The 72,089-nt window shown below is 40.3% G+C and overlaps 1 protein-coding gene across 1 annotated transcript; it reads left to right on the top strand.

The window, feature by feature from the left end:
* Window positions 1–27,592: 27,592 nt before the first annotated feature.
* LOC119730717 (synaptotagmin-15-like) lies at window positions 27,593–45,102 on the top strand. Its single transcript, XM_038203726.1, has 7 exons — window positions 27,593–27,639; window positions 31,886–32,557; window positions 39,602–39,743; window positions 40,463–40,636; window positions 41,078–41,414; window positions 42,803–42,929; window positions 44,330–45,102. Exons 2-7 carry the CDS (start codon window positions 32,326–32,328, stop codon window positions 44,638–44,640), a joined length of 1,323 nt encoding a protein of 440 aa, XP_038059654.1. The 5' UTR covers window positions 27,593–27,639; window positions 31,886–32,325; the 3' UTR covers window positions 44,641–45,102.
* Window positions 45,103–72,089: the final 26,987 nt, after the last annotated feature.

The following is a 72,089-nucleotide window of genomic DNA, read 5'->3' as shown; positions in this document are numbered from 1 at the left end:
GAATTGAAAGTCAGCTTTTCAGCTCCAAGGAAAAAGAAAATCTATATCCGTTCAAGAGTATAGACGAGACAGAGTATAGGGGAAAAGTGCTGGAGGGGACGTGGCATAAACTATGCATACATACAAGAGAATTTTGAAGACTGGACAATTTTGTTTTGGCGTGCGTGACCTTTTCGACGTTATTAGCCAGTCAAAGATGACATTTGACTGGCGTTGCCCTGGGGGAGTTTCTTCTACCCTGTTTGCAAAATGTTTTGACGAGAATGCTAAAGTCAAACCTGCTGGTGTGTTTGTTGAAGAATTCATGCCTGTCACCAAGCAATCCTCTATACTTATTCCCCCTCAGTGTAAAGACAACTAAACGATACCGAAGTGAACGTGTGGTAAGTCAGGCCAGTTCCTGCCCGTAGGGTTAAAAGTAACTGGTATATCGACCTACTTGGAGGACACAGGTTTGACATCATTTTCCCATACGTATTATCCCGAAATACCGTGATTTTCGAAGTGACAGTTGTAATAAAAAGTAATTGCAATCGGCACTTTAGTTAGGATCCCCCCCCCCAAAAAAAAATGCATGTTTAGAGAAACAGATCAGCCGATAACACTTCTCGGAGGTATTTTTGTTTCGTAAATGGATTAAATTTACGGACCATTTTTGTTCCCTGACTATCTTTTCCCTTGAAATGAATTAAAATTTGAGTTGTAAAGCCTCTCCATCTGTAACTGTTTGCATTCATTTCCGCATGACCTGCTCCAGCTAATGAACCAATTTGCCGGCTGTGAAATGTGTGTGTCGATACCTCACGAAATGCCTTTTTTTAATCGTAACTCGATATGCAGTGCGTCTTTTCCCCCTTGTGTAAAATGTCAGAGCTTTCCTTTGCTGAAATTAGTTTTGTAATTAAGATGGTGTTTCATTTCCCTACGATTATTGAGTAGGCTGCTGGGAGCTAGGAATCAAATTTATTTAGGCTCGTCGGATGGTATAGGCACCAACTGTGGGTTCCAAGGGCGGATCCAGAACACAATTTTGGGGGGGGCCAAAAAAAAATTTGGTCCCCCCAAAAAAGTGAGTCTCAAAAATTACGGCGTGGGGTTCGGGGCCCGTGAGGGCCCCGAAAATTTTTTGGATTCTAGATGCTCTGTGGTGCGATCTGAGGCAATTTCTGACCACTTTAACCAATTTTTTTTGAGGAAAAGATGGTGGTGTACTCATTGCCTGCCTTTATTGCAATGTCACATTAAAAAAAAAAAAAAATTGGTTTCGTTTTGGGGGGGGGGCCATGGCCCCCTTTGGCCCCCCCCCTGGATCCGCCCTTGGTGGGTTCCAGTGCAGTCAGTGCAGTCACGTTATTATTTCCCTTAGAAATCGTTTGTTACCATTTTCCCCCACAGTGAATGACTGTGCACTGAATTGTGAAGGCAGAAATTGGAATCAGTCGTTTCTTTGTGTCATCAACCTGCATTTTGCACACGGAGATGAGATGGTCTTTGAGAATGCTTCATGTGTTTGAAGAGCTGGGTAATAACGATACGGGGCCATGAACATGCTCTTTTCATGCACCTCGTAGCAGAGCTACGTTGAGGTTTTAGTAAGAAAATGATGCGAAAAGGTTTGATTCGCGAGATTTCAGGTGGAAATAATTACGTGGATTTATTCAACCCACCATGCAATCCTATAGGATCAAACTCCAGCGAGTCTTGTTCTCTAACTTCGACAGCGTGAGATCCCCGAACTAATGGCTTGCTAGCGTGTGTAGATCAGTTAATACCCCCGTGAATATGGCTTTCTCACCCCGAGTGTGTGTCAGGACTAGCAGTATTAGTCTAGATAATTACAGCGGAGATAAACGAAACCCGACTCACATGTTGGTGATGATGTCCGTCTATATTCTTTTTAAATCTGAGGATTGGGTCTGAATTATTAACACATACCGTATAGCGTGATACAGGGAGAGTATTCCACGAGGAGGGTGACCCAGGTCCCTGTTGATTAAAATTGCATGGAGGGAGGCCAGACCGAGTCCGGCAGGTGATTCTGTTCTCATTTATTTCTAAATGTCAGCGAATCCTTCAATCATTGATGGTCGGGGAGATTGCTCTTGGAGGCCGTGTTTGTGAGCTTGAACTTGCTTGGAATACAGGTCATATACAGGTGGCGTATCAGGCGTCCATCGTGGTGGTTAGGGTTCACATTCAAATCATAATGAACTTTGTTGGTGTTGAGTGTAGTTTTGGGCGTCAATCGCGATGTTTGGGGTTCATGTCCAACTCGGCTTGACATTTGATTAAGTTATGGCCAAGAAGTTGTGTTGTATAATGTATATATTGGGCGTCCGAAGCATTGTGTGGTTCGCATCTAGTTCAACTAGTTTGGCGTACAGCGGTACTTTTCTCGCCTTTCACTGCTGTGACCCGGGTTCGAATCCCGCCTGGGCCAATATGTGGATTGTGTTTTCAGTCCCTGCCTGATTCCATGGATTTTCCCCAGAATATTCATCTGGGGGTTTTCCTCCAACGTCTAAAACTGTAATTTCTTTACCTGGCCCAATGGGAAACCGGTGGATTCCACTAAAATGGGCTATACAATTAAATTAAGAAATAAATAAATCAATCAATTAGTGTGGAACTATATGGCATGATTTGTGGCTGGGCTCTCTTAAGGAGCCGCTTGATGCTCATCTCCTGTCTAACACTCCGCAGCCTAAATCTTTCATTGGTAAGCGATCACAGCCCTGGTAGGCATAATTCAGTTCAAGGTTTTTTCTGCAACGTATTTTTTATCATAAAATTAAAGTTAAGGTACATGTTCCACTATCCTTTCATAATAATTCTCTGCTCTAAAAACCCGGCGCCTAAGACACACTTCGTTTGATGAATTATAAATAATTTCCTCTCGAGTGAAATTAATGCGTGTGTCACTATCGCGTAAATATTTGAGCGGAGGTATTTTTACAGCAAGCCGTGTCGGCAGGCTCTAGGCCGCCGTTTCACCTGGTTACACCTAGCGAGGGACAGGACAATAATAGTCGTGGGCATTTAATTGCCGTCGGTTAAAGTAAGAAAGCCCTTGAGAATTTACTCCTTTTAACCCTTTATTAGCATTTTTTAAAATTTGTTTTGAACGTTCAAAGGCAAGTTTAAACCGTGGCACGTTTAATTCGGTAGAAAGTCCATTAGCTTTCTGCTTGGTGATTTTTGAGTCAATTACGATCGCTATGCATGCCTAACTTTTAAAAACCAATTCCATATCGTATTGTCAACTTCGTAGGGGAAACATGTCATTACGAATGCGTAGTAAAAGACACCTCGGAACCTTTCAAATTTGCCGGAAACGTGCCTCCCAATTTAACGAGGAAATCCTTGGGCAAAGTGAAGATGGGACTGGTACCAAATACCGAGTGAACGTGTAATACGAGACCCCACAAATTGTGCTAAATGGTGCTGAAACCTCAACAGGTTAGTTGTTATGCACTTTTCTTATAAGATTTGAGCAATTTTTGTGCTTCAAAAGAAAAATTGCAGAAAAGGCAAATGTTACTATGTACCCCTTTAAGAACTGCCTATCAAATTAGGTTGTTGCCCTTCACCGACGAAAAAAAAATTCCATCTGATGAAAAAAAGAACTGCTTACCTACCCCGCCACACGGAAAGACCATTGCCGAATATTTGACGGGGATGCCTGTATGCTTGCCCCTACTTAATTCTACGCAGAGAGTTCCCCAAATCGCCTCGCAATTACCATAAAGAAGTCGATCGATCGTAAAAAATTAAATGCTACTCTAGAAGGAGTTGTGTTACCCAAGCCCGCCGCCAGCTCGCTACTGCGAAATCGAGTGACGAATCCATGCTGAATGCTAAACATTCTCTGCTTTCCTTTGTCTGATGATGGAACCAACTTGAAAAAAAGGACCCTGCACTTTTACCGGCGGTTTCTACGTGCTACTGGAGTTGCGAGACAGCTTTTTGATCCCTTTTCCCCATAAAAAAGTCCTCCGAACCTCAATTCAGCAAAGGAATTAAGATATTAAAAATTACCTGTTGTAAAAGAACAAAATATATAAAATGCATTATTGGTACCTTGATCACCAGTTTAATAGTCATATGCACGATCCGCTAGAGTACAGAGCCCAATTTCATGACTCCTATTACCGTAAGCCAAAAAAAAAAAAAAAAAAAAAATAGAGCTATATGTCTGTTCAATGAACTGAGCATAGGGATTTTCCGCTTTATGAGATTTTTTATGAACTTAATGTGCACAAACATAGTTCCATGAAATATTAGCGTTTCGGCAAATCTCGTAGTTCTTTAGATATTGGAATGTAACATATATACACCTTTAAGATGACATATTATGACCCATGATGACGTCATCATGACGTCATCCTAATTGCCACCTATAACAAATGCATGTCCATAGCACATAGCTCGTTTCAACCCAATCGCACTTGTGGTTCTCTAGATAAAAGACTTTAAAGTATGCAACTTTAAGATGACGTCATATGACCCATGATGACGTCATCATGATGTCACTTCCATTTCATCTATAACACTTCCTGACTCTGTATGTACACAGTTCTAACCCAAACGGACCTATATTTCTCTTGATATATATATATATATATTAAAATATGCACCTTTAAGATGACGTCACATGACCTGTGATGACGTCATCATTACGTAACTCGTCAGTGCACACATTTACTATGTGTTCTTGGTCTGCGCCAAGATTGAAGTCGATCTGATCACAAATAGTATCAAATTTGGTAATTAGAAATAAACTTTCCGCGGCACGACTTTGCTTTGGGGTGTTTGCCTATGCTAACTTTCATTGATGTATGACAGAGATGAATGCCTGAAAAAAACGTCAGAAAAGATGTGGACAAAGTCTATTCGATTTTGGGCTGGATTTCCCAAGAAAACAAATATCGGAACAGAAGCAAAGGCTTTTCCGCAACTTTACGATTAGCGTATTTCACGGGTTAGCGAGAAATAATGGCTTGTGCGCATTTGTACATCCCGTAACTAAGGATTATGTGCTTAAAGCGTTAGCGCAGAATAATTTTGCTAGCATTGCAAGCACAGAATTATGATCGTAAGCGCGGAATTCTGTGGTTAGCGCCGTCATGAAATTCAATACCGCCCTCTATGGTAAATCCGTATGTAGGCCTTTTCCATATAAAGTTGTTTAAAAATATTGCGCAACCGAAACCTGAGTGAGATTACACAATGTTTTCTGACGTCAACTTCTCCGCTGTAAAACAAAGGGAATCCGAAGAGAATTTGTACAAATCTGTATAAGATCGTAACTTGTAATAAAATTATTTTTTTTAATTGGTATTTTTTGGGGAAAAAGAAAGAAAACACATCAGGAAGACAATATTGCTGTTTCAACCTTTTCTTTGGCAGATAGTGCGCGGATGGGTGCCAAATACTAAAACAGTTCAGGCTGTTTATCGACATGCTATATTGAAACAAAACCAAGCAACATTTGACTAGACCTATTGCAAAAACATTCCATGCATGCGCGGCCGCGCAATGTCTGCAACATGTCTGCAGTTAATATCGGCGATTGCCGGACAGTCACGTCTCAATGCTTCAATCTTCCTCATGTCTTCGGTTTGACGTCACAGTCTGGATACTGTGGATAGCTTGCCGTGCATGGAAGCGTGTAGAGACACTGTAATTTACATCAAATGATGGCCGTCACGATTGAGGGGGTTGATACGCAGAGACGACTCGACGAAAACGGTGTTTGTCCGATAACTGGACTGACTTGTGGTCACTTCAATTCGACACACACGCGATATTGCATGCCAGAGTCAGCCGGTAGCGTTATTCTGTCTTAATTTGGAGGCGCTAAAGTGCATGGCCGTTCATGCTATACAGGGTGACACCCCCCCCCCCCCCCCCCCCCCAACCCTGAAACAGTTGCCTTTTTCAAAAACGTGATCTGTGAAGTTTTATGTCTCAGGTATCAGATTTAAGCTGAGAGTTTTTTCTTTCAAATACTGAACAAAATAATGAAAAGAGCACATTGGGTTGGTGAGAAAATGCCAATTATGTAAAGAAGTGGATTTTCATCTTTTTCAATGGTGCTTCAAACAGTGAAACATGTTACTGTAAGCCCACTGTGCGATTGTCTTTCATTTGTGCAATTTCTTTAATATTTTGACATATTGAGATATTGCGTGATGCTGAAAAGTTTAAAATCGTTCTAAGAAGGATAAGATACATGTTCAGGTGGAAAATAACAGGTATTTCTATTAAAATTCAGTTGAGCTCTTGTCATATTTTGTGCCGTGCTGTTTGTAAAGATTATTTCATCATAGGTACAGTGTAAATCCCTTAACTCGATAATGCCATTGAATTGGACCAAAAAGGAGTTGTGTTACATAACTGACATTTTCTAAGCAACCAAATGTGCCGTTTTCATGACTTGTTTTTCAGTATTTAAAAGGAAAACTCTCAGCTTTAATCTGATGCCCAAAACATAAAATAATAAACAGATCACGTGTTTGAAAAAAAAGGGCAAATGTTTCAGGGTTGCATTTTTGTTTTGGTCACACTGTACATTTATTATCAAATGGTTATCAAGGAACAGGAAAATCACACCTGAAAAGCCGTTTTGAAAACTTTTTTTTTCCATCCAATTCATTATTATGTGTCACATTCCTGACTTGAGTTCTAGTTGTACTTTTACAGATATACACTACTTTTTTTTATTCTGAGGACACACGAGGGCATATATTAATAATTATGTGATAGATCCTCCCGTGGGTATATTTTGACCTATCTACTGATGTGCACGCCCTGGGCGCTATCTATTCTCGATTTTCTAACACGACTCTCAATTCTTAAACATACCCGTAAACTGAAAACCAATCAATATTTTGGGTATTTTGTAAGGGTGTGTTTTTTCGTTGTCGTTCGCTCCATCAACCGGGAGCGTTGCTCGGAGCGCTACAATTATTTCACTGATTGAATTAACCTCCGAAGGTTATATCAATTTGATTATTTTTCCGTTACAATATTGAAGATTGCAATCCGACCAGTTTGTACAGTGGTGCTTGCTGAAAAAGACAGAATAACTGCTGTATATTATAATACATGCATGCTCAAACTGAAAGCCGTCCACGGTTGCCGCGCTAAAACAAAATGGTTTTCAATTAAATCAGTTCGGTATTAAATTGATCTTGAGGTCTTTGCATACATTGTGACTGTCACACATCGCATAAAGGATGCTGTGGATTTTCTTGGAATAACAATTTACTCGCAAAATCACACGATAATGCAATGGAGGATTTGTTTTTTATCAAGGTTTCAATTCTTCGTGCATAAATATGTACGGCAGTTTGCCAATTACACACTGCTGAAATTATGCTTTCCATAAAAGGTCAACTGTTGAGTAAAATGATCGCACAAGTGCCGATATTCGCAGGCAATTTATCCCAAGCGGATTGACAAGGAATGTAATTAATGTTATTGCAAAGTTGAGATTACCTTTTTTTAATGTGCGAAATCTGATATAGCGACTATAATTGAACATGAGCGCACGTAAATCCTTCCCAAAAAGCTAGGAATCACTAGAAATTCCTGAGTTGCGGCGAATGTTAGCGTAGTCTTGTCTAGTGTTTGTGTAATTAGCGAGACTGAATCCTTGACCGTGACAAGCCGGCTGATTGATTCGATCAGCGACAGCTCTATGGTGCGCTATTCGTTGCGCTCTGGCGCGCGCTCGCGATCACAGCGCGGACGGCCTACCGCACATAAGCATATCCAGAGATGTTCTTTTCCCACAGAGGTTGTTTTTGTTGCAAACATGCGAACATTCGCAATGCTATTCACGTTAAAGGTCAATGTCATGCTTGTCTTATGTTATGCAAACATGGTGGTACCTTAGTTTGGTCTGGTTGTTTTGCACATTAGGTGTCACATAATTAGTGATTTCTTCACATTCACTTTTCCAACATCAGCTCATTAAAGTGCCGAATTTACGGAATTTCCCATATGGATAAAGTGTGTATTTTTAAAAAGTTTCTTTTAATGTCATTGCCAATGTCCTTTTTTTATATGTGCAACTTTTATGATGTCTCTATTGTAATTTGACCGCAATTGAGCTTTTGGCTGCTATGGTCGAATGGTTATAAACCATTTCAAATTTAAATTCAAATTAATATGTATTAAAATCCCCTCCCGTGATTTTTGTTTTCTAATTTAAATCGCAAGTTCTTACTCTCTAAAAACGTTTTTTTTTTTTGATATTCATATTCAATATACCCCGTACTGGCGAATTTTTGAATTTAAACTATTATTTATTCCATTTTTAATGTAGTCTCATAAAAGAGAACAAGTCATCCCTGTCAGACATTTTACTAAGCCCTTTGACTCGTAAAAAAAAGAGTAAGGCACGTTTGATTTATTGTGAAAGATATCGGGAGAGCTAATTCAGAGTCAACTCCCAGGAGGCGGTTTATATTGGATCTTCATTTGGCAATAACGGCTTCGCCCTTCGCATGGCCAATATTGATTGGGAGTAATTAGCCCGTTACGCGTCCACTGATGTGTCATTTATTGCTCACCATAATTAAATGTGTCAGTGCAGGCCGTTCCGTAGTGTGATTTTACTCTGCCTGTACAGACTTAACGGTCCCACATTATGTCCTTTCAGTCAAAATTACCTTTTGATTGTTGACACTGTACTTGATTTTTTTCTTCATTTTTATTATTCAGGGATCATATTCATCCACTGATCATTCATGTTATCATTTTATGAAACAACCAAGATAAGAGTGTAGTCCCATACCCACGGTATATTTTTGATAACCTCATTTAAATGTGTCTGCATAATATAAATGGTTTCGTTATAGACCGACGTTTTTCTAGAATGATAAATTTTAACGACAGTATTTAATTTAAAGTTTAAAGAAATTTAGGCTATTCATCATCATCATTGGGCGGCCGCAGCCAAGATGGATGCAACCAAACTCTTCCAGCCTCTCTTGTCTTCCATGGCCGTGGTGATGTCATGGACGTGCTGGCTCACATCATTGCATACAGTGTCGACGTAGTTGAGGGTCTCCTCTCTCTGTTGGGGCAAGGCAGTCTCTAGCAGATGAGGTCAGAGACAACTTGTTCTTTGGCTCTGTAGCAGTGGCCGGCAAGGCGGGCTCTGCGTTGTGCCACTGTAGTTGAGATAGGTTGGATGTTGCCATTTATTGCTTAGGCTATTACTGCTATGTTCTTTTTTAGCTTAAGCGGTGGGGAATGAACGATACGGTGTCTTTTATTACTGTCGATGTTTTTGCTTCTAAACTATGTGTGTAACATCATTTTAATCTATTTTATTCTTGATGCAAAGTCTTGTCTGAAAGTTAGGCAAAATTAGTCTGGCAACTTGGCGCATGTGTAGATGCACTCCGATTGGTGTTCGAATAAGTGGAGTCGGGGAACACGATATAAATTGGCTATCCGTGGAGGAATTTGTTCGGTGGCCGAGATGCACTGCAGAACACACTTGCCGGAGGCACATTTTTATACGCTATCCGTACTCTTTCGGTGTTTGGGGAAAAAACACTCGAGCGGGGCATGGCAGTCGAGGGCCGGAAACTTCGCTTTCACCGCCCGCTGCTCATCTCGCCTGCCGCTCCAGATATTATTGTCCCGGTGTATATCTACTATACATACATCAGAAGTGATCAACCACATTGGTCATAAACTAGAAAAAAGGTCACACTGCGTCTGCATGTATTCATTTCTAAGGAATGGGTGAATTTGGGAAAGTCAACAACGAAACCTTTATAAACTAAATATCCATGCTTTGGAGAATTCTGATCATTAATATTAATAGGATTTTACTACTCCCAGTAAAGAAATTCTGGATCCAAAGTCTTTCTTAAGTTTCATTTCTCAAAATATCACCATGTTACCAAAAGGTTCTCATTGGAGAGCAAAAAGCAATGATGACTTGACTTATTTAAACACAAGCCCCATTTCTACTAAGCTTTGTGTATCTTTTTAAAACCTAGTTGCAACCTCGAATCCAGTAGCCGATCAAACTTGTCTTCTTGTTCTCTACATCTGCCCGTTTAAGATTGCTTCTTCGGTACGTTCTCACAAGCACTGCTATTTTCCATTTGTTTTTTTGTTTGTTGTAATCTTACAAAAGAAGGGAAGTTCGTCTGCTTGATATAACATCACAGAAGTAAGAAACTACAAGTCAGATGTGTGTTGTCGAATACATAGTGGTCGTTATAGCGGTCGTTCGTTGTAGTGATTGTAATAGAATTTGCTATTGCGGGAGCCCAGTGGGATGTTCGTTGTAGCAAAATTTCGTTATAGCCAAATGTTCGTTATAGCGATGTTGGTTATAGCGGCGTTTTACTCTACTACAATTTGGCACCCTTAGATGGCCGCTTTCTGCCACGCCGACTGCAGTTTCACAAACAAGTGCTCTTCAACCCTACACGATTTTTCTATGTTCACGCTGTAGCTAACTGCACTTTCTCCCCTTGTCTTCGAGTGGTCCGTCTAGATATGGCAGGTAGCTGTTGTTGGACTATTGATTTGCCGCGTGGTCACACACCGATATCGAATCTCGCGTCCGCAATTTAACCCAAATTTCCCGCCTATTTGGCGTTAGGGAATTGACCTTTTGTAAGGAAATCGAACGCAAGTCAAAGTTACCAACGCAGATGTAAAGAAATGAAGTGAAAGTGTGGTTAAAAGAGGTACCTGCAGCGATTGTGACATATAAGAAGGCATGTGGGAAAAGTTTAAATATTTGCGTGTTATAAAGCAAAGTACTTTAAAATAGAAAATTCAACAAAGCTTAAGGCGGAATGGCAGACTTTTGAGAGTTTGGGCACAAGATCTTAGGTCTGTAACTTTACACTGTGACTCAAATCGTTGCTTAGGATGACATATATGTATCTGTTTCGTGACATATTTGTAGTCTATAATCACCTTCCTTTATACCCTTTAATCATTCTGTGATTTCACACACCCAGTATAACGCAAAATCTTTTAAACATCATTTGTTGTAAGGAATCAAATAAAGGTTGTTATTTCCCCAGAATGATGCAGATATTTCCAAGACATAGAATCGTTCTTGGCTGGCAAGTATTTACATAATGTTTTATTCAAAGTATGGTTAACGTGGTCGTTATTCCCAGACAGTCAGCAACTTTGACCTTAAGAGCTTGTTACGAAGAACACTCTAAATTGACACCTGTCGCCCGTGATCAGTGTGGTAAACCGCAATGCGTCCCATGGGTATAGGTGCATTTCATTAAACTGCGATTCTGGAAGAAAATAGCAATAAAATGCAGTTATTTGCGGTTCAGAGTCGACTAACCTGTCAGCTGTTCTATAAATCAATTATATAGGTTGCAGTGAAGCAAGACGGTGGTTCGTTATGCTCACTGACTGTGTAGAAGGGTTTTTTATTATCAACTTGGTGCATTTTTGGCTTATCATAGTTCCTGTGCGAACATGCTCTGTGATTAAGCCGAGGCTTCGCTCGTACCACTGCAATATCCAACATCATATCGACACCATTTCGTGAAAGAATGGCGACTTTACCAAGCATTGTGGGTATACTTACCGCCATGATGAATGCACGTCTATTCCGTGCGCACTGGTCATGCGCAGGCGGAAGTGGTGACCCCCAATTAACTGGTTAAACAAACTGAAATCAGGGGTCACACTAGCGCTGTAGATATAAGCGAATGGTTTAATATGCAGCCGCTGCTATATTTTTAGTGACTTTTTCACCGACCTTCCCAAGTAAATCGAAATCGATTGTCAAATAAAGCAATGCATATGCGCGAAGAGGCAGGCGAAAAAAGGGAGGAAAATAACCTCAACGCATCAGGTAAACTGACCTGGACGTTGAGTAAACGATGCAGGTAAATAGGTTGACATTTAGGACGAGCCGCTTGCCAGCTCGGTGCACTCCGCTTCCACTCGAGTCGGCCGCAGACGGAGACGACCAACGCGGAAGAACAATAATACACCCACTTACTGAATCAAGGAAAATGCCAGGTGCGTCCATTACGAAGAAGAGAATGCAGAAAACAAAACCATAGACGGTAAAATATTCGACATTTTGTTATAAATTAAGCGTGTCAGTTTTAATGTCCATCTCAAATTGGATATATGATAAATGTATTTCGTGTATTGAAGAGTACAAACTCAGTTCTCGAGCTAGAAGAAAAAAATAAACGACACATGAATTTGTTTGTCAGAGCTGAAGACTAAGTGTTCTTTTACGCGTAGGTTTCATTTCGAAATATTGTTGTGAGATGTCTTTGGGTTCCATCGTTTTATTGCATTGATACTTACGAGCCAGAAAGATTGTTAGAACCAAAGGAGAAAACTCTTTGGCTTTTATTCAATTATGTAACATGTACATTTATCACAATTTTTATAGGGTCGAAATGTTACCTAACAATGAAGAAGTGCAGTGTTGCAATGTTCATTTATTATTTTTTGAACGCCATGGATTAGCGAATGATGTTGAGCAAGTTTCTAATCCCATTTTTAAATAATGTTATTCCAAACTTGGTTGTGATTCATGTAAGGTGAACATCTGAGTGCTGCAGCCATATAGTGCGATCCACAAAACAGATGATTTTTTAAAACTCTAATCTGCCTTTAAAACCTCTCCCCTCTCCGACCTATCCAGGAACAGATGAATGTCGTGAAGGGAAGGACAAGTGGTCGCCATGACCCCAAAATCAACAAATTTATTTCAGCCGAGCGCGAGCGGCTGCTGGGATCGAGGGGCTATTTCCGCGCCGGCTTTCCGTTCCAAAACCCCAGCCGCGGTTTTTCTTCTACTTGCCCCGGGCAATGAAGGCACTCCAACCGGTCGAGGCGAGGGATGCAGTTGTGAAAATATTTGGGGTAAGCTCCGGACGGGTTTTGAGGGGGAAAAAACATTAAAGCAAAATTAAACTTGGTGATGAAGAAAATATGCCATTGATATCGAAGCACGCGAGGGAATTCATCCTCGGTTGAATTGTCGAGGACATTTCTTTATAATTTGAAAAACTAGTCATAATAAATATATATGATTTCCTTATGTTATTACTTTTAAATATTTACTTAACCAGTCAGGGAAAACTACTGTTATTATCAAAGGAAACAATAAAGGGGAACGCATTATTATTACATTTCAATCCAGTAGCCGTTTCAATAAATCAAACGATTTAATGACTTTGATATTGTATAGTGTCCATTTAAAACTTGAGAATTGCTATATCTAGTTGGACTTGAGTTGTGATGATTTTCAATATTCCCCCCCCCTCCTCCCCCCCCCAAAAAAACAAAAAATCAAAGCAACTCCCCGTTGTCTTTGAGGACCTGGCATTGAATGATTATGTTTCCTCGTCCCGTGGTATAAGATCCGGTCCATACTGATTTACCGTGAAACTTTCAACCGACTTGCAAGTATCATCGTCAAACCCAATATTACAATTTACAGTCACGTGGAACCATCTATATAGGGCTAAGACCTTTGCTCTCCACAGACTCCAACCCGTATCGATTATAAATTGACACATTCGAGATATCACACGACCTCGTTGAAATAGCCTCACAACAACAGCCGTGTGTGTGGTGTGATGACGATGTTGTTGTAGTTATGGCGGCACATCGAGGGTTGACATTTTCGTAACCCTCCAAGCCTTCGCCGATGTTTGCAACCTTCAAGCTGCATATGACGTCATACTGACGTCATTGTTCTTAGCACCTGCCTCTGTGAACAAGTAGGTGTTTCAAAAGAGCAGATGAACGGTTTATGATGATACAAAATTATGTGAGAGTGTAGAAGAAAGTTTTACTGTAAAGGTAGCCGAGAAAAAACCCTTAGGAGTTCAAAAGTACGGTGTCAACAACCACTGTTGTGAAGTTTTTAATGTCAAGGGGTGATCGTTTCTATGTCATCAGATGGTTACAAACATCAGGGCTCCGGTCTTCGGATCTGGAGTAGGCCCACCTGTTGTCAATGTTCATTGCTTGCGAAGCTCGTCAAAGACATTTTTAACACCAATCAAGATTTCGCTGATAAAATATGCAGAATGTCACGAATTTGATTTCCGTCTGTTGACATATACGTGACATCGATGAACTGACATGACAGTTAGCAACAAGAGGGGCGGTGGTGCACGTATTATGCCGTAGATGTCTGCGGGCCTGGTTGGTATCTGGCGTTAACACGAACACTGCCGTGTGTCGTCATCAATGGGCATGCAATTCTACAGGACTTTACTTTTCAATGTTTTGATAAATGAACTAACGAGTCGTGTTTTCTTGCTTGCTGCACCTGCTAATTAAACCTGCTTAGTTGAACTGGTCTGCAACAATTTACAGTCTTGGCAAGCTGTAAGTGATCACAGGTTAATTCTGTAAGTCTACTTCTAATTGCTAGGAACTCGGTTCAACACGCAGCAATCTGTGGCATGTGTTGCCTTTACGTGTTTTTAGTTGTGGTTTGACTATAGGAAGCTGAGGAGTTTAAGGATGTAACACGCATGTAGTCTATAAGTGCAGTGTCTCATCGCCATCCAGCTTCCAATCTCATCTGCCCAACGTGGTGACATTAAGCATGTGACGTAAATCCATACAGCGTGCATGCTCAATGCCGTAGCTGGGTGTACTTGTGAGTTGTGTGCTCCTCTGTCGATCGCTATTTTGCCTGGTTGGCTAGAGTGCTGTTTACTGGGTTGAGCGTTATGTGTGTTTTCCCCGACGAAATTATCATCCAGCAAATGCCACCCGATCAGCTATTTCAGGGGCACTTAGGATTCGCATAATAACGCGTCAGAGACAACCATCGCCAACGATGAATGTCAGTATAGGACGATGTGGGGGTCAGGCTAGGTAACTTGCTTCAGATCAAGTCTATGAGTGTCAAAAACGCTAAGCGTTGCAACGGTACAGCCGTTTCCTCAGTCCAACACAAGGTAAGTATCAATGTGTTGCTTTGGTACTCAGTTCTGAAATGGTTTGAGTTGTGGAAAATGCTTGATTTGGGACGCGCTTTGGTTGGTCAAACTTAGGTGTGAACAAGAGTTGGCTGGGAAAATATCGGTGTCGCTGTGTAGGTAAGTATTTCCGTTTGTAATTATGCAAAGTGCACTTTTAAACGTTTGCATCTGTATTATATTGCCTGACCACTGTATTATTGCACTGTCATTGCGTTATCACGTTTTGGTGTAACGTTAGTAAGCGTACGTAGAAATCATTCGAAATGAACGTGAAAGCTCCATTCGATGTTAACCTATCTGTATACCTCATTCGGGCTGGAGCAAGCTTCATCCTCTAAGATTACATGTTAACAACTTTTTTGGTGACGGGAAGGTTAGGTTACAAGTTAATCACATTTTTAAAAAAAAATACATAAAATTATGCATGTGCCAAGTACAGCCATGTACTTTTTTTTATACTGCATGACGTCTTATAAGCTAATGACATATTCCTTACAAATGGCGGCATGTCTACAGCATGCACACACTGACATGTGAGTCACTGTGCTCAATAGCCCTACAGCCATTATATTCAAAAACACCTGCACAAACTGTCATTTAGGGCTTAACCTCTCGATCAAAACACATAAGCAGTCAAAGCTTCCAGTAAAGGATCCGTGTAATAAATATATTCTACAGCTTGGCTCCTTTTTATTCTTGTATTTCCTGGAGAACAGTTGACCGTATGGAACCGGTACCCAAATGAAATAAGTATGGAGACAACACTTTGGACTTACATAATTATTATGTCTCCCTACGTCCAACTGCGAAGACGCTCCTTAAGGACAGCCTGTCCTAGAATTTGCCTTGTAGTTGAGTAAACCAACAAGGATTTCAGAGTTAGGTTTTTTTTTCCTTGGGGGGGGGGGGGGGGGGGGGGGGGGGGGCGGGGAGGGGCATAAAGCTCACGAGACTCCATTTTGTCGTAGTGTTGGTTGTTGATAGAGGGCGTGCTTCCTTTGCCTCGTTTAAATAGCCCGCTACATTTGCATTTCATTCATTCCACAGGTTTATTAATCAGGAGCGGTCGGCATTACCGTACATTGTGATGCCACATTACAGGCTATTCCGCTGGGCAGGAACTCGTTGAAAAGAGTTTGTTTCACAGCTCGTCTTTACTTTACAATATACAATATTTTACAATATTAGTAATGTACTGAGATTTTCTTTTCTTGGAAGGGAGGTACAATAAATGTATAATTAAGACAATATGCTAGTCTTAAGGCTATCAATACTTTCTTGCAAAAAAGTTTTCGTCTCTCTGACGAATTATAATCATGAGGAAGTTATTCTTTCTCTTTGCTTCTATCTGTACGTTTGGGGTCAACGAACCACCAAAGTGAATGACGGTGGCAAAACACGTTCTCAATGTGCAATCAGCCTCACTACGCATGCGCACTAATCAAACCTTGCTCCACGAACTGAGTTCGGAACGAGGCGCACTTATCCATAGTGTGTATTTAAATTATGTTTCATTAAGCTATAAGGACTTAAAAAAAATACAGCAGAAATTCATATTTAGAATTTAGTTTTGCATAAGGAAGAGAATGGAAAAAGCACTGTTGGTTTTCACTTATTCCTCGACACTCTTTTCCAATATACACACATAGCAGTAGACTCCAAAATAATTTGATGAGGACCGAGCTCTGAAGATACTTGAAGCAAGGTCGGCGGAATCATATTCCATAATGTGACTAGAAGCAGGTGGTTAGGGTAAGCTAGCCTTGCTTGCCGGGGCAATTCTCGGTAGAATGAAGTGAGAGTGACCTCCGTGCAGCTGCGCTTTTGTTTTAGCAAAAAGAAAATGGTCAGTTAACTCACACATTTTGATTGCAGTGGTCAAATCTTCTTTCTCCTTATTAAGCTTAAGGGGACGGGGAAATTAGAGTGACTAAAAGACGAAAGTATTCCAGTTTTCATTGTGTACAAACATCTGAGTGACATAATAGTATTGCAAGTAACAATTCTACGTGGAGTCAAATATTTGTTGCTTGAACTGATCTTTATAAACATGGGTGACGTCTGTCGGTGCATCGTAGAGCGCCCTCTGTTGTTCTTAATTTGAACTCTGATTTGTGTGTGCTATTTTATCGTTGTTAAATGGTCTAGACTATTGTGCCGTAAATGAAAGGCGTTATGTAGCCATTCGAAAATTGGAATTTACTGAGGAAATTTAATGTGTGTTGTCTTGCATCTGTGTGGAAAATTGAACCTCAGGTCACAGAATAGGTTGGTGCAGAACTGTAAAAAAAAAAATAGGCAAAAAAAAGGTTTTAACAAGTCTCTTATCAGTGCGAATTGCAGGTGTCTGGATTTGAAATCGTTGGTTAGTGACACTGTGATTTTTAGATTCATGCATGCATGTTGTGCAGCAGCACAGTAAACTTGCCCTACCAGACACCTAGTGTAGTATTTTGTTTTCTTTGTAAGTGTTTGATTCTGGCGATACAGTAAGATCTAATCTCGGAAGCCTACAGCCAGGACAAATCAGTAAGCCAAATAGTCAAGAATTAATTTGCCTCTGGTATAAACTTGTTTTCCCAAAGGTCGATTGCAAATGTACACCGCTGGATCACCATGATTGCCACATCCACTCAGTGTCCCCAAAAGGGATTTTGCACTGGACAGTAAAGCTTCATTTTTTAATCTTGATCTTTTGGACGAGAGGTTTTTCATTTTCCAGCATTTCGCCCATTGCAATGCTAGAAGGACACTCACCACTAGAAAACAATTCTTGAAAGGAGTTGTGAAAAAAATTGAAATCTATGAGCATTTCTTTCTGGACAGAAAACATGTCTTACAATGCAAACAGAGAGTTCCTTGTAACAGTGACACAATGAATATAAAGGTGGATAAATACTTAAGCATGAGAAAGATGAGATGAGATTAGTAATCCGTCCATTTAATGAATTCTTCCTGCAATGCCACAAAACAAATTATTGAAGAACAAATTTCTTTAAGAAAACAATTACACAATTTCCTCTGCTCTCAATTTGGTAAAAACCTATTTTTGTTGTGCATTTCATGCACTCTACAAAGTCCTGCGTCAGATTTGACCCGGAATCCGTATCCTATATGGAACTTGACACTTTTCCGGGTCAATACGACACTTCTTTGACTCCTTTTTCAGGTCACTTTGAAACAAAAAAATGTCCTATTGACCCGGACAAATGTCATTTTGACCCGGAAAAGTGTCACTTAACCGGAAAATGTCATTTTGATCAGGAAAAGTGTCATTTTACCCGGAAAGTGCCATTTTACACGCAAAAGTGCCAGGCCCCATAGGACCCGGATTCCGGGTCAAATCTGACCGGGGACATTTTGAGTGTACGCATAGTTAATGTTATGCAGAATGAATCGAGGTTAAGCTTTTGACATATGGAGTTTGACTCTTCCGTTCATAATTTAAATTGAAGATAAATATGTTACCGATTTTTGGCAAATATTCTTTGTCCAATGTCTCATTTGAAACTATTTTTAATAAAAAATAAAAGAAATATATGTCCCGGGATGCCACAACCCGAAATCAATGAGAATAGAATCTGTTCGACATTGAATTCGCCAGACCAAAAAATAGCCACAATGCATGGCTTAGCTTTGTGGCGAAATGCCGCGCGTTAAAAATAATGAAAGTTCGAACCTTTTTGATTATAGGAAAGCCTGCGAATCCTGCACTAAATTCGAGAGATTTCTGCTCCCTGCCTTTCCGCATTTAACCTAATAACCTACTTTACCAAACGTTTTCCACTCGCTTGGACGAAGAATATCAATTTCTCTGCCGGCATCACGAGTCTTGTCGGCATTTTGGGCTCGAGAGTTGAGGCAAAAAGCTCCTGCAAAGTGGAGTCAATTGGATATATCGCGAAACTGATATGGAATTGATTGGGCTGTATCGGCCTGAAGGATTTGGCGTTTTTGACCCGCCACTTTCATGTCTCACCACGAATGAGATATCAGATTTGACCGGAATATTCATTTCCCCCATTTTTTTTGCCAGAGTAAAACAAAATGACAAAAAAACTCCTATCAGTGCAGGCGGCAGCTCTGTTGCTCCTCATTTCCATCGGGGTTTTAGAGATGTCGAGCCGGGCTTTCTGCCGAGGGGGATGTGGAGAATACGCGCCTGCTTGCTAATTAGATAGATACATGGTCCCTCGAGTAGACTGGCCTCACGAGTCCTTCGATTAGAATAGAGCCACGTCGAGGTTCGTGATTGACAGCGTTGACACGGGTACAATAGAGACTCAAGACTGTAGGCTGTATGGGCAGTAAGGCTCACCTGAGGAATGTGCAATCGTTCCAGATGTCAGAAAAAAGTTCCTGTATGCAAGATTTTAATTTATTAAAGGGGTACTTCAGCTTGTAAGTACTTCACAACATCATACCTTGGTGCTCCTCCTGACAACGTTCAGACACACATCTTGTCGGACTGTTTAAGACACATTGAAGGATCGAAGAGGCGCATGTTATAATCGACATGCCTCACACTATGTCATCTGTTCCTCTCTGTCATCTACTGACTTGTCACTATCCTCGCTGTTTATAGAAGGAATAGCACAAGCAGAAATGGGCCAAGTCTTAGTGTAGTTGACCAGCACGCTGCGCCCTAGTGCTTATTAGCTTTTGGATGGTTGTATATTACTGCCAAACACACAGTTAGTTTAGTCACAATTATTAAGATGAGGGTGGATATGTACACTTAAACTATACACACTACATACATGGTACTATGGTAGGAATAACAGAGGGAATGGGTGTGGCTGTGTGTTGTGCAAGATGTGTGCATCATTCAGTTTTCTCAACAAAGGTGGGTGAAGAAGGAAAAGCCACTATAGATCGAGGATGGCTATTTCCCTAACAAGAAAACTTAAAAGCGATAAGATTAATCATTTTTAACACTAATGTTCAAGGTTTATGTGAAGATTTCTTTAAATTGAATACAGTCTATGTTATAACTTTTTCGATCTTATGTACATTGGTAGCATTATATCCAATGTTATGGGATCTAAGTAGAGACGCAGCACTGTTTATTCCGTTTGAGTATTACTGAAAATCTACTCCAAAGCATTCGCCTGGTCCAGGAATATCTATGTTTTGTTTGTGTTGAATTCAGTAACAGCAACTGTTGTAGTCGGAGTTCATGTTTCTCTCAATCTCCTTCAATGACGTTGACTATTCCTGATACGTGGATGTGACTACGTGCCGGCGATGCGTTCTGGCAGATCGCATTACTCCCCACGAGAGCAGACGCTTTCTCCTTAATTACATTTGATTAGCCCCACGTCTTTTTCTTGCTCAAAGAAGTACGAGTCGAGGAATGTTATACAGCCAAGATGAAATGCCACGAATCTGAGACGGTCACCGGTGAATTGGAGTAAAACTGAAAACACTGAATGAATTTGATGTGGTTTGTTTCTTAACCCATGAAGAAATCCTGTTGGCATGATCATGCACGGGGTCGGACAAATTCAGTCCCAGACATTGTGTCTCTGCCTGGATTATTTCATATTCGGCATGGATTGACACGACTCACATGACGTCGAGCCATGCCTTTGAGGCCCGGATGCAAGAAGGCCGGGCATCAGTACCATAAACATGTTTGGAAACGTCGGATTAACCTTATCAAGTTCAAGAATAAAAACACAGACATTATAATTTAAATCTCTGCGTGTAGAGCTATTTCTGCTCATCAAGGAGTACCTTTGGAGCCCTGGGTTTTTTTTAAAGACAATTCCTACAGCATTTACTTGTACTTTACTACTTCGTCTTTGGCTTAGATAAAGATCACAACATCAGCTCATACTTCTGGAATGGATTTAGTTATTACATTTCGGGTGTATTTATCCTGAGTGGGCGGTGGCCATTATCGTCCAATCCCCGTGTCAAATCTCTTTTTTTTTCTATAGTACGGCTATCGGAATGAACCCCAGCAGTGGTACAGAGCTGCCTCCAACATCCATGTTGAAAACACCTGTGATTCAATTTCATCAAATTCTACGAATAAGGCGATTTGTTTTGTACCAGGCTTTGCTTGCTAACAAACACATCATTGCTTAACATGATAATGGAATTTTTGAGTTGCCGTTTTAATCAAGAAGATACTAGTAGAACCACAACTTTAATCACCAAACTTTTATACGAACGGTAAAGTTTTTACCTTTACTGATGATAACTAAAATACCTTAAAGGTACATTTGCACCATTTACAAATTATTAGTACAGACGCATTTTTTGATGTGCGACCATCCTTTGAATCACCACTGAATGATATACAAGCGCCATCTGACTTTATGAGTTATATTAAACACAATATGGTAAGGCCCCATCTGCCTTTAGTCTACGCGCAATCGTATACTATAACGTGGTCCGATATTTTGTTCAGCAGTTTACGTGATAACACGTGATGGCAGCTCCCTATTGCTTGTCTCTGGCTTTACGCGCCAAAGCGTGAATGTTCTCAGTTTACACGTTGACCACACTGACACGTAGATTTTGCATCCGTAGACATTTTATCTGCAGCTCACGGACGCTCGGCTCAAATACTTCAGGCAGATACAATTATGAAACGCGAGTTTTTGCCTCTGTGGACAATTCATCTTCAACTCACGGATATGGCCTTCCGTTGAGGCAGCTCAGGTAGGTGTCATTTCGTAACGGGAAATTTGAGATCTGGGATGTGTTATCTGAAGCGCAAGGATCAGGCGTCTTTTTTGAGGTAGGTGAGTTTACCCTGCGGTTCAATGCAGTAACTTTCTAACTTGTGTAACAATTTAGGAGAAGAAAAAAAGAATTCCATTTCCGTTGCCAATAGTAAATTAAGTTTGACAACACCCTCTCTAGAAGTCCTCTAGTGCCTTGAAAATTGGAAGCCTTGCAGGTTATTTCTCCCCTCGTTAATTCACGAAGCGCCTCACTCGGTCCGACATCCGTCGACGTTGCGTTGTCTAGAAAGCTGACTGCAATAACAAAAACCGTCATCTGTAGTGTTTAGTCTACAGCTTTAATCCAGTGATGTTTGCTTTTGTACAAGTTAAAAGTACAAATCTAAACGATTGTCGTATAATATAGTTATGATTGCATGGTATTAGTTATGATTGCATGGTATTAGTGGTTGTATACACACGATGAGAGCAGGCTGTTTTGGGGGATTGTTTTCGTTTTATATCATAAAGATGCAAACACAGAAACTGTTCTCCGCAAGTGCCTCTCCAGTTCGTCAGCTTGCATTTGTGTCTGTCCATTTTGGAGGCTGGTTAAGTGCAGACGACAGCCAGACCTTTTCAAGCTAATCCGTCAGAGATATATATCTGGTTTAATAGCAGCCCAAGGCCATGGCTAATCTTCCTGCGATCTTATTTGACTCGTTCATCCTTCTCGACACACCCCTTTCATTAATATCACTGGCAAAGGCCTTATTTAAATAAGACTGCCCTACAAGTATATTTTTCTGAAGTACGGAATTAAAATCTCGTGATGGTCTTAGGTGCAGTCTGACTGTAATTTGCGTTTACATTTAGGTATAATTTGAGCATAATTGAAGTATAAACAGTACGGTAAATTGTACCTAAGGGAGACATTCCCATGTAATTGTGCACAAAGCTATCCTGACTTTAATGACTCCTAACCCTAGCTTAAACTTTACCTATCCTCACCAAACTTTGTGAATTTGGGTTTTGCTTCACGAGGAAGCGATTTAGGCTATTTGAGACATTAAATTATGCGTAGAAATAGCACTTTAAACATTAGTGAGACATTCAAATGTCTGCCTAGTTTATCTTGTCTCTTGTCTCCTAGTCTATCTTGTCTCCTATAAGGTACAACTTTTTAGGAAAACGTGTCTCCCTAAGGGTCATTTACACCAATACATTTAACTGTTTAAGGTATTCTTTGAGTATAAGAGTCCCAAATTCCATCTTTCTTGTCTGACTGCATTTCTTTCTGAAAGAAATTCTGAAATTGAACAAAAACAGTTGCTACGTAATTTTATCATTTTATGAGTTTGTGAAAAACAAGTGCACTGTCAATTCACTGTAAAGTCAATAGGGAATTCCCCAATAACAGCTACGTTCTTTAATCTTTAATATGTTGAAGCCCCCCCTGTAGAGACAATCTGTTTGATTGATATGATCTATTTTAAAAAGTAACCACTTGCCACCTCCTCATAGCCTTAAAACTTGCTGAAAGTGACGTTTTAAAGACTACAGAATAACGCAAACAGTTGACATTCTGGCGACCCAGCGTGTGATACGTCGACCCATAGCAGGTCAGTACATAGCCGTATGCGCTCATCCACCCATCACCCTTTGATCTTTAAAACAAAATCTTGATCCTCCTGAAAGTGAGAATGCCACTGCGATGCCAACCTGCCCCTCCGCTGTGAAATCTTCGGTCTTTTCTTGAAGGGGGTAAAGTGGCAGGGCCGGAAGTGTCACGTCCGTCAGTCCTGAGAGAGGGTGTCGGAACGAGGTGGAAAGTGTCGGGGCAGAGTGTGTCAGCAACAAAAAAAGTGGGGATGTGAAGCACGCGACATCTGTCCGGAAACTGGGTCATTATTGGCCTGATTGCCCAACGTAGGACGTCTGTAGATAGTTGATTGCATGTTCTTTTAGTTCCTTAACAAAAATGTTGATTATGTTGACGATTATATCAGCGACAAGAGTAACATAGTCGTGTCTGAAGGAAGTGGTAAAATTCAGTGACATTTCACTAAGCGTTAATTATGTCCATCAAAATCCATGTTGTTCACACTCATGCTGCATATTTGAATGTTTTCCCCTAGAAAACTCTGTTGACTTGTGATGTTTAACGAAAATTCTCCCTTTGGTGAATGTGTTCAATCGCATCATGAAACTGTCCGATAATTCTCTGTGGAGCAATATAGTTGCTTTGACGGGTGTTTTGTTTGCCGGGGACATTGATCTGTTTTGATGCCCTAAATGTGATATGGAAAAGCCAATGTTGAATTTGTGGGTCGTTTTTTTCACGTACTGTTTCTACTATTGTACCAATTTGATTGATTTTCAAGACGAACGTCAGATCGACCGTCTGCGTCACTTTTCGGCGAAAAGCATTTGCTCAAATCGTGTTTATATTTAAGGTTGTATTGTTGATCATCATATCAAAATATGAACAGAATATGTAAAGAATTGTCGAACATTGATATTTTTTAAAGATTTGTAGAAAACACATTAATGATACTGGCAGAGAAATATCCTGAGGTGACAACTACGAATGGGTTTGTAAAGTGTTAATGATATATGATGTTCCCAGATGTCTTGAGAAATGAATTGATGATATTTTAAGATCGTATAATGGATTAGTAGTTGTATTGAGAAGCTGTGCACATTATAATGCCAAACACCTCTTGTTTTCTCTCTTAAAAATTTCACAACTTGACACTTCGAACTTTCACAATTCGGTCCTTTGATGTCCTATTAAGGTATAGGTTTGTGAATAATACCTTTAAAATGCAGCCCCAAGCTTAAGCTTAATTTATTAAAGGACGAAACAGTACCCACGCCCCATTTAATTTCTTGTAGAACGAATATCGCTTCAAAGGGCCCATGTATTGCAATTTTTTAATGCAATCCTTGAAAAATACGCCTTTGTGTCCTATTTAACCTAATGCAAATTTACATATTCATGAGCAAAAGTATGATGTCATTTTAGGCAGAAACCTCATTTTTACAGCTATTTCAGCACCGAAAATTGCCAGAATTTGGGATATTTTGCTGTCATAAATTTCCTTTTCTTTGGCGATTCGTTGTTGAGTCAATACATGGCAGTAAGCCAATGAGCAAACTTTTCTCACAAATGTTTTCAATATAAGCAAATTTTTGGATTCACAATTTGAACAGAAAATCCCGAAACTGAACACTGTCTTCCTGAAATGACATCACAGCAACAGCGCCCTCTGTTGTCCGGAAAAGCTTGGGCAATTTTAAACGTTTAAAGAAGTGCACTTTTGAATAAAATTAATCAAAAAGGGATGCTAAATAGTTTTCGTATATTAAAAAGCAGTAGAAAGTTGCACAAAATATGTTCCTCAGAAAAATTCATGTCATGGACCCTTTAATATTATGTCACAAAGAGTGTTACCATCGCGGACACCGCTTCGTACCACAGGATATGGTGTCAGAATCCATCGTCTAGAGGGTGATATGAGAATACCTAATGACTCAGATGATATCTAATACATATCTTCTATAGTTTGGCCCCCCGTGGGGGAAACCTACAAATCATGTGAAATATTCATCGTGGCACACTGGTACCTCGTGCTGTATTCCCCCGGGCCCTTTGCCTATCACAGCGGATATCACGGCCCGGTGTTTTACAAAATTCCCAGCTTATATTACCACACTTGAGATCTTGAATCAACATAATATTTCAGTCGAGTTGTATAAATGTTTTTACGTCACACACACCCCTTATCTTTGAGTCAGGACTGTCGAACATCAGGACTATCGATTACTCAATTCCGATGCATTCGATATAGGATCGGAATTTCCGGTTTGAAATAATTTCACCATTGGAAATTTCTAAATTCTACAAGAGTCATCATGCACAGAAAAGATAAAGTATCAAGTTGTTTTAAATTTCCAGTCCCCGACTTGTGTACACAATTTGATTTCTTTTACTAGTAGCAATGTGATTCAGTGTTTATGTCAAAATTCAAGTACATGGTCACGAATTATTGATATCTTGATCAATTATCACACAAATGATCATAAAAGTACGAAGTATTAAGAAGTTGGTCGAAACTAAACGAAAAGTAAAAACACTCTTTATTTGTTTTCTAACTCGCCTTTGGTTCATTAAACATGGAAGAATCGAGTTAACCTCTGAACTCGGCTGGAATCTAGCTGATCATACCTTGAATCAATCTCGATGCTGATCTTAGTACACACTTCATTAATTAATATGCTAAAATATTTGCACTGTGTGGTGGCGACAGTGAGACTAAACCACCGACTCGACATCCGGTTCGCTATCTGAACACGTTTTTCGCATGAGCGAGGTTTTTGGCGGGCTTTTTCTTCGGTTCTCATTATGTTTTTTTAGCGACCAGCCTTGGCCTGCGTGGCTGATTCAACACCGTCATCACGACTACGGCTTGCATTGGGACATGGTCACCACCGTCACGTAAATAATATGCAGACTTTTGAAGTGAAAATGGAACGAGACAATCATAGTTGGACAAAAAAGTATTGAGGGTCTTAGGCGGGCTATTATCTTGTGGTATATGGTGGTGGTGGTGTCTCATCGAAAAGTTTTCGAAACTTTGGCTTCATGTGCGGTTCGGCTCCAAGCCATTTTAGAGCCCTGACTATAGGGAGTTTGGTTCAATATATAGTCTCTACGTTGATTCAGAAACACCAAATTGTTCACTTGCTGAATTTGTTTTGGATAAATTAAGGATTTTATATGATCATCGAGCGACCCCAGAGACGAAATCTATGGTCCATAAACCATTCCCATTGTACATCGCATATGCAAGCAGCAATTGATTCAACGCCTAGCATTTTAGTGAATAAAATGTTCAGATTGTACATGAGACAGAACAGCAAAAAAACTTAGCACCGAGCAACATATCATAATACTGCATTGCATTTTATTTTAAACAATTCGCATTGAGACTGCGCTGAAGGCCAGTAGTATCCACTGCGGAGGAGGCCAGGGATGAAAGATCACGTGATCTCATTACTTTAAAAAAAAAAAACCAAGATAACACTAATGCCCATCCTCGCATTTCCGCAGCAAAGCGACTGACATGATTTACAAAATGTCATGATGCACGTTTAATGTCATAGGTATGGTTATCATTGAAATATGGTCTGCGCAGGACAGGCGATATTGATATGGGTAGCTTTCTGTCGCATAAGGTCTGGCTGCAGGCTGATCATAAATCTCATCCAGTGTGCACATAATGTAATACACTGGTGTCAATTAAAGGCAAGTTGGTTTGTGGTTAACAGTTCGGATAGATTTCACGTGGGTTATGAGGAATACAAACTCTGTTGAATGTCCAGTTCTTTTTACTTCTTATGGATTTTAGCCCAACAACCTTGCAATCAGGTAGTTAAGCTTAATTGTTTTGCTTGTGTAAAAAGAGAGAAGAAATGAAATACAATAACACAACCAAACAGATTAGAGAAATACGATGGTCGTTATATACTTTGAATAAAACGGTCAGTTTTGTGGCGTCAGAGTCATTTTAAAGCGCTGTGCGTTGAAAGCAGATTTCTCGAAACTGGTTAATACCTACAGGAAGTATGTTTTCACTGACTACAAAGTAAATGTTTTCAAATCAGATTTGAGTGGAGTCTACATCCGCCGGAGACGGTCGAAAGTTCCCACGTGATGACGTTAGGTACTTGACCTAATTGCACTAAAATAGTCTCTGAATGCAGACTGGAGATTAATTTCGAATGATTAATTAGTATATACTGTTCATTATGCGGGCCGGCGGATTACACTTAGTACTTACACCGTATGCTGTTGCTTGCTATTTAAACCGGTTGAATGAGTAGGTTCAGTTTCATTCTGTTACCGAGACTTAATCGAGCGATCAAGCAGCAGTTTCAGCATGCAGTAGCTACTAACACATGTAAGTTCTGTATCGTTTGTAATTGCATGTACATGTATCTCAAAGGTTTTGTACACAATGTTGTTAGATGTTTTTGTAAAACATTTCTCTCTGGGCCCATGTCGCATCTGTATTTGTGTGTGCATGCTTAATGGCTGTACAAGATTATCATTTTGTCAAATGGTTGACATTACATTCGTAGTGTTTCATAGGTTATATTATAAATTCAAATGTATTAAGCGATGTACATGCATATTTTCATGAGACTTCACATTGGGAATCGAAGTCCCAAGCACGGTGCAAGACAGTTTTGGCGTATAAGCACATTGACTGACTAAATTCGAAAACATTGTACATAAACAAATCCACACACTAAGCTTAAGATAAAGTAACCATATACCTTGAAGACATCACAATCTTTTGAGCTCATGTGTGAAGATGAAAATCAATGAAATTTGGAACGACATACAGTTGTGAATTCTCTTAAACCTTCATTTGAAATATCAGTCTCTCAACTTTTATGTCTTATACCTAATATGTACACAATTATGCCATTGTGATGTCATCCTTTATTTTCGGTTGATAACGTAACATCGAAACTGACTTTCCACTTTGACGTACTTTGAAGACAGTTTCGAAGAGTTATCACTCCTATTTCTCTCGAAAAAAACTGTCTTCATCCTCAGGTTATTCAAGAAGCACAAACCATCACACTGCTGTTGTTCGAATGGTTGAAATATAGTCCAGGCAAATGAACGTAATTAGCACCAACTGCATTGTAATTTAAACCCGCTGTCGGGTTCAATGCAGCAAAGAAGGTCATTACTGATGATTCATGACGTGCAGTTAATAATGACATCCATATGGTGATATTTTGCGTGCAATTATACGTACTTTTCCTTCTGGTTATTCAGATGTACGTTACCTTGTGAAAAGAATTTTTGTGAACTACTTTAAATTGTTTGCGTGTTGTATATTGTATAGGGCACTTTGGGCTGGGAAAAACACTGTGAGACAAAGATTGTTTGCACTGTAGACATCTTGGAGGTATGTGCTTCTGTTCATCAGGGAGTAGTCTTGCATTTTATCCTCCGTATAGTACAGCCGGTCCGTGGCAAGCGAGGTCGCTGTCAACAAGATGAATCAAATCCAGTCTGAGCAATATTGGCAGCGCTATCCAGGACATTTCGAGCACACCTCACGCGTGCTGTATTAAAGGTAATGCATGCGCGTGAAGTGTGCACGGAATTTCCTGGGTAGCGCTGCCAATAATTGCTAAGACTGGGTTTGATTCAACTTAACCGCGTTGTCACGGGACCGGCTGCAAAATAGGATCTAAACAAAAACAGATCCAGTCTTGTACCGAGACTTATCAAGGACACGCATGAATAGACCTCTGTGCATTCGTTCTTTATGAATTAACACAAAACATACCCCCAAGATGGCTGCCGAATGCAACCAATCTATTTGGTTTGTCCGCCCGATGGCCATTTAAATCGCATGTTCTGATGGAAATAACTGCTAGATGAAACATCGTCACGCAGGATGCTTCACCCTGGGTAACGGCTCTGCTGTCGTAAAGCCATATTTACTTGCAAATTAGTGTTCTTCAGTGTTTCCCATCAAGTATATATGTGCGTTTACAATCACAATGTCTCGGACGTCATTCTGTGCACCAGGCAATATTCCAATCGAGGATCTGATTAAGCGAGGCAGACGACGACATACACGGGTCTACAAATACAAACTAATTGACAAAGTGCACTTCCCTCTCCCACGTCCAGAATAACAAATACAAACCATTCAGAACGACATCCGCAAACAAGAGAATGTTGGCTTGTCCTTCATTTCCGTTCATGTGTAGACGGAACCGAGCAGAAATAGGACTATTGAGGGTTTTAAAGGTGTAGTGACGACTAGAAATAATTTGCAAATGAAGCAACCTAGAAAATGTCCCTAACAGTCCCGAATCCTCTAATTTTAATATAATATTATTCACACACACCAGGGAATTGGGCTTAAAAATTGATAATGACACATAAATAAAATATAAATAGAATAGAATAAAATGAAATAAAATACAATAAAGACGTCATTGCATGATACGATGGAATTGTTGTAAAACTTAATTGTAATGTAGTTAATGATTTATTGGCTTTATGAAATTTAAGGCGAGTTCGCACCCTGACGGGAAACACAGTGCTTGTATTCTTGGGCAAGACACTTTACTACAATTGCCTCTCTCCACCCAGGAGTATAAATGGGTACCTGTGAAGGTAGAGACCAGAATACGCTGATCTTGAGCTGCTGCAAAGAATGGTCTCATGGCCTGATGAACAGGGGTAATAATTGTGAAGCGCTTTGAGACCTTTGGTATAAGGTACTATACAGTGTATAAGCACCGCATTATTGTAATTTGTGTATTAATTGTATATATTATATATGTCATATTAGCATATATTTCAATTAAGTTTTTGTCTTTTGAGCTTTTTTTTTTAGGTCCAAGTCTATGCAAAGCAAACATAAAATATTGAGTTTAAGTTATATGTTTAACTGTAATGATTTTTGTCATACGATTTTGTCGAAGGTGATATCTCTCCTGTGATATCCGAATCCGTGCTTGACACAAACCATTTGATTTATATAAACTTTTCTGTTTATTTCCAATATTATACAACTGATTTGGAAATGTGTGTCGTCCACATTGGCGTAGCAATTAAGCTAATAACAAAAAGCTGAGTTTCTCTTTGGAGAGAAAAATGGCAAACCCCTTTAGTGGACATTCTTAAATCCAACCGTCTCATGAGTATCTCGCAAAAAGGTGCAAGTACCTTGTGTCAATACTTACCATGTGTTTGCTATTTCCAGTGTACAACTGATTATGAAAATGTGGTCAACAATGCCGTACCAATTAAGTAATAACAAAAAGCTGAGGTTTTCTCGAGAAAGAAAATGGCAAAACCCGTTAATGGACAACCAACCGTGCTAGTTTCTTACAAAAGTGCACACACGCCTTGTGTCAATACTTAACGAGTTGTTTTGGATTCGTCCACGAAGTAATAATAGTGATTGAATGTATGAGGTCCAAGTAATGACATCCAAATGGTTCTCAATAAGACGAAAAAGTACTCGACCGGAAGGTTCTTAAAAAAAAAAAGGACATGGTCGTGCCCCTTCGATTCTCTTCACGGGAGGCTCAGTGGCCTGTACAGTCTTCTTGTTTGTTATCTTTGGTTGGGAGAGTCGTAAGGATCCATGATGAACGGCTATCAATAACAGTGTGTAGTTTGACGGCGCGTGTCCTGAAGCACCAGACTAACTGCTGTTTCAGTGCAAACTGGTTGCTGTAAGTCTGCCTTCGAAAGATTGTCGTGGTTCATAATCGTTGAACTTTTTTCCATAGATGTACTTTCCGTGCACTTAGTGAATTTGATTTGTTCTTCTTCGGAGGAATTTTCATTTCATGTTTTTCGTCTAGTATTTTCTTCAGTATTGTCGGGCCGGAAATAATTCCAAATTTTGAAAGTTATTATTCCATAACTCGACATAAGTGAATTAGGCCCTACTTTTGAATAGTCTTGGGATCAGATATTAACGTGTGCAGAGCCACACGAGCGAACGTCTGATATATCCTAGCATGCAAATTGTATGTGACCCCGCGCCAGCCAATCGGAGCCGACTTTAGAGACTAGTGACGTCATTTCGAATTGCTAGAAAAAAAATGGAAAATGGAACAGACAGAGTTAAAAACATTTCCCTGCTAAACAGCGACCGATACTTCAGTGTCCCCTTGAAAGATGTTCCATATCTTTGGCCAATTCCCTCTTTTGTGTACGTCTTTATTTCGTCGTTAGATTTTGCCAAGATGTCGCAATAAAAGTAGCGTATCATTATGACATCATTTAGCTGCGCTTATATTATCGCAAGAGGGCGCTTTGCAATCGACAAGGGACTACATTTACACGCATCGGTTTACAAAGAAATTGAAGCGAAGGAGCATGTATCGAATCTTCATTATATTTGATGAAAGGATTTCTCGAAATAAAATACTAGACCGGGCAATGTACTTGTTCTCCTGCACACTGATTGTCAAAACATCTATCTCGAAGTCCATTCCGTATCCCATTAATGTACATGATTACTGTTTTCCTGTAATCAACTGCATGTAACATCCTCCTTCAGTGCATCTTAAGACTAGTTCGAACTCAAATGTGATCATGTGTTTACACTAATTCCAAAAACCTCCTGTTTGTTTTTCTCTTCTCAGAACTTGAATCGGATGGACTTCCAATGCATCTAGATGATCTGGCAACAATTCTCACTCCTCGTCTACTGAAGGGACCGCCTTCACATGCACAGCCGACACTGCATGCAGAATCGTCCGGGGAGCAGCTCGCAACACCTACACACTCTCGGTCAGCCAAGCCCTCCCTCATGTAAAGGAGTTGAGTGGCACAAGTCGAGACGCTTGTATGAGGAAGCCAGCCCGTGTTTTCTCGCTTGCCGAAGCCACGCTGGAACCCTAAACTGATTCTGAAGTACAGGATATCTCGCAAGATCTGGCCATAATTTCTGCGATAAAGCGATCGGATCAGTGGCTGCCGACTCTGGAGGAGTTTCTAGAGTGAGTGGCTTGGAGTGCATTATCGTATCTGCATTTTTTGGTTTGACGTATCGAACTTCTTCGACAATTCGAGCGTGGCAGCCATGGGGATTATAGCCATACTGGATATGCTCTGCTGCTGCTGCGAGGGCTGGCGGAGGAAACTGAAAAACTCCGAGTCCACCACGGCTATTATTCAGTCCCCTGTCAAATCCCCTGCCAGATCCCCCGCCAAACACCATCACAAACGGTCAGCCAGTACTCCTTCCGAGCGAGCCTTCCATTTCTTGGTGACGAATCCCGTAGGACGGACGGAGCTGAGACACGTTCAGCCGGGTAAGCTTCATTTTATACTTGGCCGTTCTTGAATTTTGTAAACTGTTTCGTCACATGCGTCTCTTGTCAACATTTTCCGTTGTTTTTACTGTTTGTCAGTATGAGCATTATGTTTCCCGTTTGTTATTTTTGTCTTCCTCATCGACTTTGTACATGGTGTCTGTCTGTCTGTCTAGTAATTTATCACCCTGCCATGTTATTTTGTCTGTAAATTCTCATTTTCGTTGACTTCTTTTATTTTGGTCTCAGTAGATTATCGAACTATTTTTACAATTCCTTGTGATTTTGAATTCAGTTTTTGCTTATCTCTCATTAACCATGGCTGTCTTCGAGGGCCTTGCTTAAATAAAGGAAACCACTCCAGTGATACATTTGATATCTGCTAAAAGAATATAGGTAAAGGAAAAACCAAGACCATTAATTGAAATTAATATTTCAGGCTCTCGGGTAAAGGTCATTTGAACAATGATGACGTAGGTATGAGCGCAACAATACCATCAATACGTTCTTTGTCATCCAACCATGAGCTTACAACATTGCCATCAATGTAAATACGCAGCTAGGTACACACTTTAGGTAAAGGACCACAGCGTGATTTATGAAATTGAATAATGGAGAATAAAAAACATCGGAGATTCTGGGGAAAGAGATTTCTTGTAGGCCGTTTATGAAAACAACAATTATCCGCCACGACTTCATCTAAGCACCCAATCAATACTTTACATCCTGTTCCCATTGCAGTATTATACAAACATATGAGAATATATATTCTTCAAAAAATACTTCCCCTTTTATGGGCGGCTGGAAATCTGGGGCCCTTGACAATAGCTCACGATCAATAGTGCAGTAATATAAACAAAACACAGGGCCCCAGATAATTGTTACAAAATCGATCTGAATGTATGCTGCCTTTAATGCCGGCGCATGCAGTTTCCAGACGAATCCCATGAGAAAATTTCAGGAAAAAATATCTATCTTTAAAGCCACGTTTTTGGAAACGTTGTAGGCATACATAACGAAGAAAGAATTTGCTTTTTACATATTGTTTTGATAGCATTTCGGACCTGTTTGTTTTTCATATTTTTTTGCATATTTCTTCCCTTGTTAATCTGTACATGTTTTCGTCCAAGTTCGCAAGGACGGGTAGCCTCAGATTGGGCCTTCGATTACAACGTGATACCGGGGTGCATGTTCAAATTCGCAATTGGGACACGGGACCTAACTGGGACGTGAATCCTAAAGATATAAGTGTGCGGTTTGTTGCTCTGTCTTCATATACCATGAGTGATTGTTTTCCTTTTTGTGTCCAACAAAAACAGACGCAGTGTTTTCACGAAGTGTTTTGAACCTTTTTTCTTCTTCTACTAAATGTTCTTCGCAGTAATACCATGTACATTTACATTCCATTTAAATCGTGAAAGTCATTTAAAGCTGAAATTATGTCAAATTCGCTCTTCTCCTCTGAAAAGATTTGAGGTCTTTCTCGTCCACAGAATTTATTTGTTCATTCAGCTGTTGCTAATAAATCTTAATTGCATTCCCCCACCTGAATACATGGCCTTGATTAAGACATACACATTATTTAAATTCTATCCACATGTTGAATTTCGATTTCGTTTATTCAATTACTACCAAGTTTGCTTTGTGGGAATATGATGGAGCATCCCAATTCTCTTCGAGACTTCTGCTCGAGTCAAAACAACATTTCACAATATCAAACTAGCCCGTATGGAATACAGATCGTACAAACCTAAACCAAAGAACATTATAAAAAAAAACATGAAAATGTGCGCCAGTTATTTCCACCTGTAAGCCGATGGGCTTTCTTCGTTCTCTCTTTGGGCATTAGAATTACCCTGGAGGATATTGTAGTTTTATCAAAGAATTGTCCTCGCTACGACATCAAGGCAAATGAAATACTCCTGCGGTCATTAAACGCTACAAGCTTGGCAAAAGAGACAAATTAAAATCTACCCACGCGCAGCATACACCATCTTCAGAATGATCTATCGCATTTTTGTCATCATATACCTATCGTCAGCTTTCACTCCGCGCAAGAAACCCTGCACCCCCCCCCCCCGTGGCAACGCCCGTAAACCGTCAGCGCCCATTTCACCGAATGACAAGATAAATTCGTCCCCACTATTTTCCCCCGATATAGATGCGTTGCTCGTCTAGCCTTTAAAATACCGCTGGCGGACAGACGACCGTTGAATACGGTTCACAGGACAGCCTTATTGATTATCGTCATAAAACGACCGCGCTGCTACGCTACTTGATATAAAAACACGCGGGCATTTATCATGCGGATTTCCCTGCGCAAAGAGGCCCTCTTGACTACGGGTAGGACTACATGCCCTACAAGGCAACTTCAGATATGTTTAGTTGAATGATAGGTGGATCGAGTGAGTCTCGACTACACAAAATTCCTGATTCCCTGATTGTGTTTGGGTGTAGAACGTGCCAATAAGTTAAAGGTAATATACAACATTTGCAAACATCAAGAAACAAAACTACCAAATTATTATGAAATACCTTACTTGACTGTAAATGAATAATATTCTCAAGCATCCTGTGAAATTCAAGAACAGTAAAACTTTTGTATCAATTTCCAACGATGGTCTGCTCGTTGGAAAAAAACCTGATTTTTTTAATACTGCCCCCAATTTACCAAATTTAGACCACATTGAAATCAGTGAACGAGAGCAAGTTGGCTATTTGGTTCCCTGACTTGACAATTCCCGACGTCTATAAATTGCTTCGTTTCGTCTGAAGTGGGTCAGGGAACCAGACTACAAGAACAACATTTTTTTCTTTTTTGTCTGTCCAGCATCTACGAAGTGAACACAAAACTTTAAACAGGTCAGTGTAACACTATTTGCTATAAAATACTTACTCCTAATCCGAAAATTACAGCAAAAAGAAATGTTGTATGTTACGTTCATGGTGTTTGATTGAATCTGTGGACACAAAAAATAATAAAGCTGGACCCAATTTCTTGGCTCTTCTTACCGTTTGCGAAAAATCCCTGCTTACTATTGCAGAAAATTCAGTGCTTCGGTAAGCGTATTTCACAGATTAACGAGGAATTTTGTCTTCTGCCCATGCGTGCATCTCGTAAGTACGGATTTTGTACTTTGAGGGTTGACACAGAATTGTTATGCTGGCGCGGTTAGCACAAAATGGTGATCGTAAGCGCGGAATTCTGTGGTAAGCATCAGAGACGTGAAATTGAGCCCTGGTGTTATTTGGTAGATCCAATTTGTAAAATACCCCACGAGAGCTTTTCAAATGGTACAATGATCCTTAAATCCACAGAAAGTATGCACCATTTAGAACAAACAAGCTTCTGCCTCCCTTAAGTATCAATGATGTTCAGAAGGAAATCAATCCTAAGACTGAGCTGGTACGATCGGGTAACGATATTTATTTAAGACATTCGTCAGCCCTCACTTTCGGAATAAACATCGAGTCGGAATAGACGTCACTGAGATTGTTCCCGTCTGGCAAAACATTGCAGTATGCAAGCACAGTGGAGCTCTTTAAAGCGAAACTCGTGCTGAAATAAGAACGCATTCAATAGAAGTGCAACATGCAATCTTAACACGATTTCCTTGGCAAGAAAAACATGTACTGCTGACATTTCCATACCAAATATGCATCTCCTTTCCACTCGTACTGCAAGGATCCGACATGACTATAATATATCCCCTCACTCGATACGGGGAACCTAATACCTAGTTGGGCACTTATGGGACCGTTTACGAATCCTAAAGTGATCGGCGGTTGCGCAAAATAGTATTCATCGGATGCTGATCGATTTTAGACAGGACGCCGCAGATGTGTAAACAAACGGCTGTTTTATGAGGTTAGTCGACTGCTGGAGAACGATTACATTTGCGTCCGTGTTGTGGATGTTGTCTTCAAAGTAAAACTAAAAAATGAATGAGTGCACGAAACCAAGCTTCCTCATGCACAAATGTACATCCTTCGTTATTTTTTCCACAAACCTTGCGAGCGACCAATATTAATTCAGGGGATATCTCATTATGTTAGAAGCATTGTGTCGGACATTGTTCAAGAAAATTGTCTATTTTTAACTCCTGAGCGCTTCTCGCTGGTCCTGCACGACATCCTTCATTCAGTCATTAAAATCGAATACTTGACGATTACCAGTGAAGTGCCACCCGTGGCGGCCGAGTGTTGCAGACCGGTACATTGACTCCCATAGACCTCAGTGATAATTACGCGTACTTCCAAATATTATTTAAAATATTCACAACTCTCCATGGTGTTTGAGACACCCATCAAATTAAAGCTTATTTCATCGTCTTTCATTTTCTGTTCAGTTTTGGGGTGGTTATTGCATGACGTTTGGGAGAAAATTCCATCCAATGATGATCACCCCTAAAAGTAGTCATGTGGCCAATCGCCATTTTGAAAAATTATGCCTGCGCTCTATTGAAAAATAGAACAACTTTTGGGCCCAGTTTCATCCAAATTTCACAGTAGTACGAGCTTGCACTCCCGTGCATGTCTTCCACCCATCTTTTTCACAAACCTTCAAGTCCATGGTCCACAAAATGCTCTAATAGCAAATAAATTGAGGGCACATACAAATTGTGATGTGGCCCGCGTAGGCAATTCTGGGCCTATTTACAGGTCCGCACCCGGAGATCGTTCTTACTTGTACCACTGGAGGGCGGTGTTGCGATTTGCCTGTCAGCAAGATTTTCCGTTTTCCTTTGCAGAAAAACACTCTAAATATCATCCAATCTCGTTATACAAAAACAGGCTCGAACTCTATAGGCTCCCGGCATAATGTGTAATCGTTTGTGAAGTGAACGACCGTGCGAGCAAATTTGTCTACCGATAATGTTAATGTCTCGGGTACCTGATCGCGTTTCGCCGCATTCGATACAAATGTAATCACGTGGAACTTGGCTTCATGAAATAGGCGCCTGTTACCTGCCTCGATTATGCCGTGCCAAGGAAAATCTTGAAATGTAGGAATGCATAAAGGCGGGTCTAAGCAGAGAGGAAGAAACGCGGCCGGTCATATTACTGCGCCTATTTTTTTTCGGCAGGTGTCGGGAGTATTCACATGCGCACTGAAACAACAACAAGGTTTTTTATTCTCTCGGTCCGTCAGCCGTGTAAATAGATGAAAACCCCGCATGTAAACGCGCGAAAACAACCTCATTAAAGTGGCTCGATGGCGGAGAATATATTTATGCCCGGTACTTAGCCATCGGATACCAATGGCTTTAAGTTGGTATATACGTTTTTTTCTTTTTCAAATTTTCGATGTTCTTTTCCTAACGAAATTTAAAGGAATATAATGTCCTGTAACAAGTGAATTTGCTTGTGTGTTTTTGCAGGCTTTTATACATTCTAAAAAATTGGTTTTAAATGGCGCGCTCCAGTTCAGAAATTGCGCACACTATTCAGAACGAATTAGGAGCGTCCCGCTCTTAATACAAAAATGAAATTAATTAATTGATCAGTACTTGTAGTGAGCCAAATGTTTTTCGGGCGAGTCTCATTGGAAAGCTCATAACTAATGTATTGCTAGACAATCATCAATTCAATTTGAAAATCTGTTTTTCAAGGTGCAACACCCCCCCCCTAAAAAAACCACGTATACACCTACTTTAACCTTAAAATAATGTTGAAATTTTTTTTACAATGAGATCGGAGCTTATTATTTCATTGCAATGCGCCGGCAAATAATATTGTTGAGCTATACAATAACAACTTAAAAACAGTCACAAACACAGCGCATCGAATATTCTTCGTCTGGAAAATTATTTTTGTCTCTTCTACTATTTTCCAGGCACAGCAAATTTCATAACTTAGCAACTCAGTCCATTCTAAATTGTCTTTGTCCGGCGAAGTACAGTTTGAAGTAGTGCAACATTTACATTGATTGTTTTTGTCCCTCAAATATTATTGCGTAAAACATTCTTGAATTGAGTATGATATAGCAATCCCAAATAAAAGTAACTTCTCCTTTCTTGTAATATCAATTTTGTTCTTTATCTTCCACTAAATTTAATGGTTGATGGAACAAGACGATTTTTGTTGAAACCATTCGACCATGGAATACATATCGGCCACGTGCGTGGTGTGATTTTCATGGCGATCTGATTTCCTTCGAAGTCCATGCTTTCGCAAGCATAAAAATCCCTAAATAACACACAATAACAACTATCCCATATCTCGTTGCTGTGACTCGTACCTTCACATAAAATAATAGCACAGTATCGATTCTGTTCTGTGGCTGCGTCCGACTGACCTGGCTGTGGCTTGCAGTCACACACGCGTGTATGTGAAGTGGATGTAGCCGCATCCACAGACGCAAGACTTTATAGAGTAACCACGGACCACGCCGTAGCTAAACGGACGCGGCCTCACATAAGCACGTTTTTGGGTGATATCGATGCCTTGGGGAGCAGCCACTCAAATCAGGTATTAGTCTAGCGATGTCACCACTCGTGACGTCACCACTCATGACGTCACCACTCCAAGCGCAGGTGGTTTCCTAGTCCGGGAAGTATCATCCTTGTTCGTCCAGTTGTTTAATTTGTGAAAAAAGCTTGTCTTTGTCAAAGTATTCTTTCTCTAGATATTGTTGTACTCAATGCGATTTTAACAAAGTTAGAAACTCATTTTGCCTTATTTGTTTTGAGTTGGGGATTAAGGGAGCACAGGCCTTGAAGGGAAGGGGGCGTGCCCCCATGCCCCCTCAGATATCCAATCATAACACCCAACTTCGCAGCAAGTGGAGAGTATGTGCTTCATACGCCCACGCGTAATATACCATCATCATTCTCGATACAGTGGCACTTGAATTACTTACGTTTGTGATACCTGTGTTATTTGTTCAGTTATGCAAAACAGTATTTGCACAAAATTCCACAGCGCGAATGGAAAAATAGTTGAGAATAATCTCGTAAATCAAACAAGTTTCTCAGACATTCAGGAACCCTGAGTATTTGATTTAGCGATGACGATTGAGTGCGAACGTTTGTTCCGTTGTAGGTACCGATCCGTATTACAGCGAAGAGGATAGCCCATCGTCTGCCGAAGAGGTGTCGAAATCTAACGAAGATATCCGAAGGAATACGCTGTCCGCCCCGCCGACGCCTGAGCGAAAACGAAAGAGGAGCTTGGAGTCTGTTCGGTAACGAAAGACAAAATTAGTTTTTATTAAGCAGAATGTTTTTAAACTTTTTGTTTTTCGGAACATCTGGTTCGAATTTTGAACGCCACAGACTTATTTGCAAGAGGGTGGGCTGAAGCAAGTGCCCATCTACTGTGACAGAGCTTCAACATTCACACATTTGCTTGCTTCTTAGTCCATGCCTACTAAGAACAGCCTTCATTTCCAATAAAATAATGTCTAGGTTTTTTTTGGTAAATTTCAACTTCGTCTGCAATTATACTTAATAACCATTCGTTTTTTAAACTCTGTTAAGGTCGAAGAATAATCAATGGCTCAAACTACACTGCTTTCCTTTACGGTTTGTACATTTCTGGGATTTTTACCTGCCTTTTAATTAACTGACCAATCAGTAATCAAGACAAATGCACTCTTAGAAGTCCCGGGTCGGAATCCCAGTCGGATCTGACCTGACTTTTCCTGGTCAAACCGACACTTCTCCGAGTCACTTTGTCGCGCCATTTTACACGGAAATACTTTCATTTTGACCCAAAGTGTCATTTTACTCGGAAAGTTGCCATTTTGAGCGGAAGAGTGCCAGGTCAAGTCTGACCCCGATTCAGTGTCGAATCTGACCCGCTACTTTTTGAGAGTGTAAACATCTATAAAAAAAAAAAAAATAATAATATAAATAATAAAAAAAATAATAAAAAATCCCTCTCTCTCTTTCTTGTGGGAAGGTATTCCTGCGAGCTTGGTCAGATCCAGCCTGAACTTTACGTGACGGAAGACACCGGCTACAGTAAGCCGGCGACGGTCATCAGCGGCAAGAAAAACAAGAAGGATGAGGAGGTTGCGGAGGAGGTGTACGGCACAATCTCACTGGCCATCAAATACGAGCAGCATAGGCAAAGGTTAGCAGGGCAAAGCGAGGATGAATCAGGGAGCTTTGGGAGATAGCGAGGACAAATAAGGCTTAATATCATTGGCCGTGACGGGCAGGAATTATCTGATTCAAGTCTCCCATTCCAAATGTCTCTTTACCTTTCTGTTTAGAGCTTCATCAATGGAGTTAGTGGATCTTACATCTTTGCACATTACAACTCCGTGGTACTGTTTTTCATATTGCCGATATAAGAAGTATGTTGTCATCAGGTTGTCATGTTAGTCATGCAGATTAACGCGTCATGTACACGGATTTATCAGATGTTTATCTCAATATTTAAATTCTGTAACTTTGCCTTTCATTTTCAGTGATTTGGAAATTGAGTCAGCCACTCTTGTATGCACCTTTGCTGCAGGTGGTTTTCAAATACATGTTGTTCTGAAAGTGTCTGTTTACTTGATGTTGCCAGGGTAATAGTCCATCTGTACAACGTCACCGACCTTCCGGCTAAAGGTCAGCGAGAGGGCGCTGACACGATAGTCCACGGCTGTCTCCTACCGGATGAGAAAGTCGTCCTTAAATCCAAGGTGGTCCGAGACACCTTGAACCCCATCTTCGACGACTCGATGGAGTTCAGCGTGGACCCGGCCAAGGAGTTCTCTCAGCAAGCCGTACGGCTGTCCGTATACGACACGGAAAACTGCAGTAAGCTGTGCGCCATCGCGCATACGGTCATCCCGCTGTCGGATTGTGACATGGATGGCAAACAGAAGGAGCTGAAGAAGAGACTACAGAAGAAGTCTGAGGTAAGTAGCCAGCGTCTCGGGGAGAAAAATACCCGGAGGGGATCACTGAGATAACGTATAGGGGATGAAGTAGATTTGGCTAGGAAAACCTCAGTAAGTCATCAAAGTGCTGTCCAGATGACCGACAAGCTTCTTCAAGACTTGCATTGTCATATCTTTTATTCGTTTTAGTATGCTTTAATAATGCGATTTTTTCCAGATGTCTGAGGAGGTTTGGGCCTGATCTTAAGTATTGCTCCTCAAAAGGTCTTGTCGCCCTGAACTACAGAGGGCGCACTCGACTTCTGACGACTATAAAATAGTTGAAACGCCGATAGCCGTTGCACAAACGGGACAGCTATTCATACTGTATGACTTCAATTAAAAAATGTGTGCTCACATATCCAAAATTTATACTCCAACTAGGTACAATTTAAAATTATTACGGACAGATCCCATTGCGAAATAAATGTGGAAAAGCTGGTCATCCCGAAACTACAAACAACTGGGATTGTAAAATTGTATCATAATTATGCACTCCATATTTATGTACTTGATGACATTACAGGTCATAGAATGACCTCTAGTTGGTTTCGAATACATTAAGGGTGCACCCCAGTATATACATTCCTATAGACACTAGCTAAAGAATCCCCATACTTCAAAATTGCTCAGAACTCTCACAGGTGTTCAGCTGCACAGAAAAATGATGATTAACATGCCATCTTTCTTTTCAATATTTGGTGGGTTGACCATTGACTTTTTAAAGAAATTCTCACCCAAAGAAGACCACCCCTAAAACAATTGATGTTAGCCAAACTGGAAAAGTAGCCATCTTGAAAAAGGATCCCTCCACAACATGGCTCAATAGCGCCACTTTCGGTCCCAATTGCATCAAAAATGCTTAGAATTGGAAGCTCCAAGTCTGGCCCATTGCCATATCTCTTCAATTCCCCAATTCCCATAGTTCTCAGAACTCTCTAATTTAGAATAATTTGAGCGTATAACTTTTATTCCTGAGCTCAGCGGACGGATTTGTGGCCTATTTACTTGAGTGTATCCCGTGTGCGTGTCTTTATCTATTCACAAACATCGATACTACAGGGATGAACATGGAAAGACTGACGCGTTTTAACAAACAAACAAAGATTTGATAATGACTATGGAGCTGATACTTTGTAGTCAATAAAAAAGGCTGAAGTTGTGGCAGTATTAGATTGTAAGGTGAAAAGGTAAAACAAAAATCAAATTGTGATCTCAGTTTAGTGTTTGGGGTCTATTTAGATTGATCAAATACAACATTGTACAATGTTTTGTCTGACATCACCGAGTTGAAGATTATGCAAAAAGGTGCTCCGAGTCATAGAGGTTAATCTCTCGCCCATATCTCTGTTTTATCTTTCATTTAGCTTTCTGGGGACTTGGGCAATCTTTACCTGTCGTTAGCCTATCTGCCGTCACAAGACAGACTATCCTGCTTCATCGTCCGAGCGAAGGGGATCGTTCCAGAAAAAGGGACCAATGTAGAAAATCTAGGTGAGGAATTCATTTGGCTCTGCATGAAATGTAATCTGGGGAAGATGCGGGAAGTCACTCACCTCATCATAGACGTAATCCTAATCGATTTTAATTCAAGGAGACTGAGCTTATGGTGGTGCTGAAGAGTGGAAAAATGACTTCTAGAGTTGCATGTTGTGTAGCCAAGTCTAAATTATTATTTGGAAAAGTAATACCGATATGGACAATAATAATTGGATACTAAACACTCTTTGCCGGACCAGACCGAGTATCGTAGAGGTACAAGAGAATATTGCTTAGTAAAATGACACTGGCATTTTTGCTAGTGACCCGTTTTAACTTTCTACATTTTGTGTTCAGAAAACTTTGTGCGTAGGTGAGCAGCATCTCTCTTGCCCTTTTTCTGTTAAATCCTTTTACAAATACTACAAACTTTATGTAATAAAGTCGGTATTTGTCTTATGAGGCCATCGGATGATTTGATTGTCTTTCCAACATATTATTTTGATAAAAAAAAATCTGACCACAGTCGTCATATACTCAACGTGTCGAGCCACATATGGCGTGAGAATCAATTAATATATTCTTCTGTCGTGCCGATGACACCATTTGGAAGATTGAAACGCGATTTGAATACAAGACTAGCAGATTAAAAAACTGGGATCCGTGTATAATAAACGGGTTATTTTCTAATGAATACTACTCGGTCCTTGGATGTATACTTTGCCCTTTGGCATCGTCTGGAATTGACGTCACTCCAGTCTTGATTCAGGTTTGCGTTTCAGCAATATGTTGTTTCATGACATGCGGATCCTAACATTTCTGCACCCAGTCTTAAACCCAGACTGCCTGTGCATTATATTATTAAGGAAAAATACGAGCGGGCCGTGCTATTTAGGGGTTCAGTCACTGGATAGACCGAAGTGCCATCGTTAAAAATCCATACCTTCGAGGTTTCGTGTCTTTTTTTCAGAACAGATTTCAGGCATAATTCGTAAATTGCATGAGCCTGATAGAGATTCGAGAAACATAATGAACTGATGTTTGTCTTTGAGTCAAGACGACTGAAGTTGAAGACTAGGCCTTCGGCACTTTCCCGCCTTTTTTGGGTCATTTGGTAAATGTCAAATATGTTTAGTGCTGGGTTGACCCAGGAACCTATTGATCAGCTGTTGAGTGGGTGAGAGTTTGTTGAACCATTCGACGCCTGATACAAATGTGGGTGTTGACTGTGAATGTCAATGAAAACAAGGGTAGTTTTGGTAGACTTTTATTACTCAGCTGTGTAGATCCGACAACATGCGGGCAGTAGCTACTAGAGTTTTGAAGAAAAAACAGCGCGCACATCTGACAGGTTTAAAGATGTAGACTGTAGACCTTCTTAGTGTTTCTCAATGACTGATTTTTCTTCTTTTCAGAAACTTACGTCAAAGTGTGCCTGATGTGCGGCAGCGACAAGGTCAAGAGCCGCCGGACACCACCTGCGCGGGGCACCGTCGATCCGGTCTTCACTGAGTCCCTGAGCTACGTCCTACCCATGTCCTTCATGGAGGATTCCTTCCTGCTCATCCAGGTCATGCAAAAGGGCCACAACTTCAAGAAAGATTCGGTCATCGGACAATTGATCCTCGGTCCCTACACCTACACGCAGGGTCGCAGCCTGAGTCATTGGGGGAAGATGCTGAGCACGAGGGAGGCGTCCAAACAGTGGCATGCGCTGTATCTGTAAGGTACCGACCTTTGACCAGCGACGAGCTTCGTCTGGTACCAAGAAGGGAGTACTATTCCAAAACGCTGATTTCCGACGACAGGCAATCGTTGCCAGCCTATTGCGTGTCTATCACCGTCTAAATTTGAGCACTTATAGCCCGTGGGTACAAGAGCACAAGATTCTTACAAGAGAGTTTAAGCTCTCAAAACCAACCTCAAAAAAAAAAAAAAAACTAAGCTTGAGTTGTTCATCCCAAAACAAAACCAAAGATGGCTTCCGACAAATAAAATATCCAAAGCTTGAAAGTTCGACGTCTAAATAAATAAATTTTCATAACCTGAAATTCTAGGAAATTTTCACGGGGACAAAATTCCCAATTTCGACAGGAAAATAGGAGCAGAGGTCTTCTTTGCGTAATTCGCCCTTCTATATTGGTACCGTCTAATAAACAGAGCGATCTCAGACTCTCATGACATCATTCTCATTGTGTTGGGGTTTTGAAGCTTCAGGCAGCATTTTTTTTTATTTATGAAAGACTAAACATAGGATCCTTGAGTGAATATACACTATGTTTCTTGCTGAGTGTGAAAGTGAGAGCGGAGATGCAGCACAAATCTGAACAACATTGCAAAACGTGTTACAGCAAACACATGAAAAACGAATAGAGGAAAAGACGCAATATGCGCGATTATTAGAAAAGTTGTCGTCATTTTTCTAGGTGAGACACGATGGGCATAGTGCCTTGAGATGTTTTAGGATGATAACCGCCTCCTTACAAACAACATTGATGAGAGCGATAAAGACCCCGAGGTAGCTGGAGAGATGGCGTGTCAGTAATTGTGTCAGACGCTGAGGAAACAGGTCAAGAGAGCAATGACGCATTGTGAAGGTAGAAGAATCGTGTGCGCCGTTATTCGGTTGTTGAGAGCAGGTGTTTTTGCGAGGTAAGGACGGACAAGATAGCTAAAGGAAGATGGAGAAAGAAGCGGTGAAGGAGCAGCGAGTGATATTTGGTGCTGTTTGCTGCTGAGAGTCAGAATGGCGTGCAGCCACGGAAAGATGAAGAGGTTTGGAAATGTAATGGATGTACAGTGGTCAAAGAGATGGGAATGTGCGGGTTGTGGATACTGATGAGAGTGAAAGTGAAGGGTACACTGTAGAAATACCTGTTAGTTAGATTTGACTAGAAATCGGTCCACCTTGCACCCAGCTGACTACAGATAGGATCAGCTGGGTGCACGTTTGACTGTTTCTAGTCAAAGTTAACTAGAGTGTTTTCAGAGTGTAATGTGATAGTGAAATTGTGATGAGTGTAGACAGCAAGTACGCATATGATAACCAGAGGCCAAACATGTCCGCTATTAAGTAATATCACTCACTTGGTATATGGATAAACCACGAGAAGTTCCTCAGCTGGGACAGGTTTTTTTTAGGAGTGTTAAGTTCACAATCGATTTTGTTATCACAAATACTTTCATACATCCCCAAATGGATATGATCTGTCTTACACGCACTAATGGGCCTAGAAGTCTTTATTCTAGAACGATAGAGGGCGCTGTATAACGACGCCATTCGGAGGTCAAAACAGACGCGTATCCTTGTTCATTGACGAAAGTTTACTTGTTGCGTAAATTCAAAAATTACATTTTTAGATTTAAGTTAAGGCACTAAATTGCTTTGATAAAGGGGATTTTCTAGTGTTTGTATCAAAAAATGACGTCATGAAAGTGCGCCCTCAGTGACTCAAAATATGGTGATGGAACATGAATAGTGTTTAGCACACATGATATTATTTTATGAAAATGCTGAAGCAACATGCATTGTAAGAAAATAGTATTTGGCAGTACAGTAACTAAATTTAAATGTTTTTGCACCTTGGTGCCGGACACTTTTAAAGCCTGAAAAAATAAACAGCCGTGTGGTCCATTTTGTTTTAGTATTCACGAGTTAGAACAAACTGAAGATGGCGGGAGAATAGTTTTGGTGGATTTTGGTGGCAGGGGTGGGATTGAGGAAATGATGCATGATGTCCTAGCTCTGCTGAGAGTAAACCGTATTTGAAACTTCAGGATTCCAGAGGTACTGGGTCGTCTTCCCGTGAGTGATTTTTTGTTTGTTTTTCATTTTCTCATTTTTAACGATTGGTTTAAAGAATCTGGAGGTAGGAAAACCTTATGACAAAAAGGTATATAAAAGGATGTCACTGTAATTTAATGCTGGAGCATAATTAAGCATGTACCAAGTTTCAAGTTTCTATAAGGAGACCCTGATAACACATACATTCTGGTATGTGGTCCATAAAAACAAGCTAAAGTTAAGAAAAGAGAATAGCGTGAGCGCTTCTATACGTAATGCTTCTATACCGCTCTGCTGTTGGTAAATTTAAATCTGGGTTACGAATTTACATGAGAGACAAAGCCGGACCACGATATGGACATAACATGGACGCAGCAAGCAGAAACTACCTTGTCTGATACCATGACAGGGATGTGATTGCGATTCGCGAGGTTCCACGAACGAACCCAACGAAATGACTGATGAAGGAACCTTCTTGAAATGGCGTTAGAATTGTAATTGTGGCTGAAAAGAAAAAAATAATTTTAAAAACGATATTCTTGGCTAGAATAGCAACTTATAAAAATCTATTCCTGTATCAAAATGTATTGAGAGATTGAATGTTTTTCGTTTTATCTGCAAAGTGTTACCTTTATTTTTTAAGTTCAGTGTATGAATTTGATTTTTCTAAATTTGAATGGAAATATATGAAGAATAAAATTAACTTTGAAGAGCTATAATTTGGATTGGTCATTTTTCAGTTTTAACGGGTTTTACCCATCACCTACGTACTTCCATCAAGCTGGTGTTGCTGACAGTTTTCGGCGCGTGTCAATAGTTCTTGCAGATCTTTGGAATAAAATAATCGAATTTTGAAGTAATAGTATAATATTTGATCAAAATATTCTACGAAGTCTATCAGGAGCACCGAAGCACATAAGTGAGATTCCATTCGCTTTAGAAATGTTGTTTGTAAGATCGATGTGAATTGTGTGTTATATTCAAAATGTTGTCTTCAATGACTGTCTTCTGAACCCTATGTAATTCTTCCAACTCTCCAAGATATTTTGAAGGAATGTTTCATTTGCTGGCGTCGTGAAATTTGGATTCTATGAAATCTATTCTCTTTTACCTTATATGGAGTCTCGTCCTCACACGTGACCTGTCATAGTCTTTATTATGTTCACTTAGGCATTTGCAAAACCACCAACGAGCTCGAGTCTATATTTCACAAAACACCGGCGTAAACTCGAAGAGGTTACACCTTTGAACTCCACTGCAAGAAAATGCTGACTCCTTCCCATTTATTTCTCAGACATCACATGACATTGCCTACTTTGAGGTCGATAGAGGGCGCCGTTCGGACAGTCAAGATACCACAGACGCTTGGGTGCAAAAAAAAACCTCGGAGAACCCGATTCTGCAAACGTTATCCAAGCCGCATAATTTGTCATCCGTTTGCTGCCTATTGCGCCCTCTTTCGTTTAGTTCCGTACCCCTATGACGTGTGACGGCTAAGCGACCAGACTTTCTGCATAGTTTTAATTTAACTCTACCAACCTCTAAATACGTACAATTTAAACAAAACCATACTACCTTTTTTATTGAGACCATTTTTACAGATTTTACCGATTTTCTCACAGGCTTAAGAATTAACAGGCAGTTTCAATTACAACGCCTATTTAATCTGTGGCATTTGGAAGTCGGCGGGCTCGCACCTGTGGCCTGTTTTTTTTTTTAATTTGACGCGCTGGAATGTTTCATTGTTGCGTAAAATATGTTGGCTTTTGATGTTAAGGAGTTCCCATGATAAAGCGTGGCTGCTATGTGAAGCGTCTCAGTTGTATGAAGTGCCTCTGGGCCCGTGCCAAACTACATAGACTCACCAGAATCGATTAAAATATCACCAACAAAACGTAGGCAATTACAGACCTTGTTTAGAAACTATTGGAAGATTGGGAAGAACAACAAGAATATCTAAATCCAAAGTAGATTATTGAACAATAAACACTTTTGTTTATACAAAAAGTCTCCGTACTGAGCTTCAGTACTCAATACGAAAATAATCGAGTTATCGTCGACTAATCGATTCAGCGGAGCGTTGCATTCGGGTTCAGGTAATCGAATAATACGTTATAGCGAGGACGGCGTGTCGCTTCGTGGATGTTCGCTATCGTTTCTTGGATATTTTTCATCAGTTTTGCCTTGCTTTGATGTGGTGTGCCAAGTCTCAAAGGGAACTTTATTGATGACAGTTTACCAGGGTTGCACCGAGAAGCAAGTGCTGTGACGGCTTGCAGTATTCAAGCGAGTAAATTTTGAAAGGTAAGACAAACTTTTTTTCAGCACATGTACATGTATGACACTGTATGAATAATGCATCAAACGTTTCTGTACTCATAAAGCAACGAAGAACTCTACAGGCGCACAAGTCATTATACACTCTCGAATGTAGAGCAATTTTTTTCTTATTGATCCGTGGCTGATGATTTTTTTTTATGAAAGTGAAATAAGATCTGAGAACCATTGCGTTGATAGTCTGGTTTGAAAAGCCAAAGATCCTAACGTTGAATTTTGTCAGGTCAGGGAACCAGACGGCTGACTGCCGTAACGATAGCCACTGCGATGTTAGTGAATCTGTACAGTTTCAGTGCTATTGGCGCGTTTTGAAACGTACATTTTCCAGGGTTGAGCCGCTGTAGCCTCATAAATGTGGCCAATTTACTGGACTACCTCCGTAAATAAAGGCCACACTTCCACAATGTACAAAAACATGTCGAACTCTTGCTTTAGAAGCATACTCACCCTCTTTAAATGCTAATCAGAAAGTGCTGCCCTTTTCAGATGTCTAATTTTTGTAAAACATTTTATGTTGAAATTTTGATACGCAAACGTACGTGTGCAAACGAATCTAGAAATTTCACGAAAAATAGACATCTGAAAAAGGCAGCAAATAAATAAAAGAGAAATAAGATCCGAGAACAATTCCGTTTATAGTCTGGTTCGAAAAGGCAAACAACGATCCTAACGTTGAATGTTGTCAGGTTGGGGAACCAGACGGTCGACTGCTGTAACGATAGCCACTCAGGTGCGGTTCTAGAGCCAACATTTTGGGGGGCTAGCAGGGTGGATCAAAATCCTACAATCAGGCACACTATAAAAACAATAAAAGTATACAAATGCACCCTTCTCACGACTATTTATTTAGGGGGTGGTACGTCTCATTCTTACATTTGGCTAGTTCAATTTTTTTAATAGAATTGTTTTTTTTGGGGGGGGCGGCTAGACAAAATTTGGGGGCCAACCAGCCCCCCCCCTCTCCCCTTAGAACCGTCACTGTAGCCACTGCGATGTTAGTGAACCTGTACCGTTTCAGTGCGATTGGCGTGTTTTGAAACGTACATTGTTCAGGGTTGAGCCGCTGGTACTTTGATGTATTGTACTGTCTAATAAGGAGATAATTATCTAATAAGGCCATGATGCAATGTATTGCTAAGAATGTAATACGTTAATTAGAGACATTTCACGTGTCTGTTCTACTCTTCTGTAGTGGTTTCCGTAGCGACAACAATATCTGGCAATATATCTCGTAAAACCTATCACACAGTGATGCAATGATGGCGGTATATATTCATGCTACGGCTCACATACACTAAGAACATTGACATTTTGGCCTAGTAGTGTAATACGTTGTAAACAATTGCTGTGATGATTCAGTTTAATAGATTCTGTGTAAATAACAAGAGAACTTGTGCCCTTGTGATAAATTGCTTTTATGATAATATATGTAACATCGTGTGGTTTTACTATTAGTTGTTGGCAGCTAATAGACCCTTTGCGTCGGACGTCACATCAGAGGGCATGTCTTTGCTTCTCTGTGATATGCATGAGTAGCCATTTTGTACTTTCATTGTCTCTGATTTTAAATAACAAAAGTACCCTAACGGAGGGCGCATCGTGGAAGGTGTGTGTATACCTAATGGGAGACTTTAGACGCTGGTGGCAGCAAACACACCTGTCCTTTTCAATATTGTTTACGCCATGTTCATGTGCATGTTCCCACCGTTTTGGATGAACAAGAATCATTGTGTAGTAATATTTCCTGCCAAACAGCTTCCTGGAATCTGATCCTGAATAGGGTAGAATCTTAAAATTTGGGAAAATGAGGGGACTTGAGGGATAACTTTGGCCGCTGTGTTTCTGTTTTTGTTAAGCCACGTACAAACACCGTCTTCTGGTTGTCACATACGTTGGTCGGGGGTGTGCAAGTCCCAGATTAGGTTATGGGATGAGCTTTTGCGGTGAGATTTCTTATGTTGATGGCATCTATCCTACATTCGAATGTATTGACATCCGGTGCACTTCCCGTGTCAAGATCAAGGAGCTTCCATTCTGGGATTGTCTTTGGGTAAAGAGAGTGACGGTAGCAGTCCTTTTTTTGAAGTGATGACATTGTATTTGAAAGCCCCTGTTTGTCTGGTTTGATGGCAATTTGTGGAATTTTCGGATTGAAGATGTTGAAGACTGTTGTTTGTTTTGTTATGATCTGTTTGAGTTAGGTTATGATCTCTTGCGAGTTCTCTCATTCCTTGCAGTTTGTTTCAAACCTCCGCACCGGTACACGTAATGCACAAGTGGAAATCTAAAAGACTTTAAGGACTCGTCCCGTCGATGGCTACCCACAATGCATCTCGCGCAAGTCGCTGGCCGTCTTCTGTCTCATGAGGGCGTGTGCCATTATGTGAATTGCAAAGTGGTCTGACTTTGTCATTGTACTTTATGTTTCCGTTTGTTTTCTGTGAAAAGTTAAAGCATTCAATGCAATAAACCTTTTTGATGTTTAGTTGATATGTTTTTTGTTTTTTTTACTGCAAATCACACAAAATAAAATACAGTAAATCTTCATAGCTTTAATCCCTCATAGTTTGAGACACTTTATCTTCGCTCCTGATTTGTTTCCTTCGATTTAATAGAAATCGAAAGTGTACGGTAGGCGTTAGTCGAAGGGTTACCTTTACTGAAAAGTGAGAATTTGCCAGCACAGCCGGGCTGTCGCTTGCTGGGATTCCTGATATCGTGTCAGTGTTGCCAAGATATCTCTTCTCTCTGGTTTGGCCGGAGGCTTTTCTAGGGAAGACGGTATCCGTCCCCGAAGCCCTGCGACGTAAAAAAAAAAAGAGAAATGAGAAGTAGAAAGTGAGATCGAGGATCGCAATTACGGAAGATCGCTATCGGAGATGAGAGTCTGCTCTGGCGAACTGTCCGATAGACGAAGCTATAGTGTAAGAGATGCCTACGAGTGAAAAATCCCACTGGGGGATTCCGGCGCGAAAAGAGACACGTTGTGATAGCTAGGCGATGCCATTGATTCAAAAAAGGGTAAAAATAGCAAACTTCATGTATAGGCGAAGTACAGCGGCCTCATCAATTTACATACTTTATATCGTTAAAAGTGTAAGGTTCCATAGAATTACAAGACCTCATATCATCCATATATCCCGATAAAGAACTCCCTTGATGTTGCAGACCAGCAAATAAACTGCCATATATCCCAGTGAAAAATACCCCCACTTCCAAACACCAGAAGAAAATACTCGCAGCTCTCCAAGGTGTTTGAGATGCACACCAAATTGAAGCTTATTTCATCATCTTTGATTTTCTGTTCCATTTTTTGGGGTAATCTGATGACATTTGGGAGACATTTCCCTCCAAAGATTATCATCCCTAAAAGTTGCCTATGCTCTATTGCAAAGTAGAGAAATTTAAGGGCCAAGTTTCATTCAAATTTCATAGAAATACCAGCTAACAGTTCCTGTTCAAGGCTTCAAACCCTAATTCTTTTTTACAAACCCTCAAGTTTATGGCCAACAAAAAACTCCAAAATCGTGATTTGGCCGGCGTATGCAGTTTTTGAGCATATTTACTGGTCTACAACCTTTATAGGCTTCTAGAATTAGTTGATAATTAGTGCTGCCGATTCTACCTTATATAATCAGGAGTAATTGTATACACACGGAACGCAGGGCCTATGCGCATGGTATTTCTTAATGAGCCTAAAAAAAAACGCACCAGTGGCCACAATAGGCGGTACGCGCGATTATCTTTCGGTGGACAACTCAATCTCCATTTTGCAAAAACTCGTCTGCAATTTAAAAGTGTGCAATGCGGACCGTATTTCAAAATCCTCGTGCGTTGTCGCAGGTACTCCACGCAACCACGCAACTTCATATAATCACGTTATTCTGGGTCAAATTTAACCGAACCAGCTGCGCAAGACCGGACGAGCTAAGTACTAGCACTATTTATGAGATACAGGTCAATTCGCGCAGCTAATCGACTTAAAATGTTAGCTTAGTTTGGAGAGGATATATCACGAGGACTACAGCCCTGCGTCATTAGAAAGTAATCACATTTTATGGTGTCAGTGCTCAGCAGACCCGATGTTCAATATTTGTGTGAAGCTTGATAAAAAATTACCCATTCTAGTTTTTTCCAATATACAAATAATTAGCTTTGGTCAGACGGAAGAGGGCGGTAGGCCATACCTTTCCATTCTTCTTGTTGACGCGTAGCGAGCAGCAACTCGAGGCGTTATAAAGAGCTTGTAAGTTGACCTAAAAAAATGCGAGATTTTACAGCACAGAGATTTTACAGCGAGAATACAGCACATCCGGGTACCATGTATAAGATCTATAACGTTTGTAATGTCCTATTTTTTGCATGTATTTTGTGTCCTGACTAAGCCCATCCAATCAAGAGCCATAAATGGGTATTTTGAAGAAAAAAAAAGCATTGCAATTTACAACACTTTGAAAATATATCGAATTGATGACTATTAGAAAATTAAAAATGTTGACTCAACTTTCGTTCAGTAAATTTTATTTTATTTATTTATTTATTTCGTGTTATTTTACCAGGGTAGCCCCATATCAGTTGTCAATGATCTGTTCTCACTGGGGGCCCTGGATTACATAAAAACATGATATAATAACGACAAAAATTACAAAAACACAGTAAAAGACATAATGAATACATTACTAAAAAATATTCCAAGGAATTAAAACCACACAAAATTAAACCCCTAAATTACAACAGACGATGTATAAACCCAAGCAATTAAAACCACACAAAATTAAAACCCCAGATTAAAATAGACGATGCATAGATAAACAGATTTAAAATGGAACATTAATCCCGAGTTAAAAAAAACATTGTCTTGTTTAAAAATTGACTTTCGCTTTTCCCTTGTCCATTAATTAAAAGGCAACTGTTCTTAAAATACAAATCAATCATTCGGATAAAGTTGGCCCGCCTCCTTAATAGTAGTTAAACACTGATTGTTTCGCTATAGTTACTGGGAATTTACTTACAATTTCTTTGCAAAATAAATAGTCTTTACTGGAAAAGCAAATCTACCTGTCTATGTATACCTTATGGAGACATTTGTACATCTAATAGTTTTTTTTAAATCAACTATTGACTTAATTAAGGGGAAAATTGTGAAGATATATTTTTGTTAAAGAATGAAACCCATTACTAGTTATCTACTCCGATTTTATCCTGTGAAATGTTTTAGAATGGTGTTTATCGGAGTCATCCCAAATCCCATATCGTGCCAAATGTTGTTTTGGACATTATAGCCGCATGGTGTGAAAGGAGGTCACCGTGAGATTGACAAAACTTCCCATTTTTAGGAGACCATTGCCGTCTCAAGTCTTAACTTCCTCTTTTCATACCTCGGCCGACGTCACAAAGTGACGATTTTAAGGTCCCACCAACGCATCTCTATGGCGAACGTGCCAGAAACTCAAGGCGATCGTGAAGTCTCTTTATACGCTCCATTACAGACAGCTTAAAACCTCCAATCCTCGTATATCGAAGCGGAAAACATTTCACAGCTTTAACCCCCGAAATACATTTTAACACGTCAAGGAGCAATAAGTATTTTTTCTTGCGAATGGGGCATGCTTCATTTTGTAGGACCTACTTCACCCAACTCTCAGTAAAAGCTGTGAATAAAAATGACGCGGCAAGAAAAATAAAACGTGTGAAGTACAGTACGCAAGTTGTATTTTGCCAAGGACTTAATAACAAAACCGTAGGAGAAAAACTTGAGTGACTTTAAAGGGACTATTCTTTTTAGTTTGTAACCAATAGCTCTGAGTGGCCTCGGCCTTGTGTTTGGGTGACACAAATAAAAACAAAATGCATGTGCCCTTAAATGGTAAATCTTGTTTCCATATCTAATCGTACGTTATGAACAACTTGAGCTATTATGTGCATCCCCATCTTTCCCAACCTCAATTGCGTGACGTCAGAGCCACTCGTGTGCTTGAGATAATTGTAAACAAACCCTGATTATCTAAAACTACGTGCATTGTAACTCAAGTCGTGCTCGGTCACATACTGTAATGTCTTACCAAACATTGTGGGCACCACAGCCATTACTCGTACCTTAATCATCTTACTGAGCCTTTTGCCAACAACATGCTCATGTTTCTTACCTCATAGTTCAGTATTGTTGTTTTCTTGTTTTGTAGCAACATTAATTAGCAACATTATTTTGCTAACATTGGGCCACTAAAACATTACTAAACCCTCAACTATTGGCAAATTAAGCATTCTGAGTCTTAGCCCCATTCGTTGGTCTTAAGACGCAATCCCATTACTGCAGAATTGGGAGCATTCAACCTACAAACTCGACATGTACCAAACAAAAATGACCTCGTTTTATTATTTTCGACTGAATTTGACGTCAGTCCAGTAAATTGCATTCAAGATGGTAATGCTGGGAATAATCTCGCTCCATCGCCAACATTGAGCCACGGCTTATCTTTGCTTGCTCGACTGCGCGCAGGTAATCGTGACGAATAGTTCCTTTTAGTTAGGACGGATCCAGATTTAATATTTTCATAGATTTCAAGGGAGGCTAGCTTTCTTGACGTCATACCGCGATATGCCCGTGAACCTATGGTGAAGTGCGTTATGGAAACGGACGTGTCTCTGCACGTACTCCTTATTCCTTGTGGAGAACATCTGCCCTTATTGTTACCTTATCTTCAACTACTGTCATAATATCGAGAGACTAAAGCGATATTCCGAGAAACATGACGTTCGATGTTTCGGGAACAGCTAACAATGAATATCAAAATGTCTGACTCTCTGGATAAACCTCTTTCAATTAGTCCATTACTATTCTTTGGGGCAGCTTACTAATACAGTTCTTAGTCACTCATACCCCAACCTTTAATAACGAGAAATGGGGGGGGGGGTTCCTCATAGGACTTTTGCATCATACCTTTCAGGAAACAAACATAATATGATCTTTCTTCTGAAATATCCTTTGCTCTTTTTTCGGGTCTCCTCCAAAATTTGGTTAAAAGGGTCACCTCACAAAACTCTCATACCTCTTCGGGAAAATCCCGTGAATCTAATTATGACACTCTAATCCATTTATGATGAAATTACAAACCGTCAAATTTAGCAGTGTAATGATACCAGTAGAGACTGTTGGAAATAACGCATAATCCATAGCGCTGATTAAGTTATGGGATAGATACCTGTCGGTGACGGCGACTGTTTCATGTCTACTCACCAGAAAAATGAAGCACTTTATGAAACTTTGAATCTTAACTTGGCAGTGATAGGGTTATGATGTAAAACTTTTTTCACTGTATCATTTAGTTGTGTGTACTCCTTAATGAAATGTTATATGCATTCTGTTTGTAGTGCCACATATACTATACCACGTTTATCAACACTACGCATTTCGCGTGATGACGGTTGACAGGGACAACGATTTGTCCGTACAATAATTTATTTCGTGTTTAAAACTTTGGACATTTAATAATTGAGTGATAAACAGTAATGAATAAGTGCGATTGGCACACTTGGTCTGAAAAAGGAGACGCGATTCCTGTTTAACTTAATTAATCCACTTATAATGCATTCTTATTGAAAGGCCAACTCGTCGATAATGACAGAAAACAGTCGCAGGAAGGATTTTTGCGTCCAAGTAGCCAATTAATTGGCGTCGGACACCTTCCAGAGCCGTCTCCACCGCCCCGAAACCCCGCCACTCAGAAATTGGTCATCTTCGTCAGAAAGAGGCGGAAAAAAATAATAACACCATGCTCCATACATTTCCCGGGTTTTTTTTGTCTTCTTATATTCGGAGATATCCGTTGATCTCTCATCAGCACATGCGGTTAAGACTCCGGTCGGTGGAAGCAGAAGAGAGGATCTTGATGCCGAGATGTTTTGCAATTTGGGGGTAGAATTCCTGGAATATTTGCCAGCCCGAGTTGTTTTCGTCTCACCCTGCTTCACTCGTCGACTGTGATGTAAACATTGAGCGGAAAGCCGGATTTGTTTGACTGTTGCGTTATTTATTATCAGCAGATCCGCAATGTTGGTTAGGTTAGTCGCCAGCAAAGGGTTAGGGTCAGATCCCAGCAGGCTGACTAATACACGGGAAAAAAACCCGATGACTAAATGTCTTCCTCTATCCCCCAAACAGCAAATTTCCAGAGATTTTTTAAATGCATTCACTGCCTTCCTCCCCCTCCTCCTCCCCAAAACCATAAATAAATAAATTTAACTTAGGTCTTACCGTTCCAATAAAAGTGAATGACATGTTTAAATTCGAATCTGTTCATCGCAGGGTGTTTATAGCCGTGTTTTTGTCTGTGGAAATTTGTCGGTGAACAGTTAATGGGGATTTTCCACCCCAAACGAGAGCATGCTAGTACCATATAATGTGAGGAATTCAAGTTTGTCATTTCGACAGCCTAATTTAGGTCAGACAAATTAAATTAAGTTTACAGAAGTTGTGCATCGGTGTGGGTTATATTCAATCAAACTATCCATGCACGATCTAAGTGATACGTTAGACAGATAATATCCCGTACCTTTGTCACGACGTTTCTTTCATTTTCGTTAAGAGACACCCCCATCAACGCACACATCTTCGTAAACACCGGCAATCGTGGACCCCCGAACGTCCCTAATCCTCATTCCGTTGTTTGTACTCTAACTTTTTAGCAACAGCTCTCATTGGTTTTGTACACGAATTTAAATCGTGGACGTATTGTTGGTGCCTTAACCCTTTTGTCCTAGGTCCACGATTGCCAGTGTTTACATGCTCACGCTCGCATGCGACACTTCGCCAAAACAACTTTTCTATAACCACACAGGAACAAAAAAATACCTCTTCATTATCTTCTGTACTAAAACTATCCGATGACGAGAGTTATTTGGTTTTCATTTGTAATTGAGCCGGTGACTATTGCACAACTCCCTATTGTGTCCATCGGGTGGTTTAATAAACTGGACTTCATAAAGATAATTGAGATACTACTCTGTAGGAAATTAATTTCTCTGATCCAATTGCATCCGTTGAGGCTTCCCTTCATACGGTTTACCGGCAGGAAGTCACGACTCGCTAAATCACCTTGACCACAATGAGATTAGGTTGCCACCGCTGTAGATTTTCTCGCCACCGTGCAATCAGTGCGATTTAGTATTAGATTATCCGGTCAGATGAGTCACTCGGTCCGGTCAGCATGAAGATCAGTTTGTGGCATTCTCCCGCAAGTCAGAAGGGCCGTCACCGAGGCCGTTTTGAAGCCATGGCTTCAAAAACGTTGAATCGGAGTCGTATATACAGTTGCGAGAAATAGCTGTCTATAATATACATGACAAGTTGGCTTTAAAACGGTGAGTGTACAGATGTGGACATTTGGCCACTAGTTTAGGTCTAGCTTTGAGACACCAACGCCACAACTTTCAGTAGCCCCGGCTTTCAAAAACTCCGCTTGCAAACACCGGCGTATCCAAAACCGAATAAGGGTATAGAAATTGTAGTTAGGGCTGCTGACCAAACGGCCGGTCAATTCAAAAGCAAACCTCATTTGACGCTATAGGCGTTATTTTACCTCCTTTTTCTTGTACCTTGTTTCCCATGTTCACGACATCGTGAAGAGGAAACGGATAAATAGATGGAAGTATTCGATTTTACTCCTGTGGTTAATACTTGAAACAAAAATGGACATTTGTGGGTGGTTGCATGGCTGCCGTCACCCCCCCCCTCCCACTCCCACACTCACCCCCATGCACACACTCACATGTCATACAAGTGTGTATTTGCCTGCAATCGGGGACCCCCTATTGTCCCTCTTTTGTTTGTGCTTCAACTTTTTAGGAAGACCTCCAATATGTTTTGTTCACGATCGTAAATTGTAAACTTCAGGAATTGTGGACACTATTGTCCTCTTATGTTCAATGTCCCCTATTGAATGCAAAAACAAACTCACACACCCACACATACGTCATATCATCCTAATTATTTGCCCTTGTTGTTTGTACGTAGCTAGTGGGCGGCATATCGAATTTAGATAGCTAAGTAATGACATTTATTTAGCTAGGTAATGACATTCTTTATGTGGCGTCATGCAGTGTGAGCCAGTCCATGCAGTTTTGGCCTATCTAACCCCGATAGCAAACTGCCTGATGAGCTCGCTGAGACGCACGTCCAAAGCGCCTCGCTCGTCGGCGTCCACTGATGTATGCAGGCAAAATATTGTATGTAATTAGACCACGCGCGCCGTCAAATCCAATTAGATCTGTGTAGTTTTTACTGGTGTTTCATTCAACCCTAGCTGGGTTTCACGGGTAGGCTTTATGGCGATCTTAGGTGAGGAAATGCAAAGTTGAAAATGTAGCAAGTTGAAAGACGTTTCCTCTTCTTTCAGAGTATTGGCGTTTGGTTGAGTTATAACGGCCCAAGAAATCTTTACTTTTATAGTTGAATATTTGTCCTCAGCGAATTCTTACTTGATCAGAAAAACCTGTTGTCCATATTTTGCTGGAATATCATCATCTAGGTTGTTGTTTAATTTTGTGTTGGAAAATCATCAATTAAAAACGATGGCATGTGCTTGAAGGTTTTCCATGGTTTATTTATTCGTAGGCATATGATGTCATCTTAAGTTTGAAGGCAATTCTGTATCCCTTCAAACTTGCAACTTGCTAAATTTTCAACAACAAAAACACTACAAATAAGGCACAATTAATGATAGATTAATATTGTTATAACGAACGCTTTTGATTATTTCGACTGAGGCTTACGCTGTAGATTTTTTAAAAATCAACTACATGAAGTTGCAACAAAAGCATAAAGCTTCTTCATCACTTGCGTTATAATCGTGTTTATTTTGTTATAAAAAAATACAAGCATGCTGCAAACCACATACCATGTTGATAATTTGGTTATAAAATGCTCGGCCGTAAGTACGGGAAGCAGTTTTATGGCCAGGCTTTCTGGCACTTAGACCCCGGCAGCCAGGCAAACATTTCCTCCCTAGTAAATTGACTCGTGGCCCGCTCTGAGTTACGGGAAGCTGCTCCCATCGCTCTGAAATCGAACTCTGCCCAATCGATGGCCCATCATGCCGGCCCATATAGGCCCGTTCTCCTCCCGCCTTTTTTCTGTGGTCACGTCGAGTACAGGAGGACTGGCGACCCAGTCACACCCGACGCCTGTTTCATGAACCGCCTAAAGATTTCAAAAATCAGAGATGTCATTTGTATGTGCAGCAAATAATTTTACCCTTTCTGTAAATGTTGTCAATATGGTTTTTAATATGTTAGAACCCATGATTCCTAGATTTTCTTTTCGAAATATAAGCGGTCGATCGTGTAACATTAAATCTTGCATAAAATATAACTGTCAATTAAAAATGCATTTCGACCCGAATGCATCCTTTTGGTATCTCAAGCACGTTTATTCAAGATCGGCCGCGTCATAGGAATATGAGCAGTCGGAACAAAGGTGTGTCGGAAAAAGTTGTGTCGGAACATAGGTGTGTCGGAACATAGGTGTGTCGGAACATGGGTGTGTAACCTTGTAAACGAGTCTGGATCAGTCGTTGGTATCATGGAATACGTCCACATGCAGAACCGTCTGCAACCCTTCCCTAATCAATGCCCACCAACAAATTTCGACCAGTTCAATTTCTCCCCACCCTTGCGCCCCTTCCTGCCGAAAAATGGCCTGAAAGGACGGAACACCCTCCCTTGGCTTCCTCTACGCACTCATCGGATATTAGATCCTCCGAGTGGCCTCCATTGAAACAACGGGCTGGGCAGTGCTTCGTATATAATGAAGGCATTAAAGCTGTGGTTTGGTACGAATCAATAATGGGAAAAGGAGCCGATATGTGGCTTACATATCAAACCTCGTTGCTGAGTGACTGCTCTATCCAAGTCAATTTAGTTCAGGTTTTTTTTCAGTTTATGTCCTAATTATCTGCCCCTGACGAACATCCATAGTGATTGTTTTTGAAAACTTGATCCGTTTTTATTTAGTACATTCCAATTTCTTGCATGCAGCTGAATTGACATGTTTCAACAATACTGTGCCATCGAAAACTTAAAAAGTTGACCCCTACGTTTAATATTAGACGCCAATGCATCTTATTCTCTTGTACATTTTGTGTACGGAAGATCTTCTGATATATATGTACGGCGTCTCGCTTGTGACACAGCAGTCATACAGTCTTTTCTCCTCTACTGCATCCGTTTCACCGATCAGCGCTATCAAATTGACTGACACCTTTGGCTTTTGTTTCACACCGTACTGCAGCCCTTGAAATTCTTTACCTCTATCAATATTTCCTTCTGCACATTGAAACATTTAAGACGAAAACGTAGCAGGCAAAATACGATAGTATTCACTTTCCTTGTATGTGATATCCATATGTAATGTAATCAATCAGATAATAGCCTCTGTCATTGTGTTTGGCGATATATAAAGTAGCAAACCTCACCTTTAATAGCGCAAGTTGATGAGAATGACGGGCAACGCCACCAAAGCTGATTGGTTTAAGGGGAGTTAAGGGGCACTGGTTTGGTCATCTGTCTCGCTCGGTTATTTCAGTCAGGTAATTATCGGTCCCAAGCAGGTGGATCTAGCTCCGTGGCGCCACGTCTATAACGTGGAGGGTTTACACCCGTTCTCTAATTGAGGGGAACAGTATTGACGCATTGAGCCGTTCAATCCATGGGCCAACGCCAAGGATCATCATACCCACCTTGAGGTGGTCAGAGGGGTCGAGTGGCAATCTACTTTCTCTCTTTCCAATGGCATCTATTCACTCACTCACCCCGGGGGATGTGTGTCACAGTGTGCGAAGAGTAAACTTAACCTCTTTCTTTTCCCACTTAACAACCATTTGTCACATTGGTTGGTTCGTAATGGACTAGATTTGACCCGGAATCTTGGATCTTTGGGGCCTGACACTTTTCCGGGTAACAATGACACTCTTTTCCTGGTTAAAATGACACTTCTCCGACGCACTTCCGGGTCATTTGACCCGACACAAATGTCATTTTTACCCGAAAAATGTTAATGTTACCCGAAAAATGTCATTTTGACCCGGAAACTTGATTCCGGGTCATATCTGACTCGGGACTTTTTAGAGTAAATACGTCCAGCCACTCCACTGCCTGGTCGTATCCATGTATAGTCTTGAATAAAGATATACTGAGAACTGTAAACTATTTTCCTATCAATCTTCGTCAGTACGAAGGGATTCCGTTGCATCGGAAACTCCTATACGCTGACTTAGATACTCGCATTCCGTAATCCGTATCCTCTCTTGGCCTGGCAGCAACGCCAGGTGGCTTTTCGTTTGCGGGCTCACGACGTATCAAAATACGGGTTTATTTACATTCAAGCGTAAATGGGCATCGTAGCGGAGGCGTGTCACCACTGGTTGCTATAGGGGAGGCAACGGGATTCACTCCCCCCCCCCCCCCGAAAAAAAGTTGTAAAGACGACTGCTTTCAAACTGGAGACTTTCAACTATTCCTATTTTTTTTTTTACCTTGCTCCTTCTTTTTTTTCTACATTTTTTTCTTGAAATCCCTACTTTTCCTAGTTTTTCCTCCTTTTTTCCCCACAACTCCGAAAAATAAAATCTCAGATATATCTTTTATAACCGTTAGTGTAATAAACGCTGTCCTTTGTAAATCACACAATGAAGGGCTTGGTCGCAGGACTGTACTTCCAAACTGTACTTCCAAAAGCTAGCTTACTTGAGGATGGAGCACAAGTGTTTTGAGTACAGAACATGCCAAATGAGGCTTATGATGCTGTGGACATGGGTGGGTATCAACGAAAACTACTCCTGAAAACCCGCAAAACTTCTACTTTTATCCTGATTTTGTCCTCCAAAGTCCTACTTTTGTCCTATTTTTTTTTTTTCATTTTGATCCCACCGTTCTCCTACTTTTTCACCTGGGTCTGCTTGAAAACCTGAAATCGATACTGTGGCCTACCAATCACCGTTTTCTTAGTGTCCAATTAACCTCTATGCGATCAACATGACCCCTTTCATTAAAAAAAAATCCAGTCTTCGTCCACACTTAGTTCTTGATCCACCCGTGAGCGTTACAGGGCAATAGTATACTCCCATAGAGCTCTCCCATCAGGTTTCATACACTGCACATCGTGGATCACTCACTCTCCCGAAAGTACACAAGAGGAATGTCATCAGATAGATGGGTTTCCACGCGAGTGTCCACTGGAGTGACTTTTGACGCATTTGAATCTAAAATTGGAGTGATTTTCACTGAAAATCGTCTGGTCCCTGCCTTCATTGTATGGAAAATAGTGGTGCATAAAGAAGTCTGTATGGTTCACTAATTAGTCAAATTTGAGAGAGATGCAAGACCGCAAATCCTAAAACAGTGCCACCGGAGTGAGAAGCAGCTGTCTGGGGGTCAATATTGACTCCGCCCTAATGATCTTTGATTTGTCGCATGAGACTTTTCCGTCATTTGCCCAGCTAGCTTCTGTTACCGGTGGCAAACACTACGGTCTTTCGTCCCACCACTGTACATTGTCTGTTCGGCTGCAACTCCCTCTCAATAGGACACGAAGACAACGGAAATCCCCGTGTGTTTGAACAGAACTAGAGATAGGCGTCTAAAGTAGCTGCTTCGATATCGCCTGAACGCAAAACCCGAATCAATAGAGGGACGTCAGCTGAGTCTAGTTATAAATATTGACACAATGACTCGGGTGTGGAATAATTAGAAATTCAAGAGCTTCTGGAGGGCAATTTTTCTTTCGTTCAATATTGTTTTATGTTATTCATTTTATTTTAATTAGTATTTGATTCCATGTCCTTGTTCTGTTCCTGATGTAACTGTTGCTACTTTACGATTATACCAATATATCCGTCAACAAAACTAGGAGTACATGTTTCGACTAATTGAAATAATTACCGCAGATTTTCCGATTGCTTGTTCACATGATAACCGTTTTTAGTGACGATTTATATTTGATGTACATTTGGAGATAATGTTAAAAAAATACTGTGATAAGGATTTTTTTTTTTTATATATATAAAAGGGACATTTGAATGATTAACCTGTAACCCATATCGACCGTAATTTCGACTTTCGATGAGAAGTTCAAATATTGAGCAAAAGGTTTGTTGACAATCTGTATGCAGGATACGGTGGCAAACGCACTTTACATTGACGTCTGTCTTTGATGTTTTTCATATTTCTGAAAATAGTCTGGAGCCGGAATGGTTCAGCAGAAGCTGCCGCAGTGGGGATAAAAGTACAAGATCTCCGCAGGTTACTCACATATCACGTTGTTACCGAGATCGCAAGCCATAGGGCCTTATCAAAAAAAAGGGTTATTCTCTCAGGTGATTGATAACCTAATGGCCTAACATGCAATGCTGGATTGTCCGTTATCTAACTGCCTGATCACCTCCCCTAGAAAACGTGTCTTGCCTGCAGACGCTGACGTCATTCTGACGTCACGTGCTCCCGGGCCGACCACCTGTTTGACGTGGGGGTAATTCAGTACGGATATTAGATATGGTTGGCATTTTGTGGTCAGTCGATGGAATAATAAAATCCCCGCGTCGGATCTTCATAACAAGCAGTCAGCTTGTTGAATCGAGATCGCCCGACATTTCCCCTCCTCGTCAGCCCCCCCCCCCCCCCGCCCGCGGGGAATACTTAGCTGAGACACTGAGTACGGACACTGAGTACGGCGATGGCCATATATCAGCTTTCTTGTTGCACAGAAATCCCATAGAATACCCACCTAATATTAAGAGTACTTTCCATGTATTTATGCAGACTTGCCCTCCCAGTTCGACTAATGGCTAATTCAGCGCAAATCGCCTTCATCTCTTCATCCTTTCCTTCTCCACTTAAATATCTTAGATTAGGGGCCTTCAAAATTTAAATATTTTTAATTTTCGAAATTGTTTAGACCCACCCACCCCAAATTTCGTTTTTTGAATGTTGAATTGCTATTCAATAGATCCTATACACTGAAGAACAAAGTTATGCTTCAAATGAGCCGGATATTTTAGGTCAATACTCTCCCAGCTCAGGAGATTTCAATGGCTTTTCCAGGCTTCCAGAATGCAACCTTGAAGTTGGAGCAAGAGGAAATTGCCAATCACACAAAACGTTGTAGTGTTTTTCAGTTTTCTTTTACACTATATTTAAAAAAAAAATTAAAAATAAATAAATAAAAATGGTTTCCTTATCAGTTTGAATGTTGCACGCCTGTCCAAAACTATGAAGATCTGCCGGTATCTCGCATGTTGACAACATTGTTGTTTTAACATGCATGGGGCGGCCATGTTTAAAGTCGTGGGAATGCCGCACGTACGTATATACGTTTATTCATATGATGCTCGACTAGCACTATACCTAGCTTTCAAGTCTACTGAAAAAAAATCACCTCCTCCCCGCGTGGTGTTTCATACAGTGGATGACAGACAGACAATACACGCATACATGTCCGTAGTGTACATGTCATTCTGTCTGTAAATGGGGAGGAAGTTGACAAGAAACGCGCATCGGATTGCTTGCGCGCGTAGTGCATGCAGGCAAGTCAAAAGATCTAGCTTTTTTTTTTGGCTTTTTCTTTGCTTTTTCAAAAGATCTAGCTTTTTTTTTTGGCTTTTTCTGTGAAAAGTGAATTTCGATTTTCAATTTTTCACTTTCACCCACCCACCCACAATTTCGAGAAAAAAAATTGAAATTTTAAAACATCGAACATTTTGAATGGCCCCTTATAGGTTTTAATCCGTTATCTATTCAGTATTCCTTAAAGCTTTCTGCCAGACCATAGTCAAATTCATTTTTTTTCCCAAAAATATATCGGTGGAAAAGCAGGTTGCCAAATAATTGCAAGAAATCGCAAAATGCCTGTCACCCTTGCCTAACTCTTGAGGGCGCCAAACTATCCGTTACCTTGCAGGCCGTTTGCTACCTCGATACACATTTTTTGTTTGGGTGCATTAAATGTTTTTGGCCGAAAGAAACTCTCAATAAATTTACCGAATGATTCAACTTTATGACTTGACATGTTGGCATGTCCTTGGATGAAATACGCCCGAAACTGGCATGTTTGTGTCAGTGCCAGACACTGTTTTGATTAACGCCGTCATGATGCAGCTCGTCGGGCTATGTCGGTTTTTATGAAAATCATTGCAAACTTCATCAGTGGCTGTTGGCTTGTTTACTGTCAAATCACGAGCCTCACTTCTTTAAAAATCTTTGTCCTTTGCGGTGAGGAGAGGGAAAGAATTGCCCGATACATTGTAAAGACTTCACCTCCCGCAGATGTCTGTAGAACTAGGTTTGTCATAATAAACGATGCCCGTTGATGCCTAAAAGCTATTTAGAAAATTAACTTCCGCGGGGAACCCACGTTTTATCATGATTGTTTGAGTCGTGTGATTTGTGCAATAGATACGTTGCTTACCTTGTGTGTGGATTTTTTTTGACGTTTTATGGCCGAGAGGCATGCAGTCAGTCCAAAAAGTCCGTAGCTAGCTTGACAGAGTCGAGAGGCACTCGGCCACACTGGCAAGCCAATTTATTCACTTACGGCAAAACGAGCGGGTTACTTTAACTTTAAACCTGTAAATCTATACTTTTACGGAACGAAATCAATATTTTCAAAGCACACTGTTTAATGCTTCAGACAAGCTGTCTCCGTTGGTGTTCCTATACCTCACTCATTTCATTTAAGTCCCGTCTTAAGTAGATTTTTTTTTTAAATCAGCAGTTTTCCTTGCCCAGAATACAACATTTGTACACACTGTAGTTTTACAATTTCAACTTTTTAATCATTTTATTGAAATTCTAATCTCCAGGAGACAATGTCGGAAAATTTTGCTCGTTGTAAAACTGTACTCAAATTTGAGAAGAAATCATGGTAGGCATTGAGGGTCACCCAAACAAGATGGCGTAGGACTTATAAGAACTGATTCTATGTTCAATCCATGCTTGTTTTATCTCCTGGCTTGTGTATAAATTCCGCGGATTTAAATTGTTATTTTAACTCGTTATATTTTAACACGTTGTTTTAACTACTTTTGTATTCCTGTATATCTTCGTCATTGGGTTTTTATGACGTTTGAACATATGCTGTTGTTTTAATTAGGCAATTTTTAAAAAGGAATTTGTAGTATTGGTATTTTTTAGTTTAGGTTTGTACAGCACTTTGATGCCGTTGCTTTATGCGCTGTATAAGTCTGGATTATTACTATTATTATTATTATTGTTGTTGTTAAACATGTATATGAGCATGCGCAGTTCGTTGAAGCTGATAAGTGAACGTGAATTTATTTCTAGTCAATATTATTGAATGGAAAATTGACGGTAGACGGCAATCGAAATGGAAAGCTAAAAGCGTTCGGCATGTGTATTTTGAGGCGACTGATTTCCGTAGAACATTAGAGATCAGTCATTGTTTTGACATATCTCATGCAAAGTTGACTTTGTTTTATCTGACAATAAGTTAAACAGAGTCTTGGGGTGAGTTTAGAAAACCACGATCTTTGTGATTGAACCAAAACACGAGTTCGTTTAAAAGCAAATACATTCGTTCACCAGTTTTACATTTTTTGTTTAAGAATAACAATCTCCGTCCGGCTATTAACTCCTGTCACAAACAACCTAGCCAAAAACCCATCAATATATACATTTCGGCGTCGATCTGAGTCGGTTCCACACCCGTAGTGTTTTGATAGCAGAAAGCTTTCAGCCATTCAGGCGGTCAGTCGTTCGTCATCTTTTCTCCTCTTTCCTCAAGATCAAGACGGGTTGAAGGGCCACAATTAGCGAGTTCGCTCGATACATGGGTGACTGACCGTTTCCAAGCCTTCAAGGTGCGCTCCCAGCTAGATAATATTATCTTCCATTCGGTTTTACTGAATATCCATCTCAAGACCTTAAGTTGACCGAGGCGCTCACTTCATGTCTGTTTCCTCACAAGCCCATGATAAAGAGTGCTTCAACAAGTTTACCACGGAGAAAGAATTTAAAAAAAACTCGTATTAGAATTTAGTCATGTGTCAAAATATACTCTGCACATTATTCAGAGTTGTCGATTATTATTCAGATTTTTCTAAAATGGCTTGATGTTTTTATGCCCAAGGCACCTGGGACAAACACTCTATACGGGCTTCGAGTTCATCAGGGACAAACATAATTATGTGCCTTTACCTATAGACAGGAAGACACATAAATGTATTTGAATCGGGAACGTTATTTAGGAAGAAAAAGAAAAAAGTGATATAAAAAACACTCTTTAAACCAAACGAAGATTTCAACAGGAGCAGCACTTGGACGGTCAATCGTTTAATAATAGTACAATCACGCTAACACTTTAAATACTTTTGTAGTATTCATTTCTTCACAGGCCCTCTCTACTGAAACTTGTACAACTGAAGTCTTTGCACATTCGTGTAATGTTTCGTGTTGTGAAAAAAAGTGATTTGATCTGACTTACAGGATAAGAGGAAAGTAGTCGTAGAGACGTTCACCTTTTAATTTGGCAATTTCTTCCATGACTGTGCAGCCGTATCACTGAGATATTTGATTAATACCTAGGCCCAAATTCTCGAGGTAATGGGTCAGTGTTTAATGTGACGAAAGGAACGGAGATTATCAAACACAATTTGATATAATTTAATCTATATAGTTTGTTCAAGAAACCCGCTCGAAGTTCCAAGAATACAGATTCCTCATGACAACCTTACGGCAGTAAGTCGACAGTGCGCATCAATCACTTTACGGAATCTTAAAATCATTAGAAGGATAGGGTCGGGAAATCATCAGGTCATCAATCGTAAATTCAGGACTATTACAGGATGCATGACTCAATTGAAAATGCATACAGAACTATTTTTTTAATTGTTTGGAGATTTAAATCGAACGATGTTAATCCTATAAATCAAGTTAGATAGGGATAGATCACAGCAACTATTGATAACAGGTAGTGGAAGACTTCAAGTGCAATTCTAATCAGTCTGGTTAGCAATTGGCATATACAAACCAGCGTAGTTTTATGTATTAATCATTGGGGCATTGGGACATTTAAATTGAAAGGCTAGCCCCTCAGATCCATTCACCAGCAGTTAAGCTGAATAGGTATGTGTTATGAAAAGAATACCAAGGGATCTCAACCATCATACATTGTGAAATAGATCGTTTTTACAAGATGGCATTGGAATTGAGTATACAGGGTGAGTAAAGCAACAACGAAACACAAATGGCAGGACCAATTTTGAATGAAGTTTTGCCTGTACCACTTTCAAAATTTTAGATATGAAAGCCCAGTAAATAAGCTTTCTTTTAGTACAAGAATCATTCATATTACTTATGTACTTTTTAATTTACGGAATTGTTAACACGAACGCCGTTTTAAAGTTCTGTCCACGGATCACAAAAAAGTGAGTGTTCTTTCAGCAAAACGAAAACACTTCTCATACGGATGTATGTGAATTGTTTTCGTTTTGGTGGAAATAACACTGCATTTTGTATATTCATTGTAACTAAATTATATTGTCAAAGAACACCCTTTGAGATATACCTGCAACGCATACATTATATTATTGATATTTTGATAATTGATAATTATAATAGCGGTGGGCTTGGGATGAAACCAAATCTGTTGACAGCGTCGACTTTGAGGTTTTTCCTCAGTGTTCCTTGAACCCACAGGTGCAAGGTGAATCATCACTGAAGTGTGTGTGTGGGAAGCCAGAAATCACTTACTCGGCAATCAAGTGGCAATCATACAAATCCCGCCACTATGTAAACAGGAGTCTCGTGTCCTCCTGATCCGCTCATACTATTGGGCTACGGTAGGCGGGCCATGATTCTGTGGGTGAGTTGGGAGAACGCTCCCCTCCTTGACACCGCAAACCAACTTCCGCTGTAACTGGATATTACAGGTGTACGTAGGTAACCTTAATTGTAAAAGTGGGTTGTTTTCTCGATAGAAGACTAAAGGGAACCCCTTTAATATTTCCTAAGGTAAATTAAATGTTTTGATTTTAGGTTAATCTTACTGAGTACGTGGCTTGCTAAAATCATGTTTCGGTGTAGTCCATATATCTTGTCGTTAGATCTTGTTATTTTGTAATGGTAGAATCGGTGTATAATTCAGTGTGATTTGGGGTCCAGAGGGCCAACTTCCCGCTCGAGATTGCTCTTTGTGGTGTCACGGTTAATGTGTGTCGTCACGCACACATCCCCGTAGCGTATCCCCGTGACGTCATCTCCTTGTGCACTTCGCACCATTGATAAATAAATCTGTCTGTGTCCTGTCACATACGTATTCTTACTTTCCTAGAAATAGAACCTGCCTGCCAGCTAAACTCAAAATAGATACGAATGTTCCTGAAAATGAGACTTCTACATGGCCCTGCGGAAGCACGGCTAAACGTGAGATGCGTAACTTTATTCTCTTGAGTATGTGTGAACAAGCAGTGCAGTCACTGTGTGGACCTCTGAACAAAAGATGTCCACATAGTGCAGGTAGGGTGAAGACGGTGTGTGGACTTGCCCGGGTCCACACAAGGTTCAACGTTAGGGTTATCTAGTTGGGGTTACACTCGAGAACGAGTGAAAGCGACGTTTCTTAAAATCATGTTGTCTACTCATTCCTTTTCCCTCAACAATTTCGTAAAATATTAATAAAAGATCGAAAAAAGGGGAAAAGAGCGCCCCCATCGCCAAATTAGATTTACTTTTGTTCGGGTTATTCCGGTGGATGTTTCAAAGGTTTTATTCTCATAAGTATAAGAGCCACCGTACTACAGGGATCCCGGTTAAGACGAGCATACTTCGGCGGTCCCAACCTAAGCGTGCACATTCCTATGAGGAAAGATTTGCTTAATACGAAATCAGGTTAAGACGAGCGTCTTTTTTCGACCGGTTGCGTGAAAATGCATTTGTTATCCATCATTTACAACGAACTTTTGTTGTTGTTTAAACAAAAACCTGTCAATCAATATATTGGATGGACCGTTTTCTGACTGCTCGCTGCTGGTAAATTATTAGAAAGAAAATATCCTTGATGAAACTGGACTATAAAATATTGATGAAAAATTATTATATTCTTTTATCAATTTGCATTGTACTGAAAGATATCTTTGCAAATTAAAGAGATAAAAAGATGAAAAACGTAACACGAGACTCATGCTTTACTCATGTTTTCTGTATGACGGTATGGACTTATTTGTGCGTGTTGAGTTGCTTGCTTGAGAGGCAGCGTAGGAGATAATCAATTGTGATTAGTTGGAACAAATATATTAAGCAATCTGTAATTACAATCCTTCCGCATTTTTATGAATACGAATCTTTAGGGATTTCAAGGCAAATTATATTGTTGGGATAATAAGCCTCTCGAGATTAGAAACTAATTTGTGATTTGTGTTTATTTTGTTTGTCAGATTACAAAGCCAAAATGAGTAATGAGTGGATACAGTCTACCCGGGCATAGTGTAAAGACACCTTCTGTTGTACTGAAGAGTTTATTCTGTGCAATTGATATTTTGATGGAAACAGTTTTAAATTTTAAAAATAAAACAGATTTCGATTATTTCAAAAACCTGGTGTTTATACGATAGACATGGCTGATATACACACCTTCTTTTCAGAACCACGCATACTCTCAAAAGAGATTTATTCACATGGTGCTACCGCAAACTTATCTTGTCTTAATACACACCTTCATCAACCATACCATTGCATCGATGACAAACATCAGCAAGCTAGACAGTTTATGTACACAAACCAATAGCATTGCCGGCTGCGAACCGATCCAACGTACGTTTGCCCTCTCGTTATCAAGAAATGTTACATTTTTAAAAATACTGCTCCAAATGGTTATTAATATGTACATATTTTATGATTTTTTTTCCCTGGGGAATATCTGTCAGGGTATTTAATTGGTCAATCAGACCCAGGATCACAAGCCCCCAACCAATCACACTCATTCTTCTATGCCTGCTCCTATCTCAATTTTGATTCGTGCTCTGAAAGTGACAGGCAGATAGTTTCTGAGT

This window comes from Patiria miniata, unplaced genomic scaffold, assembly GCF_015706575.1.
Source record: "Patiria miniata isolate m_02_andy unplaced genomic scaffold, ASM1570657v1 HiC_scaffold_22, whole genome shotgun sequence".
Taxonomy (NCBI): Eukaryota; Metazoa; Echinodermata; class Asteroidea; order Valvatida; family Asterinidae; genus Patiria; species Patiria miniata.
The sequence above is the reverse complement of the archived record's forward strand: the minus strand, read 5'-3'. Positions and strand labels throughout refer to the sequence as shown.

Bases quoted from the DNA above. Each gene is read 5' to 3' on its own strand.
- LOC119730717 (XM_038203726.1), top strand. From the start codon at position 32,326: ATGGGGATTATAGCCATACTGGATATGCTCTGCTGCTGCTGCGAGGGC. The intron at 32,558-39,601 runs GTAAGCTTCATT...GTTCCGTTGTAG, and splicing joins GCTGAGACACGTTCAGCCGG to GTACCGATCCGTATTACAGC. The intron at 40,637-41,077 runs GTTAGCAGGGCA...TGATGTTGCCAG, and splicing joins TACGAGCAGCATAGGCAAAG to GGTAATAGTCCATCTGTACA.